The following is a 61,205-nucleotide window of genomic DNA, read 5'->3' as shown; positions in this document are numbered from 1 at the left end:
TTTTTAGCTAATCTTATGGAAGAAGAAGTTCTGTGAACTGTCAGCCTCCTGTTTCATGCTGACTGTATATTTCATCTTGCTTTTACAGAAATATGCTTGTTTAAAAGAAGTCTGGAGTCTTTTTGTTCTTTCACATCTAAAAGTATAAAAGAATTGTCTTTTTGTTAAAGGCTTTCACATCTTTTACAAAATTAGTTTTGTATCTTAAAACTTTAAACAAAGCATAAAACAGGATACAGTCACGTAAGATGCTTACAAGCCTCAAAATTTAAATAAAGTGTTTGGCTTTTTTTAAAACAAGTTAAGCTTCAAGAAAAAAAAATGCTTTGGTATTACTGTGCATTTAATGTGATTTTCTTTTGTTGTTGTGTTTAGGTACGCCTTGATTACTTTAGTACTTTTTGCAAATATGACTAGGTTTATACTGTGGACTTTATGAAAATGCGGTATTTGTTTCCTCCTTTGTCAGACAATGCTTCAATGTGCAGACTATCAAAATACAGTACTAAACCAGCTTGGACCGTCTGTTTTCTGTCCTGACATCATAAATATACCAAAAAGTTCCTCAAGTACACTTTTGCTATCACCTTACACTGGTTTCACTTCAGCACATATTTCAGAATATATAAGGTATGTATCTAGAGTTGAATAGTAAAATGCAGTTAATGTCCTTATCTTGTTTTAAAGCATTTACAAGAAAATTTACTCTTTCTCTCAACTTTTTTATCGGCAGTTAAATTTAATAGTTGGATTTAAACTCAGCTGTCATTCGGTGTCCAGTGCTCTTGCTGGTATCTCCAGCTTGTTATCCATTGCAGCTGCAGCTAGATGATCAATTCTTAAAGTGCTTCAAGGTCTTTTACGGCACTCGTTTCTTACTGAATGACAGGGAAGAAAAATCTCTGTAAAGGTATTTTAGTGGTCATGAAAGGAAAAATCTTCCAGGTAGATAGAAAATGTAGAAAAATGAACATCACAAATCCTATTTCCATTATTGGGACACTTCTAGAATGAGAGAGCTGCAGCAGCTCACCCCAAGTCCTTAGTTTGAAGCCATAAACATGTGCAGGGAAAAAAAGAAGAAATATTCAGATGCTCCCTCATGGAGCTAGCAAAGAATTTGGGTTTATTTCTGTCTCAAGGTGGAGGTTTGCATGCATCCTATGGCACTGGTTGCATATTTGAGTGTCACCTCTGGAGTAATACTCCTCATCCACCACTTGCAGGGTCTTCCTCCTATGTTATGTCCAGCTCCCTGCAGTAGAAGGGTTGAAGACCGGATGTCTACCTTTTCTTTTTCTTTTTTCTGTGTTATCCAAGGGGATTTTTCTGCACCAACTAGTAAGAAAATAATAACTTACTTTGGCCTCTATATAAACAAAATAACTTTTTTTATAACAAAAATGTTATTTCTTGTGCAGAGACTCATATTTATTTCTTTAAATAGATATTTTATATACTGCCTTTTTTTTCTTATATTTTCCACTTATCCTGTAGTACCGAGAGAGATTTGATCAGACCCTTGGTTACTGTTGTTGTGATCCTGAGAGTAAATAGCTGTAAAACAAAGACATTATTAATACTGTAAGAAATGAGAGACAGGTTATCACAGAACTTCTTCATGAGGAAATTTTGTAAGCAAACAAATCAGTTCTACTCGGATTTTCCTTTGTCTGGATTTTACTACCATTTATCAAATATTTTTTGTTCCAAACTGGAAATGTAACACTTTTTTTTTAAGTGCACAAGCCAGGTATGTACTGAAAAAAATACTGTGCAAGCTGCAGGAACCCTTGTTGTTTAGCTGGAATATGTCTTTCAAGCTTGTGAAGAAGCCGCTGCTGTGTGATGTTGTATTGTTGCTTCATTTAATCTGGCAATAAATCCCTTGTATTCTGTGTAACTGGAATAGTATGGAATCTTATTTATGTTTACAGTATCCTGTAAGAATGCTCCCTTCTCATGGTAGTTTCAAGTTTTTCTGAGTGCTTGCAGTCACAATGCCCTGTTCACAGGGCCTCACTCGTAGTGATTGATAGGCATGTAAGAGGTTTAGTAGGAATCATGAATAAAAGGGATTGTATGTATTATTGCCTAGAACTTGCCAACTATTTGGCTGCTATTTGCAAAAAGCAATGATTTATGAATGTGCAGCTGAGTGGTATGGGACTGGGAAAATACGACAGTGTGTTCTTACGTACAGGTGCTGACTGAAATTCCTTTTAGTACAGGACCACACATGGATGACATTTGCATGGCTGACGCCAGGTTTCTCTCTTCAGCCGTTCGGTTTCATTGTGAAAACAAATTTGCATTGCTGAAAGCATGCACAAGATTTCTTAGTTTGCTCTGGAAGGTAGAAATCAGCATTATTTTTCAGTATATTCACTTCAAGTTTGGGGTTTTTTTTATTTTACAGAAAAATGTATTAATTTGGTTTTTACTTGCTGAATATCCAAATTCATCTTTGCTTATGGTAAAAATGAATTCAGCAAAGAAAATTTGTTGGTTTGTAGTTGAATATGAGTAAGATCCAAAACATTAATTTGACACACCTCGAGTAGTTTGGTTATAAGTTTCTTAATGGTAACCAGTAATTAACAACTGGGTATCCAGAGGAAAGAAGAGAAGAGCTGGCATTTATGTGCTCTTTTGCAACTATCACAAAATGTGCTTAGGATTGTTTCTTTTTGGGAGGTCTTCTACAGTGAGTCTACTGTGTTAAATTGCTGTTCTTTTGATCAAAACAGATTCAGTAAATCTAATGCATCCTGGGTACTTAAAATTTCCTCTACTTACACAGTATCCTGATGGCCAGCAACAAGAAAGCTTAGACAAGTGTACCACAATATGGGCAGTGCAAATGTCAAACTAATGTCCCCTTAGTTGAGGTTATCTTTTTCTGCAAGTACAATTACACTTCATATGTTTCTAGTCCCTCTAATCTCAGGCAGATGTTTTACACCTCAGATCAACTGAATTAGTTTAGCCATTAATACATAAATGAAGTCTGCAGGAATTAATTTACCATCCACACTATAAAATCGACCTATTAGCATGTATATGTTTCAGTATGCCTAATGGTATCTATTGATATTTTTGAGCATTAAGTGACCCTGGATCTGAGAAAACAAAATGTACCTCAGTAGATCTCAAAATTTACCTCAGCAGTGTCAACTGTGCAGTCCAACATCATGAAATTGCTGGGTTTTGGGTAATGGCAGTAACTGATGTTTACAGTTTAGAGTACACATAAATGTAGTAAACTTAATGTGTGCCCCTGTTTTGATAAAGCAAACAGAATAACTTTATTTGTTTTACTAAGATGAAAGCAAATAGGGTTTATTTCTATAAAAGATGTCTAGAATGTGAACGTTCCTGATGCATAGCATATTCCACTGTTAAATAGTAAAATGTAGCAGTGCACAAGTTAGTAAGTTGAATGGATTCAAAATTTTTTCTCAGTGCTGAAATTTATTAAATAGTTTATTAAAGTTTGTTTACTGTGCCATTATTTTGTTGTTTTAATTATGTCTTAATGAATTCAACTTTTAATGGCTGATATATTTGTGTATCTATTTTTAATGCTTTTTTTGGAGAAGAATTCATTCTTGTGTGTCTCCAGACAAGTTTTATCAATTTTTTGTTTTATCAGTTCTGATGAAGTCATACTGGTCTCTGTGGAAAACCAAAACTCAGCAACTGCCAATAATTCAGGTATTGAAATTTAATGTTGAATCCATCCATGCTAATGAAGTTACCAGAGAATATACAAGGTACATTTAAAATATTGCTAACTACTCATATCTTGTCTTTTTAAAAATGTCATTAAAATCCAAGTGTGATTCTGAAATACTTACAGATGTGCCAGATTTTTGTCTGTTTTTCTTTACTGAAACATTAGCATACTTTCACTTTATCAAGATGTGTATATCTGTAGACTTGCATTATTTTTAAAATGTTTAAATTAAAACAATTGTAAGTCTAGAGAGGTGCACTAATGAAAACTTTTATAGCTCCTACCCACTGTTTTATTATTACAACATTCTTTTCAGGGAATAGCATCGAAAGAGGATTGGATTAATTTGATTTTTTTAATCAAATCCATGTAACTTAATACATATTTTAAAATTGTAGAAACACTACATTTTTTTACCAAGCTTGTCTCTGTCATATAAATAATATAGTAACAAAGTGAGCATTCTGAGCAGCTCTTTCCTCATTCTGATAGCAGTTGCTGCTTAAAGGAAATAAGTATTATCCTTCAATCAAGAGTAATACCCAGCAGGCTCTTTGTCCTCTCTGTCCACGTATTTTCTTCATTGCAATTGGACTAATTTACTGGGGAAAGAACTTCTAGAGAAACACTAGCCCACAAAATCTTGAATAGCATCCAAGAGTGCACATTTTCTCACACTGCTTCCTTACAGTCTTTGATATTTAGAGCTCCTCTAAGCCAATTCTGGGCAGGTTGAGTTGACTTCTGAGATAGTTGCTTCTTAGGCAGAAGCAATACTGAGCATTCTTGGTGAGTCTGTCATTTCTGTAAGACAATTGTCCCATGTGTTTTTCGAGTGGGGATTGGCAATATTCTGCTGCTCTGACAAGAATTAAAAGGTTTTCCTGTCACAGTGTAAATGAAGACTTTTAGATAAAACATGTTTATGTATTTTAAACTTCTGTAAAAATTGTGTTACAGCTATTCCAAATAATTAAATGTCTACACAAGCAGAAAGGTCATCAACAGTTCAGGTACAAAATAAACTAAGGATATTTTTCATGTTTTCTTCAAATAAAACCAATTGTTGTTGATGGTACATAGGCTGCTTCCATATCCTGGCATTTGAGTTACTATTATAGGTGCTTAGATTTGAGGCAAACGTATGAACACAGACTGTAGGTATGTGGGCTGTCACACCTCTTGCTTTTATTATTGTTCTATTACCTTCTTAAAGGTGAGCTTATAGGGAAGAGAATGATGTGAAAAGTGATGAAGAAATATCATGCTGCTTTTCCCCTTGAAAATGGAGACCTTTATATGACATATAAAAAATGTTTAAAGACTCTTTGGCTCCTGTATTTTAAGTTGTACCTAAGTGCAAGGGAAAAGAGAAAATTTGTCATCTTCCTCTACACTCTTTGCAGGTACCTAGGTAGATTCTCATTCTTTCTATGAATGTGTTTCAAGTAAGTACTTCTGGTGAAGTTAGGCCTAGTTTTTGGTGGGTTTGTGCTAATCTTGAGTCCTGATTCTTTGTAATCACAACTGGTCACATTTCTTATTAGAATAATTTTTAAATCCAGTGACATGAAAAATTCCATTTGAACAAATGTGTTACTAAAACCATTTGATAATTACTGTATTACTGGAAATTAATTATCATTTTTTTAAACTGCCCCATTGGTATTGCACCATTCAGTTAGTTTCACAGTTTTGATAACAGGTATATAGCTTTGAGAGAAATTTGAAAGCTCTTTTGTCAGTGGAAGAAATTTGCTGCCAATTCTGTGTGGGATGAGTTGGTATTCTTCTAGTGTCTATATGATTGAAAATCAGTGGTTATACGGATTCAAGATGGACTCATTCTGTTCAACTTTCATTTAATGATCTAATAGGACTAAACTGAATCAGTTTCAAGAAATTTTCACTGGGTGGGTTGTTTTGTAAAGATAGAGTCTTAGCCTGGAATTAGTACATCTCACGATAGGGAAAAACCCACAGCATGTAGAGAAAAATCATTCGTATAGGAAGTAAGGATTTTAACAAAGCTGTCTTTTGATAGGTAAAAAAATAATATTTAAAGCTTGCATCTTGTTTGCAGGCAGAACAGAAAAAGATCAGAAATATTTATCAAACAAACAGAATTGAAAGCCAGCGTGCCTCAATTAAGGATCCCTAAAGCTGCGAGAAGAAACATCAAATGAGGCTTTTTTTTATTAAATTTGTGTATGATATTAATGTTTAAATGATGGATTTGCATACTGCAGGATGGTTTAGAACTTGATGGAAAGTTGGACTTTTTAAATGGGAAAGGAACAGTGTTTAAACAGTTGGGCTTTGAAGAGTAGGCTTCTCTTTCGCCACGAGGAGGCTCTATCGTAACGATATTGGAACAGTAAAACATTTTTCTGTAGAAGCAAGCAAGTAAGTAATGCCAGGAGATACCATCGTTAGAAATGAACACACAAAAGTCCCTAATCCCAAAACCTGTTCCAGTCATCCTTCCCCCTTTATCTTCTTTTTCCTCTACTTTTTCTTTTTCCTTCCTTTCCCTCCCTCCCACTCCAAATTTGTCATGCCTAAAAATGTGTGAAAACATCATTTAATAACAGGATTTAAAGGTTACCCTATAAGCCTTTAGGTTCCAAAACAGTTGTAATTCTTCAATACAGATACTTTAAGCATAAGTAAGATTTTTCTGCTGAAAATATTTTACTAAAAAGTAAATAAAAGTATCAAAAGTAATATTAAAAAAAGATCTCTCAGGAAAAAAATGTCACACTTTTTTTACTTCTTGCTGATAATATATTAAGATATATATATTGAGTCTGTGATGCAGTGGATACATGTTCTATTCTTACCCTTTCCTTTGTAGCAATGTGTGCATACTTTGTTTAAATGAAGTTTTCTCAACTTTAGCATTTATGACAGCAACACAACTGACTTTTTTAGAAACGCAGTTTCACTTTTTTGTGTGTTTTGAAGATAAATAGAACATGAGTTTTCTTCTCCAAGAAGCAGCAGTAAAATAGACCAAAATCTGCACCACATGATATAGTTCAGATATCACCAGGAATGTTTCCCATCTGTTGAAATTTATTATAGCAGTTGATTTTCATGGAAGCACCTGCAATTTTACTCATCTGTGCAATGTACACCTGTTTTAAAACTAAGTAACTAAGTACATGCACAGGTTTGTGACTTTTTGGCTAAATTCGTTGTGGGGGGAAGAACACCTCCCCACACACACACATCTAGAAATGCAGTTAGTGCAGTAATGATCCAAAGTAAACAAATATCCCTCTAGATGTAATGGAAACCTCTCCAGCACTCCTTTTGGTAGCATACAAGTTGTTGTTCTAAGTTGTTATTACTAGCACTTAAGCAGTATTTTCTACTTCGGAGAGAATCTTACTGGACAGACAGAAACGAAACATCAGCAACATACTGAATATTAATACATGAACATCAGGTAATCTGTGACCCTTCTGTTAGTTTGGAAACTATACAGACAGTAACAATTCAGAAGCTTGTATATTTACACGAAGCTACGTTAGTATGAATAAAAAGTGGCGTAACTGGCTTATTTATTGTTGTTGTTTAAATAACAGCTGGTTTTGTCCTGGTGCCTAGACTCTCAAGCAATTTCATCATCTTCCTCCACTGCCAAGGATCCCTCTTTGTCCAGAGCCTGCTGAGGAATTCAAAGACCCTCCTCAGAATCCTGAAACTAAAAGTGGCTTATATGCAAAATCCGAAGTGGAGTGCACTGTCATGGACCCTTACAGAAATTGATCCCAAGTGTGCTTCCCTACACAGTTATCACTTGTATCTCTTCCGTGAAACCCTTAGTAATAATTCTGAATCCCACTGGAAGAAAATAGGCAAAATAAGGGCTTTGCCACGTTCAGTGGCTTGCTGTTTATCACAGGTTATCATCACCCCAAAGAAGTACTGTGTCATTCAGTGAAAAGATACATGTGGATGTTACAGACCATTTTGTGACATAGTCTATAACTCCCTAAGAGACTCTTTAGGAGACCCAGACTGCCTTAACAAGTGGTCTGCTATTGTTCCGCTATTAAGTACTATATTGTTATTTACAGCGAGTTCTGAGTCAAAGCATTATTTGCGCCACAGATGGTATTAATTTCCTTGTGTTTCCTACTTCTTAAGGTCTGTTATGAGCTTTATTCCATTAATTCTGTAAGCTTGTTTGTACAGCCTTGAAAATGAAGTCTTGTTTTTAAAATTAATTTACTTCCACGTCACTTTCTTCCATCTTATTACTTCAGAGAGGATTATTGCACATATGAAAGAAATGAAAAATGTATTAAAATTTTCAGCTTCATTATTTTATATTCAGTGCCATTGACGAACCACGGTTTTGGGGATCTTGGCTCTCTTTAGTGTTTGGGAAGGTAGTGGCTCATCTTACTCCTATTTTAGAAATTATAGGAAGGATTCTTTTGTCTCCTTAGCTAAATGGCATGAAGCTTCCACAATGCTCAAGATAAGACAACACTGCTGTAGTCCCTCCATTATTTTGTAGCCTTTAAGAACCATGTAAAATGAACTGTTGATGTAGCTGGGGTAATAAAATAGTTAACGCCTAAGCAGCACAGTTCCTATTGCCTACAATGCTTTTTTTTTTTAAGGTATCTCACAGCAAAGTAGTGCAGAACTTAATTTTCTCTTGTCCTGGATGGAATACATTAAAAAATACATACTTTTTTTTTTTTAAATACAAAGTAAATTGACATAAATATTCTGGATTTGTTTTCCAAGATTGTTTCCTGGACTTCCTCTCAGATGCTTACTTGCTGGGTAAAAAATGTCAAGGTAGATTCACAGCTGCTATGACTATTTTAATAGTTTGGACTGTTCCCTTTTGTTCACTGTGATTAGAAGGCAGAGGTTTTATGGGGTTTGGGAGATTGTTTCTGGCAAGTTGGGGGGGTCATTTTGGATCAGTCTGTACAAACCCCATCTGTGCTGTTACCATCTCAGTGCAAAACTGAGGCTTGGACAAGGGCATATAGATACAGAAGTAACTGGCCTGTTTGTAACGTTATTTTCTCCCATGGTCAAGGCACTCAGCCTAATTTTAAATACACAGCTGTTTCTGCATGGTGAAAAAAACCCCAAACCTTACAAGTAAACTACTTATCAATCAGAGCCTCTGTGGATCTTGCATTACTCAGTAGCTATTCTTCTGACAGCATACACTTAAATGTTCAATACACTAGTATTTTCTCTGCTTACCCTGGAAAGTCTTCAACAAAGGACAAAAATAACCAGCTTGTGGTTCTAGTACAAGCAGGAAGAATTTAATTTTACCTGTTCACACAAATACTCAACTATTTCTCATCCAACATTGTGCAAATATATCCCAAGCTTAAAGACAAGGTCAGATTGCTAAATGTATCAAGCTTGCTATTACAGTACAAGAATTTGTTTTAATTTTATTTTCATGTACAGTTTCAGAATATATAGAGCATAGAAAATGGTATATTTTAAAGGCATATTGGGTAGAAATATGTTTGTCCTGTTAAGACTCTAGTTCAAACTCGTTTGGCATTTGTTTTCTTGGTACGCAGAACATTCCCATCTGTTCTACTTTATGTGGCATCATGCGTATGCTGCTGTTTGGACACCGTGGTGTGCGTGCTTTTCACTTGTAATTAAAGGGACGGGGCTTTTACTGTGCAATTAAGATATGTGTTCATGTATATGTATACTTTATTTTAAATATTTGCTCTATAAATGACCCAAGTATTATCAAGGCAAGAAACTGAAGAAGCATCTCTTCAAGTCGGTGGCGTAAGAGCTTAACTTCCAATTTTACAGGGCTGTCTTCTAGGTATGAGATAGACAGTTTTAATCCATATTTGCCGAAGAACTTCCCTTTCTATTGCATGTTAGAATAAAACTAACAAAATGCCTAGCTAATCCTTAAACCTGCATCTGCTTATTTAAAAAAAATTCTGCTTGCTAGCAAAATTCAGGTTTTGAATCTGAAACCTATTCAGCAAACTGTAGAAACACTTTTTTGGGTAGTAATTCTTGAAATTCACAGCATTCCCACTAGGAGGAAAAAAAAAAAACAAAACACCTGACAAAATACTAGCATCATGCTAGACTGGTAAGAACACATTTTGCTCAGACCGATTTGGGTTTTTTGCTATTATTATTATTATTTTTAATGTGTTGTCCTACTTATTTGTCCAATTCTTAACACTCTTGTCAGGCTTTCTTTGCTTCCCAAAAGACAAGTAGTGCAGGCCAAAGCATTTTAGGATGGTCAAGGAATGGAGGTGGAAATATACGACCTATTCCTCATGTTGGAAACAGTTCCTACACAGTTATGCACCTGAACTTTTACTTTGTGAGAAATCAAGGATGAATTATCTGAAGGAATGGGTCACACCATCAGCTGCTGTATGATGCAGTAAAGTATCGACTTGAGTAGAGCTACTTTGTAATCACCAATTGGTGTAAGACCTCATTCAAAACCTATTTACTTTTTTATTGCCTGTGTACTGGGCTAGCTGTAGTGAATATACTGAAATAAGTAAATGGTTAGTGCTTTTACAAAGTCAAATCTATATTTAAGCATAAAAGCTGTGACTAACCAGAAAAAGCCACTTCATTCATTCTCCACGCTGATCTCCTAGCTCCAAAATCACCGTCAAAGCCAGTATTACACTGCTGAGCAGTTAAGCCAGGTCTTACAGTACAGATTTATCTCACAAAATTATTGAAAAATAAAAATCACCAAGTCATTTTATCTTGAAAAGCCATCCTGGAATTCATAAGCATAGTAACTGCACTCTGATTTATTTAGTAGGAGTGTTTAGTTCAAGTAAAAGCCAAAAAGGAATTTAGAATTAAATTTTTAAAGGCCAATTTCCTAATGGGCAGACTCAGGGAATGCTTCTGTAAATGATATATTAGCCATGAAATCACTGTGTAATAAACATGTTGAGTTTGGCTGTAAAAACCTAAATTTGGCATTGCTTGATCACTAATTTGCTTAGAAATTTGCAGATGTAGGCAAGGTAATGCTTTTTTCCCCCCTTTTCTTCCTTCCAGAAAGACTATGCACAGTGCAAAAATAAAGGGATCTAGGAGCTGAGTGGCATATTTCTTTCTGCTCAGACTACTCTGGTCCCAAGTTGTGCAGTGAATTTGCTGGTAAATTCTCCCGCCAAAGGCTCCATATGCTTAAATGGAATGTGAATCAAGAGAGTCATTTGCTGGAGTATAAAAAGGAGTTGTTTACTTTTGCAAAGCAAGTGGTTTTAATAAAAGCTTGATGACACTTACTGCACATTATAAATAGCAGAACACTAGTTCTCTGCCAGAACAGACGCACCGAGTGCGGCTTCGGGCTTTCATAATTGTTTGCTTTTTCACTGTGATCTGGGCCTCATTTTTCACTCCCCCTATATTTAACCCATTCTAATACAGATACATCTGGTCCAGGAACACCATTAGTGTATTGCTCACAAATTAATTTGCACGGGCTTGTGTTTGTAATCAGCTAGAGGCCAGGAACAAACTGTTAGTGTCTAGTAAAGGCAAAACCATTTACGATGATGAAATATGTAAAAGAAACAACTTGGCTCTGTCCTGCTCAGACCTCTGGCCTGTAGGTGCCAGGCATTCCATGAAACCTGCCTTTTTTTTTTTTTTTTCCTGTTTTGTATCAAGAACACAGTACATTTTTAGAGAAACAATACCTTTACTACAAAACCATGTAAATGATTATATACAAAATGGTTACTGGAATTTGGTTTTGTACTGTAGTGACAGAAATAACTAGCCGCTGACCTTTATTTACGCTTCCTTAATACTAGGTACATAACACCACTGATCAGAGTAAAGGCAAATGCGATCCAGGCTAAGACGAAGGAATAGCCGTATCTGCCTTTAGAAACTTCAATGCTATATTCATTGCTCTTGTGTAGTTCTTCATGCCTATCTGTATAAATGGAAGCTGCAATCATAACACACAGACCTGGAGGAGGAAGAAAACAGCAGAGTTTAGCATCTTAAAATATTATAAATATACATAGCAACTATTCACTGTCTCTCTTCTGTCAGCTGCTTCCACCAATGTCCTTTTTTTGCAGACACTCATGTTCTAGCCTCACACTAAACTGGGAGCATTTCAGGTTGCATTTTCAGTTTCTTTGCCATAGATGAAATTTGAAGTGCTGCTGTTTATTTATGTCATTTGCAGTGAACACAAAATGACTCTAAGCATCTGGTTAGTTTTAAAGACTAACAAAAAATTAAGGGAGAACCTGCCTGTAACAATTACAGAGTTATTTAATTTGTTCAATAAGTTCAGAATCTCATACTCTTTCCTTTCAAAGTTTAAATGACTTTATTCTGAGCAGTGATGTCATCCACATTTTAACTACCTAAATAGCACAGAACGGACCAGTTCACTATTTAAACAAATACGAAGGATAAGCTATGGCCTCAGAAGCCCTACCAGTTTCTCATGCAGCTCATTCTTTTTGAAACCTTTTTGCCTTCCCTTTCCTACTTTCATGTAAAGTCACAAGTGTTGAAAAATCACTCACATGACAGGAGCTGGATAACAGAGGTTAACACAAATCTTTCTCCTTGCTTTAGACGGAAGAGTTGAAGAATGAAAACCAGAAATGCCACACAACAGAAAATAGTAGATAGGATCATGGTGGCCTGAACAGCCTGAATTGACTGATATTCTGAAAAAACAAAAGCAGCCTTGATTAAAAATACAGTTCCTCTCGTTGCCTACTGCTGCAGTGAGCAGAGGGGCAGAGCTATGTTCCGTAAGCAGGAGTTCAGCAAATAGAGCAAAGCAGCTGTGCATGCATTGCCCAGGGTGGTTCTTCTCTGCTCCCTTGGCATTAATACAGCCAGGCGTTTAAGGACTTTTAAATGCTTTTCATAAAACTGAATAACAATGCTGAAGAGACTACTACCACACCACATCCTGTGCTACCATCAATGTACTAAAAGCACAGTGAAACTCCCAGGTGTCCCAAATGGCTTATAAATGCAGACCCGAGCCTCCCACCAGACCCTGTCTTAGCAGCTCTGTCTGCTAAGATGGAACCAGGCAGGATACCCACACTTGGCACAATTCAGGTTTTTCATCCTATCAATTACTTCCCTATAACTAGGTGCTAAAATAACCAATAAATTTGTAATGACGCATAGCTGCTTTGTGTAACTTTGCTGCAACAATACAATATAGGCAAGGTAAGCTACAGCGATAAGCTCCTTATGGGACCTCTCCTCTAGCACAGCTACAGTTAGTAGGTCTGTGAACAGCAGACATACCTGAGCTACTTACAGTCTAGCTAGTTTGGGTACCTAATTTCCATGAATGCATAGTAATATAGACATCAAATGCAAATTCGTCAAATTCATGTTAGATACGTTAGCTTAGATATGCCTGTGCGTAATGGATCATCTCACAGCAGCACAGATACAACCTAAACCAACCTGATGCTTGGAAAGCAAAGTTACTTTATGGCTACGTGGCTCTTCAAATCATCTCCCTCTTTAATATACACAAAGATTGAAATTGTAGAAATAACGTAAAGTTAGCATTTGAGAATTTATCTTTTGTAAAGCGGGACATTAGGCTGTGCTGTTATTAAATCCTCTTTGTTAAAACTCCAACTTGTGTTCTGACTTTCTCTCACTTTTCCCCACGTTCCTCTACGCGGCCAGTACTTTCAGGTTCTTCTTTGAAAGTTAAAGTTCAGTTCTGAGCCAAATTCTATCATTTCAGCCACACTTTCAGATAACATCACTGTTTTATACCTGATGTAATTTTTTAAGAACAATTTAGTGCTTGTTGTTAGTTGTTTGTGTTTACTCTCTTGCACTGGGCTTTCAAGTGCACCTGACAGTTCCCTCTGTTCTCCTCTTACAGCAACTGTTGGAACAGTTTGCTTTTCCAAAATTTAAAGCCAGTATTAAAGTTTTACTTTTAGTAGTTAGAGCATGCAGGTTTTTGAACAAATATATTATTGCCCTGCAAATTTCATAGCGATTTCACCCAGTCTCCTTCCTGCTAAAGGAACTGAGACATAGGCATGGAGAGACACTCACCTCTGAATTGATCAGTAATAGCCATACAGGTGCTAATATTCGTGGCACACATTCTCCAGACATCTGTAGAAAAATTATCTCCTACCCACCAGGCCTGCAAAAGAAAAGTAAAGTTTTCTTACAGAAAAAATAAAACAAAACAAAAACCACGCCACAAAACTCCTTACTTCTCCGAGTGTCTCCTGATCAGATACATCAGCTGGAACAAACTTCTGTTCATTTTTGATACTTAACTGCTCAACTAAATTTGAGATCGGTCATTTTGGAATAAAGATATATCATAATTCACATGTCATTTTTATTCTACACTCGTGTAAAAGATGGCAGTCTTAACCATCCCAAAGCACAAGGGATTTTCCACTGTTTAGGCAGCAATTTTGGGTAGTCAGTCATTGCTTATTCCTTAAGACACCTAGACAAAATCTGCTTTGTACATCCAGACCCTGTTTAGGATGCACAACTCTTTAAAGGCACAGCATTTTTTAATTTGCAGGAAATAGCAGGCACTCTATCTATGAAACAAGAAGCCCTTCAAAAATTTCCTGGTTCCTGACACCGAACTGAATTAATTTCAACTTAATGTAGCTGTGCTGTCAATGTGCAAATGCAGTGCGTGCACTATGGCACCTGACTGGAAGTGGCTAGTGACAAATTAAGATCCTCCTGTGGTATTTCTATTTTGACATTTAACACAAAATGGTATTACGGTGACTGAACAGATTTTTACGGTAGCTTGGGAAATGCCAAGCACTCCAACCAAGTGGCATTTCCTCAGGAAACCCATTCCCGTTCTGATAGCTACCCAGGCCTTTGTTTTGACGAGGGTTAGAAAATACGACTTTCAAATATGACTCCTGGTAGCATCTGCTTAAACAGACATTCCAGAAACCTCACAGCTTACTGCACAGCTTTGCAAACAGTACTGCAGTAAAAACTGTATTATGATAGTAGGCATATGTGTAATAGTAACACTGTGTTTTAAGAAAAAAGCATTACTTTCTCAGGATGCTGTTAATTTGGATTTTGCAGCCCAGATTCAATATATTGTTTTTCAGCTCTGAGCACTATATAATCCTTTCAGAGTTATTTTCATGACTATGAAAAAAAGCCTCTGAAGATGATAAAATCTAATAGAAGGTGGTTACACAGTTCACGTTCATAATTGTTCAAAAGTAGCAATGACACAAAGCAGAATGCATGGGGGTTTATTTCTATAATAATCTGACTTGTATGTAGCAGATCTGAGCTAAGTTGCTTTGTCCACTGTCCTAGCTTTCTAAATATTCAAAGGAGCAGGGTAAGACAACCTGCTTTCGTCCTCAATTAACGACCTACTTCAATGGAACAAATAGTTTGCAGAGTTTTGCAGTACAAAGTTGTGGGTAATACATCACTTCACTTGAAGCGCAGCCTTGGAAAAGACTACAGGATTCAAACCAGCTTCACTGAGTACAGTAAAGTATTTTCAGCAAGCAATTCTTTTAATCCTAAAAGCCTGTACATACACCGAACCTCTTCGAGAAAGAAAGACCCCAGAGCACAGTTAAGAGTACCAATCAGGATAGCGGGCTGTTCTGGAAAGAAGAAAATTCAGTTAAGGGCTAGATGTAAATGTTGGAAGGTAAATCCCTTCTGGTCACAAAAAGAAAAAGGAAATTTGAAAAGAATGCGACAAGTTAAAACTTTGTGCTGAAAATGCTTTAACTGAATAGAAACAGATAAATTTATGGCATCTCTTTCATGATTTAATTGGGCATCTTAACCACTTCTGAGGCAAAGCATCAGAAAAATGACATCATCCCCACACATTAATCATGAGCTATTTGACTTCATGTACTCGACACAAAAGGATGACAGATTTTTTCCCCCCTTTTCCCTCATATCTAGTTGAACCAAGTCCCACAGCTCCACCCTGCAAGCAAGGTGGTATCTGTAAATATCGTCCCTGGCCATGTATCTCACAGGGGGGATTAGCTGCCTAACATGGCGGGGGATTAGCTGCCTAACATGGGCTTATAACATGATGCCATACAAATGTATGGCACGTACTGTATAGTCTTATCCATGTATACCAGCGACATGCATATTCAAGGCATTTTTGTTACAAAAAGGTATAAGCAGACCAGTGTGGCCAACAAAGTGGCATACCTTCAGTAAGCAAGTTGAAAACAACTACAGAAGAGTCACTTCATTTTTATGAAGCAAAGAAACGCCCGTGTGTTTGAGAAAAAGAGAAGAAACGACACTTACATTGTCAATAGTTGAGATGAACAGCAGTGCTGCTGAGGTTATGTGAAACACAATAATGAAAGCCAGAAGAATCAGCATCCTTGGTCTGTGGAGGCTTTAGTCTGAGATAAATCTGTTAAAAATAAGAGCATATATAAGCAGTCTTTAAAAGCTGTCAACGGATCAACCTGTCATTATGCTATTTCACTGTGGCTGTGAGTAGTCAAGGTCAGCGTGAGTGTACTTCAGAGCGAGGTGCTGTTAAGAGTGAGGAACATCATACGCGGTGTGAGTCCGCAGCATGCCTTCTTTCACCAGAGATAGTTTTCACTTAATCAGACTTTACATCAGCATAACAGCTTGCTGTTTGTTATATGTGATATGTAACTAGCATCGCTGCTGCCAAAATGAATCGCAACTTGAAATTAAGCCAAGAGGTGCATTTTGCAACCTGCCAGTGGGATGGCTGCAGTGAGTAAATGCACAGAGAAGTTTCTTTCTGTGTGCTTCTCCAGCAAGGATATAAAACTCCTTCATGGTGACTTTCAGAGAAGTACTTTTCAAATTACAGCCTCATTTGCAGGTGATGCTAGAATTTCCACTTATAGTAAGGTGTTGTTTCCACCATGCTTTCAAAGTAGGAAGAACTGCAGATTTCAAAAGGATGCTTGTAGAACAAAATGAAGTTCATCAAGAACCACCTCCTAGATTTAGTAACAGCTATGTGGTACCTTAGGTCTCATATAGGTTGTCCTTTGTTCATATAGTTACACATTTATCCATTGATGAATGACTCAGGGCTACCATTTTCTCCAATATATTGCTCTGACTGGTAGGGTTGAATAAACCCCTTAGTCATGTAATAATCCAGTTAGTTATTTTATGTTCAGTCATTTAATACTCTCTCTAGTCTACCTATTATCTTCATACCTTATCTAACCCATTTATTACCATGTCACATCTCAAATGCAAAAAAAATATATTCTTATGTACAAAGGAACCACAAACTTTATTTGAACTGGAATCCCCAGTAAATCTGTGGGCACGTAACAAGTAAGTTAGGGAAAACTACTGTTACTAATACATAGAAATGTACAATTGCTTGGTTTATCTATTATCTTTTTCTTCTTGTGTAAAAACACTTGCCAGTTAATATATGGTATATTCTGTAAGAAATCTGCAGTCTCACAGATACTTTCTTTGCGTTTAACATGCACCAATCTGTAGCATTCTCTGCGTGTTGTCACTCGTCAGTAGACTAACACACGTTTCTCCACTTCCTTTGCTTTGGACACATTCTCTTATGTCAAATGATCCCATTCATCTAACACAGCAAATATCCAGAAGACAAGGCAGTTGTGATTTTTTTTTAAGACTTAGATGATTTTTTTCTTATCTAACCCTCTCTCCTCTCCTGCCATCTACTAGAGTCACAAACCACATGGAGAATTTAACCAAAGAAAAGGACTACTTGGACAGCATTTTTAAAGCAGCTCCTCTGGCATTCTCATCAGGCCAAAATACAACTACTCTGCAGAGCTTTAACAAAGAGGTAACAGACGGCATGTAAACACATTGAAGAGACTAGAAGTTCCAGGCTCATCCTTTACATCTACACCTCAGTATAGCGTTTCACTGCGGTACAGCGTTGTAACAAGCACAAAGCCGAACAGTATTAAAGTGTTTTTGAGAAAATGAAAATTGATCCGATAACCTTATATCCGTATCTAATTGGAATGACTGTATGGGAAAGCTAAGTCAAATCCTAAAATAAGGAAAGCAGCTACTCTAGTTTTTATTCCTTCCCATTTTCTCACTGTTAAACTTTGCATTCTCAGCCACAACAAAGAACAGAAGTGGTAATTTCCTCCAAAGTGCCGACTCTGCTGTATGACTCAAGATCCTCTGAACCTAGTTCTGCTTCTAGAAATGTCATTCATGGCTCTCTATCGAGCCTTTCTTGAATGAAAGGAAGAAAGAAGGAAAAGAAGATATTTTGTGGTTTTGTATAACGCCACATCAAAATATTTTCATTGTGAAATGTACCGGTCTTCACACAGCACTCCCTTGTCTTGTGGCTGGGTTTTTTTCTGAGTTTCATTTGTTGCACAGATGGTATCTAAGCAGACAATAATGCAAGAGTCATCTGCCATATAAGGAGAGAGAATCAAATTGTGCTCAGTATTATTTTAAGAATAACAATACAATTTCATCTTATTACATGAAGCATCATAAAGTAAGAGAGACAGAAAAATGTAACCTAATTAAAACCAATCTTGCAAAATCAAGACTTGCCAGCACAGAAGAATCCACTTAGTCTTCAATCAAGTGAATGTTTTTGTTTTACTGCTTTCAGCTATAAACAGAAGTGTTTCAAACAGGATGGATAAACATGTATGGGTGATGAGGAGAAGGCACTTTATGTTTTACCCAAAGAAAGCCAAGATTGAATGAATGTGCTTTTTGTTTTGTCTTTACAAAAAATTAAAGGACAGTAAGAATAGTTTGATGTTTCTGTTCTGAAGAACCTTCCTAACAGCCATTTTTAGATACTTCCTCCTGACTTTCTGGCAATGGCTCCCTTCTTGAGCTGCTACAACTTCTGTGCACACAGTGCTACAACAACTGTACACAGATACAGGAATTAAATACGCTGGGGGAAAGGAAGGAGACAGACCAATTCCAAGTAATTAATACCAGGAAAAGACAACAAGAACTTGTTACCCAATCTGTCATGCCTGAGCAGGGATCCCAGAGGTGCACAGAAAGAGCTGTGAACTTCAATCACTCCTACCAACTCCCTCTTCCCGTGGAGACCACGAAGGAGTGTCTCCCGTCCATCACAGCCTGCACAAGGAGTAATGAGGGGAGGGGGGTCTTCCAGCTACACTCTACGCAATCTGTGCGCAGGAAGCAAAGAGCAGCTCCCTCCTAAGGTGCAGCCAGCAACGACACAGAAGCTCTCACAGTATCTGCATCCCTCCCAAGGCAGAAATTCTGGACTTCATCGCTCAGGGGGGCACTATTAGCAACCAGTCCTCCTCCACTCCAGACAAATTTAAAAGTTTATTTTGGAGACTCCCTCAGAAAGAAGCTCTTCCCTCCCCTGCCCTCAGAGGACAGCCTGCCTGGGTACCTCTCCTAACAGCGCCTTTCCTCTCTCTACGACACAGTCATGTTTGCACGTGGAGAATTGCTGAGAACACTGTTTGCGTTAACATTCAGAATTCTTACTTTAATACTTTATTACTAACCTAACACTTTGGTAACAGCCTATTCTGCATACTCTCCGTAGCCACCTCTGTTTCTCATTCACCATTAACTGTTTCTCAAGGGCAATCTTCAGGCTCACAATTGTTCCCGCATCTTTTAGCAGCAGCTGAAACCCCTGCGGAAGCTTGCCAAACCAACAGCATGCCACTGGCAGTGGCTTTTGCCTCGCTCTTTCAAAATGGAGGGTACCTGCAAGAACAACTAAGCTAGCACTACTGTTTAACTTGGCTGAACTAATTCTGCTCCATAGAACAACCAGCAATTTGGGTTAGATTAAAATCCTATCATCTCTTACGTTTAATTTATGCAGCCACAAGAAAATATTGCTTAGAAGGGGTTGTTAAGAAGAACAGAAATTTATTTTTAAATAAATTTTTAAGTAAAATATTTTTAAGTAACATAAATATAGGTATCTAGTACTTTGGATTACTGCACAAGAATCTGCAAACACCTGTATTAAGAAGATGCATAGAAATGATCAGACTCTCCAAGTAAAACTTTGGTGTCAATGTGTGATGTATAGGGGATTCTGTAGTATTTTTTTCCATTGCTGTTTTGCAGCTTTGGAAGCACTGCCCTATTATCAGTGCTAATACATGCTGCCCTGAAAAGGTTTCTTGCTCTTAACAGGAGTCTTGCTCTTAAATGAACCGTTGGTCAACTCTTCTGTTTTAGTCTCTTGATTATAGGTAAGAATATCTGTATTGATAAAAAAAGGTTCCTGGGCAGAGTAATTTTTTATCTTTCTTCTTTATTTTTTACTTTCTATCATTTGAAGTAATATGCACTATGGTCTCAAGTCAAGGTGTTTATGATTTTTAAGTACACGGCCCTTAAGGCATGGATGAAGGCCTGGATGATGCAACAGATACTGTTCAACATTCCCCAAAGTGTTTTGAATTCTTTTAATAGTTTTTACACACACACACACACAAAAAGCTTTTTGGAGACACTATAGTTGTCTTTTAATAGAGATGATGGAGCCACTCATCTCAGAAGTACATGATGAAAAGGCTAGAGGCAACAGTCACAAGTTGCAACAAGGAATATTCCAATTGTGAAAAATATATTCATTATATTCAATGAGCATGATTAAGTACTGGAACAGGGCCCAAGAGGCTGTGGGATCTCCATTCTTGGACATCTTCATAACTTGGCTGAAGCAAGGCCCAGCGCATCCTGAACCCCCTGCTCGGAGCAGGAGTCGGGACTAGAGACCTCCAGAGGCCCCTTCCAGCTCTGCTCTCCTGTCAACCTGTAGCTATTTCAGGAACCTCCCTGTACTAATCTCCAGCAACGCTCTGACAAGAGAGGACATAAAATTTGACTTAGCTCATCACATGTAACATTACAAACAGATTTTGGGGTTATAGTAAGAATGACGTTGGATGTCAACATGAATTCTTCAGTTGCAAGTCTCAGCACTTACTACCACTTTACAAACTATGTTGTAAGGCAGAAATGTACAGGTACAGCTGAGTCAGAAGTGCAGACTGCCACCGAATCCAGAACGAGTCAGTTATGAGACTCCTGCTGAAGTCCAGGAGGATTTGCTGTGGTAGTAGGGTTTCCCACAAATGCTGTTAAGTTGCAGGATACTTACACAAAACACATTGAAAACAGAAGGCCAGTTATATTAACAACAAAGATTTTTTTCAGTTAGTGCAGAAGAACTGTTTCTGGGTAATACTCCAGTGCTACCTTATTTTACACAGGGAGGATAAAGGCAGCAGTCACACTTATCTTTAATCTTTTCGGTAACGCAGACTATTGGAAGCAGTAATTTGCACTTTCATTACGAGAGCCCGATGGCTTTACAAGAGGTGGCTAAGAAGGGCCTCTGCTATAATCTTATAGACATGCAGAGGCAAGTACCTTTTCACAGGGTAAAACAGTACAGCCATCACAGAACTGCACAGCAAAAAAAGCATCCAGTCCAGGGTTCCCAGTATTTCTGCACTGTAGTAAGCAAACACCTTACAAAACTGGATTTTGTCCCTATGTCAAACTCTGCACCCCCCGCGAAAAAAGCCTCAGTTTATCTTTAGGATAAACTTTATCTTTCATGTCCAGCAGTACAAAGAAACATGCCTCCTTGAATTTTTTCTGCTGTTTAGTACAGCAAGCAAACAAAAAGGAAAACTCCGTCTTTGACAGTTCTTAGCAGAAGGTTTATCACTACTTTCCAGTCCAGATGTCATCTCTGCAACCCGTGCTTTCACTTCTTCCCACGCGGTTAAATTCTGCTGCCAGGCTATTTCTCCTGTTTGTGCATACTTGATTTTTGCAACCAGAGAAGCATGTACATAGTACAGTATGTTTATCCTGTGCTCATTTGCATTGAGAAGGCTAAAGCTTACCCTACAACATCGACTGCTGCCCTCACTGCCTAAGATCAAGTCAGTTTTTTGTATCATCTTCGTCTGAGCCCATGTATGAAGCAAATCTCAGCACAGACAATCCTGGTTTAAGTTTTCAGAAACATGGCGCAAACACTACAGAACAGCTCCTGCGCTGCACAGACCAAGGCTGGAGGCGTGCAGACTGCGCGTCACCCACATTCAGTGTGCTGAAAGGACACACCCAAAAGAAGGGGTAGAGGATCCTGCTCAACAAGTTACCTGCAGCTTTCTGCACTGAGATTTTTCATGGCAACCAGAACAGCAGGTCTTTGGGCTGCCAATAAGCATTCGATTCAGCTGAACTTTCTTGAGGTCGCTGGTGTAAAAGTGAATCAAAGCAAGCCTTCTTAATTATCAATTCTTCTGCCCCTCGGTGCTATAATTAAGTCTGTATATGTGAAGTTAGAAGAAAAAGCTTGTATACTGGTGGCATGAGAAGCCTGTCATCTTGTGATGCATCATAAGCTGTTTGGATTTACATGATAATCACTTCATTTTGCTCAGCGTTCTTGTGCCACTTCTCATGGTGTCTCATGACAGAGCATTCAGGAGTTTTGCCTATACCATTGTCTCTAAACGTGCATAAAATTCCCTCATTTATAAGGAACACAGTGATGCTGTTAACTGTGGGGTTTTTTTCCTTTTACCAAATATGAAGGGTTTTGTTTCTCTTTTGCGATTCTCAGAACTGGAACCAAAAGTGAAGTAAAGTTCAGACTGAAGAATTTCTCCCAAACTAGCAAAAGCTTTGAGGATTTCAACAATCCTCTAATGCCTAAATATCAAACAACATAAAGGACAAGAAAATCAGGAAATTTAACACCACGGAAATAATTATACCAGTCAAAACAACTTACTCCAATTTCATTACTCCTTCTGCCTGAGTTAATTTAACAGTTGGGAACACCGACATTGCAAGATATAATTTACTGAGTGATATTCCTTAAAACAAAGAAGATAATATCCAAAATCTTATACTTTCTTTCTACAGTTTGCCCTTTCAGCATTCTCCAAGCTGACTATTGCTCTGACCCTATTCTATGGTTTCTGTACATTAATCCATCATTTGAGTCATTTCCATTGGATCACTTGTCTGTCATTTTGTCTTGCTGCAGGGTTAAGCTGGCCACATGGCAAGCTGCAAGGCTGGCCTGACAAGGTGCCCAGCGCAACAGCCCTTCCTCGCTGTCCTCGGTGTTCCTGCACACCCCTCTGCGTTGCTGTGCACATACCCCAGCTGTGACCCACTTGGATACCTTCCATGTCAGCTACAGAAGAATCCTTCTATCATGCAAGGAGAAGTCTGGAAAGGACAAGCACATCCTTGTACCCTTCTTTCTCATTTTTTCCTGTATCATCAATGCATATTGAAACAGAAAAGAAAATACAACTACAGCAATCTTCTACTTTAGATGATGACTTGGGAGCCTTGCTTTAAGGAACCAGCCTGGAAATATTTCATAGGACATGAGTGCTAATCTTGAAACTAACGTTGCATGTAGATTTATAAGCGGCATGCAAAAGTTGTGCTGCCAGTAATCCCTGAAAAACTTATCGATAGTTCTCTGGTGCATGAAGTGAGCTGCTACTGTTAGAGCTCATGGGTGTACCACAGAAAAACAGAGTTTTTTATTGAAGTCTTATTTGTAAGTGTAATTCAGCAATTAAAAATATAGGTCTACTAACAGAGGTGGAAGTCTCTGTACTTACGCTCACATATTCTCTGTTTTCAGGGAATCTAATATATTGTCGAACTGGACCCTAGCTGACCTGTTCTTCATCTTCAGGTGTAGATTCAAATTCTGACTTGTTTTCATGCTCAGGTATTACAGAGCTAATAGGCAATAAAGAAACAGTACGTCCTCTTTCAACCGGTGCTCTCTTTAGCCAGCTAGCAAACCTCTAAGAAGTGCCTAGACCTCTACAATACTGAACGGGAACCCCGGAGGGAAGTGCAAAATAAGAGTAACTGTCTACAAAACAGACACGCTCCTGCCCAATTTTTTCCTGGTATGAAGCTCAGCATAAAGAACAACGTACACTCTTCAAGAAGTAAAATTTCAGGCCCATGCTTGATGCTGGACTTGGAATCAAGAGTGCTAAGTGTCCTATCAGCCCCTACATGGCACAGACACCATCAGCTCTTTTTGCTTAGGAGCAGAGAACAGCATCAAGCCCGTAGCTCTTTGTGCTACCTATTTTATGTGGGAGGAAGAGAGCTTCTCACTTACATTTCCAGCTACTTTTCAAAGTCCTTCATCACAAAGCAAGGAAATCAGAAGGAAATGAAATAATGTTTCCTGCACATGATCACTGTATGTAGACAACAAAAAAAATCAACACAGCAAAAATTAATTCACAGTATTTTCTAGAGCACTATTTTAATTTAAATGTTTGTGCTTTTTTAACTGAACTGCAGAAAATGAAAGTGTGATCATTCTCCCAGATCTAGATTTGTTGGTACCCTTGCAACAGGCTGTGTTAAGACCTGTCAAACTCCAGCATAAAGAAAGAAATCAGCTTGATGTATTTTGATAGTGAAATTACAGGGGCTTGGAGACAAACTGGCAAGATATGTCATGACCTAGTTTTTATCCAGCTGCTTTCAGGAAATCTTGCCTTGCAACCAAAGCCCTGAGGTCTGCTTTTTGTGTGCACCAAGATTAATACAAACGTGCATATAAGCTTAATAAAGCCTTTTGTTATTTTGGTGGTTGGGTGTTTGCGCATCCTATTGGTACTGTGTGGGGTTGCCTGAATAACAGTAAACTTACAGTGAATAAGCTCATGCTCTTGGCCTACCGATCACCTGTGTGTCAGGGGGTAATGAAGCAACCTTTTCTGCTCTTTCTGAGCCTATTTCATAAACACTAAATCTTACCTCCTCCTCAGAAACCCTACCTAGTTACCAAAAGTAGAACAGACCTGGCTTACAGTCAGGCCTGGCAGATCTTCCCTGGACTTCCTCTGTTCCTTCTCACCTTGCCCTCCTCATTAGACCTGTGCTATTAAGCCAGAACTCCAAAGTTTGGGAAATTATAACCCTGCTATCCCATACGTTTCCAAACAAAAACAAGAAAAAAAAATTGCAGCAAAAATGTGGAGTGCTAGCTTTGAGTACTGAGACCCAAAGAAGCTGATGTTTCTAATTTCTTAGGAATGCTTTTAATGAAGTTTTGACCTAGGGATGCCAGCATTGCTGCCACTTCTGTAACTCTGTCGGTCATTTATTTGCAAACAAGTTCAGACTGGCTTTAGACTTGCCCTACCACTCCTTTCACTATGGCCCCACTGTGCGCACTGCAGAGGGAAGTCGCTCTGCCAGGAAGCCTTTCTGGGCAGACTGAGCAGAAGCAAACAGGCAGGACCTATGGGAAAACACAAGCACAATGCCCTGTCGCAGGGTGGGGACGTGGCACTTACAGGGAAAATGAGCCTTGTGACATCTTCCCTGAAAATCCTAAGAAATAGCCTCAAGTTTAAAAGGTTGAAGATAGATATATTCAAGTATTCCAGCAAAACCTGGAAGAGAAGTGTAACAGCCACTATACGCTGAAGAAGACAATTTAGCAGGTACAGAAGCCAGCTACCTACACTGACAGACCCTCGACTACAGGCATAATTGAATAAGCCTGTAGTCTTTAAGCCTTCATCTTTTCAAAATTGCTCTTTAGAGGTTTTTGCGTGTTCAGCAGAAAGGCAATGTTTGGCCTCCTCCAGCAGCACAAACCAGCATCCTCCTCGGAAGTACATCTTCTATATATTCTTCTTTTTCCCTAAAGCACTTTGTCTTGTAACTGCACTTTTACACTAGATAAACATAATCTCAGATTTAACCTGTTCTGTGTGTACTTTTAAATCCCAACACAACCCACAGTGGTGTAAGGTAGGCTGCCTTATTACACCTGAAATGGTTACAAATCAGCTCTAATTCCCATCATAGTCATTGCTTGTGCCCTCCACTGTCAGCTCATCCACCTTCTGTTTACGCTGAGAGTCACATGCCTTTGGAAAAATGCTAACTTAAAACTACTCTTTAATGAAAGATACCCCATGGAAGCAATCTGTTCATGAGATTGGTTCTCGAAGGGCACATACTGTTTGAGAAGGTTCAGTAGTAATTTGAAAGAAGGAACCGCCTGCATACTGCAGTTTCTGGTTTCTTACAAAACATTAATCTATTCTCTCAGCTTTCACAGTGGCATCTGCAAAACATGCTACAAAATGTTTGTAACCAAGTACGTATGGGTAGAACGTAATTGTACGCTTAGAAATTGAAAAAAAGCACACATCATTTCAGGCGTTCGGTGCATCTTTTCCGTTCAGCCAGTTTGCTTTTAGTGGTGTCCCAGATACCCCTTCAGTATAAACAAAACTGTGGTATACATGAAAACCTTAACAATCAAGCTGGTGTAAAAGTACTAAAAGCTTGTTCTCCTAAGCTAAACAAGACAAGAACTTCTCGTTCTGACTTGTTCATTTTCAAAGATGAAGACAGAGCAGCGATAGACTTGCTTGCAGGCCAGGACAAACACATGGAAGGAAACGGAACTATTTAACCCAAAGATGAAAATAAATGGCTATAAATCAGGTGTAAGCACATTTAGGATGGAAATTACGACTCTTAAGAGCAGTCAGGTTCTGGAACAACCTTACAGTCACCACAGCAGGGGAAAAAAAAGACCTGCCTCCACAAAAAGGGATTATGTGATCCAGTGATTGTGCTAGCAGGGCAGTAGACCTGGTGACCCAAGCGGTGCCTCCAGCTCTGCACTCCTGCGAAGGTTACCTCAACAGTTTCTTTTAGGTCTCCATGTTTCGCAACGTGCGTTTGCATGATACCCATGCCCTTGGCACTCTGCTGAATTCCCTCCTGTCTTTCAAAGACTTCAGGTAATGCTGGGAGCAAAGCCCACTGCTGATCTGTACAGTGGAGTAACACAAGCGGCGATCATGGGACTAACGACGTACCATCAGCTTTAAGGAAGGATTCATTTCTGAGGTGGTAAAGTCACAAAGAGTGAGCGAGGCCTGTCCCCTTTTTCTGAAAGGGACCTAAGGGCCACCGTCGCCCCTCACGGGTGATCAGGAACCAGGGAGCTGATTGCAGCCCACTGGCACAGCCCTGCCTCTGGCTCAGGGATCAGCCGTTTCACGGAGCCGGGACAACGCCACGGGGGTGTACCAGTAAGCTATTCAGGCTATGAGAAGCCTCCTGGGAACCTGCTTTCTGAAGCAAATAACTGAACTGAGGTGTGGCCTGGCCTCACCCCTGCTCAATCGCTGTGTGGCCACATTTCGGTGTCAAAGTTGTCCCCGCTCAATACCTTGTCAGGGCAGGGCAGGACAGACCAAGTATATATAGTACCCAACCTTTTCATCAGGTTGACAGATTAAATGTGTCCTCAGTCTGATCCAATGAAAAGCAAAAAAAAAAAACAAAAAACAAAACAAAAAAAAAGCAGCAGCACACCTGCAGCATTAACTCTAGACATCAATATAGTTCTGAGAGCAAATCTCAGACCCCGAGCTCTACTGACTACAGACTGCTGCTTATCCAGAGATTATTCCAGATACAACAGAACAGCTCGAGTGATTTATGTTGTTCCACCTAATTAACCAACAAACAAAGGCAGAAAAGGTCTGTCTTTCCAGATTGAAAGCCATGCGTTTAATTCAGTAGAAATGAAAGCTGATATTGTTTTAACTTTGGCAGATGCTCTATGGAAATTGCTAGCAATTAAATGTGTTACATTCACTGTTGTAAAATTTTCAAACTGCTTGTTCTGATTTGGCTTTGACCAGCTCTGTATTGAGAAATTTTGGTTTTAGTTATTTCAGAGTTTACACATCATTTATCAAGAGCGTGAAAATACATCTCTCTTGACAGTACAACAGTTGGCCATAAAATAAAGCCACAACTTCTTCCACAACTACTACTATTTTGTTTCACAGCAATACTGCACCGAATATGATTCGATTTAATACTAGGCCTACCTTCATAAAGTAAATTTTGCCTTCTAATTTGTAATCGGTGCAATTAAAGTAAAACTTAAAGGTTGCCATGTGAGCTTTACCAGTTCGGGTGGAAGATTTCTAGCGCCTGCTCCCCTGCACAGCTGAGCACCCTTGCTGCACCGCTCTTTGGAAACAGAGCCCAGTCACTCCCAGCCACCGCCTGCGTCAACTCCGCTCTGCCCTACGGCTCCACCTCAGCCAGGCTGGCTGCCCGTATCGCGCGCGGGTCACTGCAGAGCCGCGGCCCTTCGTACTAGCCACAGTGCCAGGTAAAGGCCCCGTCAAGCATGCTGGCACGTGATAAATGGGCAGGCTCAGGCAGCTCTCTTCGGCTCCCCTTGCAGGAACCTTCTAGACTTCGCTTTCCTCCTGCGTTCGAATTAAGCGGCCGGTGTGTTGCTTCTGTGGATTGAGAACGGTCAGCCTCAGAGACCAGACAAGTCTGCAGACGGACTGCAGAGATCCCCGTCAGCACATGCATCTCAACAGGGATATCTGGGGACGCTGGAAGGCTACTTTCCGCCTGGAAGGCAGCCATAATTTTGATGTATTTCAGGACACTTAACACCTGCATTAAACACCTGAGGGAGCGTTCATACTGCCCACCTTGGCTGTCTGTGGCCTCCGCATTACCAAACACAGCGTAGTGTTTAAGAATCGGTGAAGTAAACCATAAATATATATCCTATAGCCATCTCTAAGGGGTGTTTGAGTCAGTCCACTTTCTGCCCCACCCACGAACTCCTGTGAACATCTCTACACAGCCAGAGGGTTGTATTTTAAGGTCACACCCAAATTATGAGCCTTCACCTGGCATGCACATACCATCATTAAACCTGCCCATGAAACTTCATAGGCAAAATAAAAAGGCGTAATTACATTTTCCCCATTCAGTGAAGAAATAATAATTCCTTTGATGGATGAATTCGGGCCATCAGGCTTTCTCTTGAATCCCACCCAGCAAGATCTATTTTCTAAAAATTAAGATGCTTTTCTTCCTGATGAAGTCATGAGCATCACCTGACACATTGAGATATATATTACAAAATTATCTTGTCTCTAAAATAGTAAAGCTTTCAACAAATATAGCAAAGACTGAGACCCCACCGCAAAGATCACTGGTTTGCTTTGAGCATCCAAAAACCAAACAAACCCTAACAAACGTTGAATAGCTCAATGAACGGAATTCCTTCAGGCTGCCCTGATGTCTCCCCTGCTTTCCCTCTGAGACAAATCTGACTTCAATAAAAGCTGGGCATTCTCTTCTACTTTCAAATTTGGGTGTGCTGAGGAATTGCATCGATTTTATATAAAGTGTTTGGTACACTTCAGAGTAAATCTCTTTCTTATTAGTTCCTGTATAACACAGTGCCTCATTCTGCTGGGTCTTCTTCCAACAGGAACATGGCAGTAGGATCTAGAAAGTACATCTTCTGACAGCTAGCAATATAGAAGATATTGTCCCCAGAGACCTTCTTATCTCTTTAATTAAAGACATTCTTGTACTGATTTATGTGGTGGTGTCATGCCCTACATGATGCTCAAGACACAAATAGAACATGAAATGTAAGTGGAAAACCAAAATATACACAAACCACTGAAGTGAAAAGGGAAGAGTCTGCTTGTGCTGCCATTCATTTAATTTTAAAATGGACGTAGAAACAATGTTATGAAAGAAGACAGCCTGCAACTAATATCCTTAGCAAAAGTGGAGGAAGGTCTTGCTCCTCTATCCGTATGGGACTCATCAGTACAACATTCTTCTAATCATCGTAGGAACTTCAAACCCAAGATGGGAAACAACCTTGATACAAATAAGACGACAAAAGAAAAGTCATGATAATGGAAGTAAAAGAAAGATACAAGGCAACCATGAAGCGAGACATGCTAATAAACCAAGGGGTGAAGAGTGCATTAACTGAAAGCGGGTATAAGATGAAGGTAGAGATGTTGATTTCTTTTAATCAGTGTTGGCCAGAAACAATAACCACAGCATTTTAAGAATTGAGACAGAACCCTTGTCTAAGAGAATGATGTTGCAGCAGCCTTCAGTCTTGACCTGCTCAGTCTGTTGAACAACTTTCTTTACTAACAAGGTTATAAATCTGTGTAAGCAAATAGAATACATTGGGTTTCCTCACTGGCAGATTCACAGCATAATCAACACTGTTTGGGTGCTTATGATAGAAGTCTTTCCAGAGACCACAAATAAAGAATACACCACCAGTAGTGTCTTGTCTACTGACAGTATGTTGTTTTTATTTTAAATTCTATTAGCAGACTGTTTTCATTCCCAAATGAGCATACTAACAAGAAACTGCTCACCTCCTAAGAGTTTTCACGGTATTACTGCTTTTCACCTTGAGTTAATGTTGATGCCTATCAGCAGAATAATTCCTGGTTTGCTGGCTGGGCAGACAGCTGACCTGGTGACATCCATGTCAGCCATGCAGTTGACATGATAAAATCTGTACACATTTTTATTTAGCATGGAGGATGAATCTTCCTCCATGTATCCCAAGAGTCCATTCTTTATTCTACAAGTTCACAGAGGGATGCAGAGGATAGCAAGAGTTCTTTCTTTCAATGTCTTTCAGGCAACAGTAACAGGTCACGTCTTTACATCTTACGCTGAATAAACTCACATCAGCTTCTGGTGAACATGTACCGTGTTTTCCATGTACCTTTGTTTCCACTCCCACTTTGATTTTTCCAGCTGTTTTAAGTACCTATACTCCACCTGCATTCCTTAGCATGGCATTTAATTTGTCACATGCTCTCTTACTAAGAAGTAGCTGGACTCTCTAGTAAACTGCAATTCACGTTTCTCCCCTCACTGAAAGTCATGCCCAGTACTCTCCCACCTTTTGTGCGCATTCCTGCCTGTCCGTGTCTGCAGCCACCTGCCATCTCAGTCCTGGCAGTCCAGCCTCACTGCTCTTTTCCTCAACTACTCTACGCTGCCTGGACGGCAAAGCCTTCAAAATTAACATCGGAGAGCAGGTCTGGATGGAAGAGTCATTTCAGACTATTTTATTTGACAGAAAAAATGTCTGCTGAGGCAGGCAAGAAGGCTTATTTTACATAGTTAACATACCAGGACTGTATGTACAGAGTCTGAAAGTAAGTGAAGAGAAAGCGCGACTTTTTCTTTTCTGATGGAGATTAGCCAACCATAGCTGTTTACTTCCAAAGTTCCTAAAGAAAACTCCAAGAAAACCGGGTGTGTATTCTACAGCTATTGGGTGGCTTCTTCATAGCCCTGTACCAAGTCAGAAAATACTTCTAAGATGCTCCACTGCAATAATTACTGATCATTTACATATTATTGGTGTTGGGGAAAAAAAGACCTCCCTGCACCACGTGAACAAAGTATTTCTGCCAAGAAATTAATGGAGAGGCTGAACTGCAGGTTTCTTGGTGGCAGGATTTGGTGAGGAGAAGCAAGCCCTGGGTATGCCCGCTGAGGAAAGGACAGCGGTGCCATACCCCTCCTGGAGATGTCCAAACAAGGAGCTGACCTCTAGAATTCAACACTCAATACTACACGCAACCCGCCTTACTGAAAGCTGCGTGTCTGGTATCTGGCACATAACCTGCCGCGTAGAAGTTGGACATTACAGATAGAAAAAAACCACGCTACTGAGAAAGACAAAATGGCTTATTAAAACTGTAGTTTGACTCAAGTGGAAAAACGTTTAACGCTGGCAAAAACTTCATAAACCGAAATCTGCACTGAATTATAGAGAAGGGTATTTTCCTTCCACTGGGGGGGGGGGGTCGGCTGCCAAAAACAATCAAACGTTACTATGGGACACGCAATCTCCACTTAAGAGTACATTAAAAAAAACCCAAGAAAACCTATCCTGTGGAAACAGCGAACCTTCTGCTGCTTTGCCCAGCCTTTGAGTCACTTGCGACGGGTTTCCCGCTCTTCCCGCCCTGTCCCGCTCCCCGCAGCCGAGCGGGCCGCCCGGCGCAGCCGCCCTCCCCGGCCGGCGTTACGGCGAGCCCGCCAGCCCCCAGAGACGGCTCGGCACAGCAGCCGCCGACGCGCCGAAATGAAGTTTGTTTTGTGGTAAACAAACCCCTTGGTTTTACTTTTTCCCCCTTGTTTTTGCGGTTTCTTCCTCCCCTCGCTGACAAAGCCACCCCTTCACCCCGCGGCTGCCCCGGGCCGCGGCCCGCTCGCCCCTGGCCCGGGCCCGCTCACCCCTGCCCGCTCACCCGCGGCCCCCGCCCGGCCGAGGCTACTCACGGGCGCGGCGCGGGGCCGGCGGGCAGCACTCCGCGCGGGCTGCGACCGTCTGGCGGCGGCGGCTGCCTCCCGCCCGCCCGCCTGCCTGCAGAAATGATGTCAGAAGCGAACTGGGTGTGGAAAGAAAGTAATTTTCGGCAGTGCCCCTCCACCGCCCGCGAAGGCAGAGGTGTGCGTGCGCGACTGTGAGGCGAGTGTGAGTGTGCGCGGGGAGGGAGGGACGGGGCGAGCACGGGAGAAACTTTTCCCCGCCCGTTTCCACTCCGCGGCGGGCGGGCGTCCAGGCGCGCCGCTGCCCGGCCCTCCCCGGGGGCGATCGGCCGGCCGCCCCTGCGGCCGGGGCCGGTCCCGTGCGCGCTGCCCCGGGTCGCGGCGCCTGGGCAGGGCGGGCGTTGGCGGAGGCGGGAGCGGGCCGGGCGCTGGCCCTGTCAGAGGAGTGACCGCTCCGTGCCCGGCCTCGTCCCGCCTCAGCGCGCCCGGCCCGGAGAGCCGCGCACGGCGAGGGGCGGTGGTGCCCCGCCAGCCGCCTGCCGGCCTCCTGTCACCTAGGGCAAGGGCAGGGGCAGGAGGGACGGTGCCGGCCGGGGCGGACGGGGGAGAGGCCCAAGGCGGAGCCCCCACAGGAGCTTTCTGTGTGGAGGGGAGCTGCCGTCCCAGCGCGGCCTCTATCCCGGCACGGCGGGCCCGGAGAGGCCGGGTGGGAGGGCGGCGGAGGAAAGGCGCCATTTCGAGCCGGCGGTGCCGGCCCGCCGCGCCTCTGCCGCCGGAGATGGTGTAACCCCGCCCGCCGCGGGCGGTAACGCGCCCCCCCCATCCCGCCCCTCCGCGCCGGGGGTCGGCAGCCTGCGGGGGAGCGGCGGGTTCCTCCTCCCACGGTGGGACGGTGTGAGCGGCCCCGGTCTTCGGCGGCGGCGCTGAGGGACGAGCCCGGGGCCGCCTCGAGCGTCAGCGAGTGCCATGTTAAAGCAGAGCCTCCTTGGCGAGCAGCCTACCGCCGAGGAGAAAAACTGGCCTATGGGGAGCTGGGGGAATCTGTGTTTATAAAGCCATCTCCGAGCAGCTCAGGTGAGCCCCACAGGAGTAACTGCTGGCACCTCACGTACCCTCTCCGGTGAAGAGGGTGTCTAACCACCGTCGCTGCTAGCAAGCATCAGTAACAAGCTGTGTCTGTTTTCAGCTCAGTTTGAAATAATGGCCATCACCAACTGGGTGATGCTGTTTTATGCCTGCTTGCAAACAGAATGAAGACCGTAATTCAGCTTTTTGCCTTACAGATTTTAGCGTTGGTACAACCTCTTTGCTTGCTCAGAGGGCCAAAAGATTTCACCTGCTGTTCAAGATCAGCTTTTACCACTGCATAAAGTTCGTGAGGAAATCTGGCTGCTCTGGTATGACTGACAAGCTGTCTGTTCTGTGTTTGTTTTCTTTTGTCTTACCTTCTGTGAAAAGTTCTGCACAAGTTGCTGTTGACATTTGTTTTGGATGCTACCTAAAAATCAACTAGACCATGACTCTTTGGATTCAGACCTTACACGCAAGTTCATGGGCAGTGTTTCCCAATCCCGGAGATTACCTGTTCTATAAGAACTGCTGTGAATTTCAGTGACACCATCCCTATTCCTAAATAGCAACTATTATGTTGAGCAAAACACTGTGTTTGTTACTACTAAAAAACTAGCAGCATGACCTCATTCATTGCACCTTCACCGCTTCTGAAGTGCAACATTAGTGGCCATGTACAGCTGTTATGAATCTCACGCGTTGCTAAAAAGCAAAATTACAGAAACACTGAAAGAATTTCTTCGGCTGTCGAAGCGCCACCACCTCCACCAAACACTACAAGCAAATCAGCTGGAGTAATGGGCTTCTGGTGGCATGGTAATCCCTCTTACAGTGTCATTTTCACTCTGATATTAGCTTTAGCTCTGTCAGAACTACGAAATGTCAAAAATAAAATCTTGTGTTCATAAATCACTTAAGAATCATACACAATAATATCCAGTGCCATAAACAGTCCCCACTGTTCTCTAAAACTTTAGGTTTCTATGTGCTTATATATTCCAAGTTTCTGGGTAGGAGGGACTGGCAAAGACCTTTAGTGGCTCCTTCCTTTGCACATTGCCTGTTTTCTGGTAATTGCCTTGTCCTTAGACTGGAATAGGAATTCAAAGTGCCACTCAGGGGAGATGCTCATAGCTTTGGGGCTGAAGGAGCAGAAGTGAGAATATTGGGGGTATTGGTGGAGGAAGCAGCCCTGCTTGTCACTTCCCAGGGATTTCGGGAAAGAGAGTGGTACCTCAGGCTGAGCCAACACCTGTGAGTGTAAGCAGCCTGACTTCCACTGGGCTGAAGCATTAGAACTGAAGTCACTTAAAACATTCCCCTCATACAGAGCTAAGTTTGCCAGTGGAATTGTGGTATGAAACAGAACACTTGATTTTTAAACATAAGATATTGTTGCTTATAACTTAAGTGACCAGAAAGAGGAAAATTGACTGTTCTACTTCATCACGTACTGCATTAAAGGCACTGCTTGCTACTAAGTGTATAATATTGTCCCTAGAAGAAAACATTTAGTGGTAAAAGTAGTCTCCTTTCTTCTCCCTCAATTTCTCTTACTTGTGTTTTTAATTGTTGTATGGTTGTCATCCATATTTTGTCTTAGCTAGAAGCTAAGAATAAATATTTTTAAAGCAATATCAACACGCTGCCAGATGACTTCAGGCTTTTCCTGGAAACAAATTATCCAGGTTCTGCTTTTCAGACTTGTGTTGCACTGATGTTCTTTGAGTGAGGGTTTTGAGCAGTGCTAAGTGTCTGAAAGTGGTGTTGACCTTTTTCGTGCTTTTTCCTTCACTCATTTGCATGAGGGATGATGGTGTGAAGGAGAAGGTGGTATATCTAAGTACCTCCTTCTACCCTAGGAGATAAGCAAAGTTACCAAATTACTGACAACAGAATTCATAGTGAGCAAACAACACAACACTGCCTGCTTGTTTTGCCATATGCTACACTGCATCATTGAAACCAGACAGAATTCATAAATTAATAATGTACCTCTCCCACTTCCCACTACCAGCTGTTATGCAGTGGACACATTTTGCCTGTGTATTTGAGATAAGCCTTTTTTCCAGTAGTTATAATTCCCTTTTATACATGAGGAACTTTCAGAGGAAGGTCCGAAAGGCTTGTAGCCATCGTGACCAAAAGGGACTGTGTAATGGAAATACAGGCTCAAATGTTGATCTTACTGGCATATGCGTGTGCATTGAATGTTGAACATTTGATGTGAAACAGCTTACAGACAATTTGCAGATATGTAAAATGGGACAGTGGTGTAAGTGTTGATCTCATTAATTTGTAATATAAGGAGTGGAATATTAAGTTGAGGTTTTTTACATTTAGTTATTACATAGCTACAGTTTATGCCTTATCATGTATATATCGAAATTAGCAAACAAGTTCAGTATTTACATAGCTAGAAGGGATCAGGGCATGCTTTCGGCTGTACAGTAAGAGGTTGTAAGTAAAAACACAGGCTGACAAGATCTTTGGATTTATCTGAACAGGAATAGGAGGGAACCTGCAAGAAAGGAACTTCATGATTGCCAGTGACTCCAAGAAAGCTAGTGCTGAACGGTAAGAGGTTTCACGAATGCAACTGAGTTCAAATGTAGGCTTGTATGGCTGTGCTGCCATTTTTATTATTTGATAAATTGTTCTTAATCTGCTAGGAAGAGCGATATGCATGTGTGTATTCTGTAATCAAGACTGAAAGTTGGAGCCTTGACTTCGCTCATTGCCACCGATCAGGAAATGAGGCTCGCAAGCTGAAAGCCCCAAAACTACGAACTTACGAAAAAAAACCCAGTACTACTTGCAGGCACAACTGATTTCAATCTAGGGGTCTGAACAGGGTATAGAAGCCTTAATTTAGTATTCAGATAGGAAGTTGAAGGCTCTTAACTTCTATAAAGCCTTTCAGACAGAATGTATCATAGTAAAATAGATGGGACTAGAAGTTTAAATCACTCAGTTTTCCATTGCAATAAAAGACTAATGTTATTTTTGCTTTAAAAATAGCTTGTCTTTTTCATCGGTTTATGGAAAACTTTCTTTAATGATTTAAGGGCAGTGTGAGGGGACAAATAATATGCTATCCATGATATGTATGAACAGTATTATGAATCTTTTTCATTTTCACCCATTTCAGTTTTTTTAAGTATTTGCACATGCAGAATGATAGAAAAGTCTAGGTTGGAGGATACCTCTAGAGATCACTTGGGCCAACCTCTATCCAAGAGCCTGTCTAGCTGAATCTTGAGTATTACCAGTAAGGTAGTTTCCACCACTTCTTTGGGCAACCTCACAGTTGTTTCTCACAGTGAAAACTTTTTTTAATATCCAGACAGAATTTCCCATGAAGCAACATGTGTCTGTCACTTCTTGTCCTCTCACCATGCATCCTTGTGAAGGGAGTACCTCCATCTTCTCTGTAACTATCTTTTAGGTCTTGGAAGACCATGATTAGATCCTCCCTGAAACTTCTCCCCTACGCTGAACAAACCCAATTCTTTCAAGCTTTCTTCAGAAGTCAAGTTCTCTGACCTTCTAATCATCTTAGTGTCCCTCTGCTTGACCTTCTCCAATTTTTCAATGTTTCTCTTGAACTGGGAGGACCAAAACTGGACACAGTATTCCCTAGGTAGGCTAAAAAGTGCCAAGTAGAGTGGAATAACCATATCCTTTAGTCTACTGGCAACTCTTGCTAGCGCAGGCCATCCTGTAGTAAACCTTCTTTGCTGCAAGGGCATGCTGCTGGCTCATGTTCAACTTGCCCATCACAACCCCAGGTCCTGTTCTGCAAAGCTGCTCCCTAGCCAGCTGGTGCCCAGCCTAAATTGTTTCTTGTGATTATTCAGTCCACATTGCCGGATTTTGCATTTTTTGAACTATTGTTGAACTTTATGCAGTTGCTGTAAGTCCATTTTTGCATTCTGTCAACGTCCTTCTGATTAGCAGCCTGCCACCTCACTTACCAACCATACCTCCCAGTTTGCTGTCATCTGTGAAATTCTTAAGTGTTCCCTCCATGCTATCATCCAGTTCATTAATAAAGACATTAAACAGCATTGGTCTCAATATTGTCCCCTGAAAGATGCCACAGGTCAGAGACAAACAGGTCACCAGCTGCCAGCTGGACATTCCAGCGCAGGTCACAAACCTTTAGGCCTGGTAATTCAGCCAATTTTCCAACCACTGTACCATCTGCTTCTCCAGTCTATATCTCACCACTATGGTGATAATATCATTAACGATATCATCAAACCATTTGGACAAGGCATTTGGGGGCTCTGGTGATGAAGGAGCCTTTCTCTTCCAATAGTTTTTCTTTCATTCCTGGTTAGTTTTATTTTACTTCGTATTTACTCCATTTCTTGTGTTTGAATATAGGATGGTTGCCACTCTTAGACCTGGTGACTTATGCATTATACTTGTAAACAGTAACACATGGGTTTATGTAAGCGGTTTGTATAAGATGACCTAACAAACTCGGTCTCTTTTCAAGTTGATTTTATGTTGCAAAGTTTTAGTAAGACGATTCTAGTTTTGCATCTGAATTAGAAGAATGAAAGTCTGAATATGTGGCTTCATTTAGCAAGCTTACACCTGTTTTTTCAGTACCAGCAGATGGCTTATATATTCCTTAAGGCAGGAGGTGAGTCAAAGTCCAATAAGACAGTGAACTGTCACTCATCTATTCTTGTCTAATGTCAAAAATTAGACTTGTTTGAAGCATCTGATATTCTCCTTAGGATTTTTTTTTTTCTGGTGATTGTTGTGTACAGATGAGTGAAAGAATAACCCTTTCATTACAATTTGCCCATTATATTTTTTTTGGAAGCGGTTATATAAAAGGTTGTTACATTTCTTTTAGTTTCTGTCTTCAAGCAGGTTGGATGCTGAATTACCACAGTCATTGCTTCCTCTGGCTGCAAAAAAACCCCTCTGTTTGAGAGTGAACATACTCCCACTTGAGCTGTGTTTTTTCCATATTAGTTTTTCACATGAAGAGGCAGTAGTTGCCAAATATTTAGGGAGCAGTAGAATGGACTTGAAAGCTTTCTTAAAAGAGCACTGATGGAAGAGGCTTCATGTGTTTCTTCCATCAGTACCTACCAGGTACAGTAGCATGGGGAATATTAGCATACAGCTTTAGGTAATTGAAAGGTCAACTTATAAATGTGTCTGTTTTAAAAGAACAGTATTTTTTAATAGTTTGTCTGGCAATTCCTGTGAACAGTAAAATGTTGCCCACAATTCACAGAGCTGTCATCCACAGAGCTTCCCATGCTGCAGCTTTTATCCTTCCATCGTTTATCACCTTTTCTTAACTTAAGGTCTGACAAGCAAAAAAGCTTTGCAGAAATACTAAAGTGAGACTCATATTTTGCTTATTTAGCATTAAAAATTCTCACAGGAAATTCTATAAAATAGGGCCTGCAGAGTTTAAAGGTAACGTGAAACACAAGAGTAAATGCTCAGCATTAGAAGTTTTGGAAATCTGGAGCTGAGATTCCTAAACTGCTTGCTTGTGAAGCATCAGTGGCCTATCATGTGATGCACATAGTGTTAGTGACAGAGAGGCAGGAATACCATTCAGTTTACCATAAATATGTATTATGTCTTTTGGAGCAAAATCACACTCTGTTAATGCTCAAAATCCAGATGAATATGATTTCTTTCCCTTTGTGGACCTTAGGAAGTATGCTGTAGAGCAGTTTCACTGTTGGACAGCTCTGTGAGGGGAGGAATGGAGAAAACAATGAGAAAGTCAAGAGTGAAATGGACTTTTCCTCTATCGTGGTTCTTTAAAAGTCCATACAAAGGGAGCTGCCATGCCCAATGTAAAACATTATTTCATTAGTCACCATAAAAACCACTGAAGCACATCAAGGTTCTCACAGCTTTGTTCCCTTTCTACTTCCCCTCTGCAGATGTCAGCCTCTTTGCTTTCATCCCCAAGAGCCCTGGTACACTCATAAAATGTGCCTCAGATCTTTACAAACCATAGTGTGTCCTTGGTAAAAAAACCTTGCTCACATACCCCTTCCTACTCCAGCCTTGGGAACATTTCCTCCTCCCCTTCAAAGGAACGTGATGAGATTAAGTAAGAACAGCAGCTTCCCAACAATCCTTAACTACTTGAGAACTGAAGTCCCTGCTTAGGCTTGCTGAGCCTAAAACAAGCAGATTGGATGGAGTTCTGACAAAATTAGGGAATCTTGACGGATCTGAAGATACTCCATTTTATCATTCCCCACGTCTATCTCAGCATACTTTTCCACTGCCTCTTAACCTGCTGTCATCCTCCAAACCAAAAGATGCACGAGTCAAAAACTATTCCTGAAAATGAATGCCTTTAGTTAGCTGCAGTAAGGCTTTGCTGAAACAAGTGAAAGACTTGGGCATAAACAGCACAACATGTCAGGGAGCTATGTTTCATAGCTTGTTTTACACAGCAAACATATATAGGGTATATTACTTCAAGTATTTGTTTACCATGCTGATCTGCAGGTCCTGCAGATCTGTGGAGGTGACAATAAATGAAAAGGAAGAGCTTACCCTTCCTTGCTTCCCCACTCATGTCGTCTTCACTCTTGTGTGTTCTCTTGGAAAACACTTTCTTTGTATTAATGTTGCAATTACTTTAAGAAAACCAATAAAAATTTCTGGCAAAAACTAGCCAAGACAAACTGTAGTGCTGCCCCTGGAAATATTATTCCTGGATCAGGCAAAGCTGTTTGTCGGTGCAGTGATCTCAGGATGAGAACTTCTTAAAAGCAGTATTTCAGAAAATGGTTATGGATGATGGTAGCAAAAGCTTTGAGTCAGGAGGGTATTTTGATGCTGTTGGCTAGGGGGTCACGTCTCTTCAGCCCATTTGTAGAGTTTTTGTGTTTAGTCAAGAGTTGTACGGACAATGGTAAATTAAAAATTAGCTCTGTAACTGGATCTAGCTATTAAAATTCTTTAACGGTAGGATTTGACAACCCTAGCTTTGTTTGGAAAAGGAAAGGAAATAAATAGGCAAGATCTAAAGACAAGCTGCAACAAAAAAAAAATTGTGGAGCCTCTGAAGTACAGTACAGTATGTCAAGGACTTAATACATTACAAATAAACCTGTACATTGCTTACCATCCTGCCAAAACAATTGCAATAGCAACCCAGCCCACTAAACATATAGCTTTACAAATCAAATATAGAAGAAAAGAGTCACTTTGCTAGAGAGATGAACACGGGAGACTAAATCCTGTTATTAAAGGGCAATAAGGCCTTGGCCACAGAAAACTTACCATTGTTTGAAATCTGCAGCAGTGTGTGGTTAAAATGACAGGACTAGGATTTCGTTGTACAAACAAAATCCAAAACAAGGTCAAAGTGCCCTACAACAAGACACTATTTTGAAAAGTAGCCACTTGTATTGCTCAGAGGAAGAATATATTTTGTCACTTTGGTTACTGACCTTATCATCCAAAAAAGCACAAATCTTTAATCACTCACAAATCATTAAGAGTGAATTAGAAAATATGCCTGTTTGCTCCCCCAAGAGAACTGCTCACTCTTAGCACATTTGAAATAACATCAAATATTTACAATCTAAGGAATTAATAAATCACGTTTTCATCTGATCTGTAAAGCAAAATAAGCTACTTAGAATTTTTATTTCTTACTAGTGTCCAAGCACACGAGGAGACTTACCCATCTGCAGCAAAAGGTGAGCGATAAACAGCTCCACCAGTGAGGACGCTATCTTTCTGTATGAATGTGTTCTGCAAAGCACACATGAAAATAAACCGCTCTAGACTCTGCCCCATCTATCGCATGGTTCCGCTGCCCTCCCCATGGGGCAAACCACAGCATTCTTGCAGCTCTCTCACTTACACAGCAAGCCTGCTGCGCAGATACACTTCTCTCCATACAAATTTTTGCACACTGTTGTGGTTTAACAACACGTACAGATGTACACTTCCAAATATGTACACGTAAGAATTCAAATCCAGGAACTTGGTCATCTGAAAAGAATTTTTGGATTAGCATGATTTCTGAGGACTAGCACACACTACAAAGGCTCTTATTCTGTGCACCATTTGGAAATTCATCATCTTTGTTTATTATTATGATACGTCTCCATGCATGTAAGTGTTAGCTCCTTCTAAGGCTGTCTATTAGAAGAACACAGTATTGTTACTGCTACTGAATTCATACATAAGTTTAAGTATTTTAATGATCACTTCACTAAATCTCACAGTAAAAGCATAACAGAAAAGGGAGAAAACTCAGCCTTGACAGATTTTAACACTTGCTGAAGTCAGTGGAATAAGCGTTTTAACTCTTCATGGAAGCATTGGGGTGCTGCATGAGACACAGACGTGGCAACGAACCAGATTCTGTTTTAAGTGTCTTAAGTGGATGTTGCCACAGGCAGGATTTGGACCCGTGTACTTTTAAAGTGGAAATTGTTTTCATAGTGATTGCAAGTATTAATACTAAATGGGCACAGCACGAGCCCTGTCATTAATAAGAGCAATGCTTTTCGTGAATTACAAGCAATTTTAATAAAAAACATAAATTAGAAGTATTAACAAATCTTACAAATATTACATTTTATCTCCTACTACAGAAACCGTGCATAAGGGTATCGGGAAACAGCTGTGTGTTGTAACTCTTGCAACATTATTAGGACTCTCAAGGCATTTAGTGTTTTCTCAAAGACAGTCATAGGAATATGAGAAAGCCTTTTACCCTCGTATTAAAAAAGAGGAAGAAAATATATTCATCATCTAAAGGAAGCCTAAAATTCATTTTTTTGAAACTTATAATTTTTAAGCCAATCATAAAGCGTATTGTGACCTGATTCATGGTTTTTGAGGGGAGATGCTTGCCAATACGAAGATGTTATCCTATAAGTCTTCATCCAAATAAAAAAAAAAATGTTAATAATTCCACAAAGGAGGTGAAGCTGTATTGTAATAGCTGGGACCTGTATATGTATTCTAATTTTAAGTAAAGTTTGGAGAGGAGGTAAATGTTGCAGCATTGCAGTAGACTGTAAAAACCAGGTTGCTATGAAGGGAATGAACAAGGATACCGATTACTTCAAACAAAAAGACTCTTAATGAGTGGAAGAAGATTTGAAGCTGAGAGGGAAAGTACTAATGAGAGAGTTAGGTCTGGCTCTACCGGGCTTGCAGGCCTGGGTGTATACAGCCCTCCTCCCTTTTCCCTCTGACCCACTCCCTGTTTCCACAGGAAGGAAGTACATACATGTAAGTACTTTTCCAGAAGGAAATCTAAGTGTGCTCCACCAGGCTGGCCAGCTGTCCAGGACTGACAATCTGCCCTTCATTATAGGTAATGAATTAGTTGGGCAATTTGAACAGCATCATTTACTGTCCAGTAAACTGGAAGCAGTGGGATTTAGATCAAGAAGCAGGACTTTGTTGAAGGCAGGAGTAGCATTATAAATTTTAAGTAGAAATTATTAAAGCTGTATTTTTATTTTTAATTTATAAGAGAGTGTATCATTAGGATTGAGATGAAGCAGAGTATGGGATCTGTGCAAATAAGTTTTAGATAACTGAAGAGACATCAGGTACATGCCTACAAAAGATGGAGAGAGCAACAGTTAAGGGCATAATCTGGTGTTTTGAGTAGAAGTAGAAAGATTTGCATGACTTGTGCAGAAGCTCTGTTATGGACTTGGCTTTTCAACCTCATCTGCACATACTTGTGTTAAGGAAGAGGGAGATATATTTGTCTAACAAAGAGGAGAGCAAACTTGGCTAAGCTGAATTTCACCACTGATGGGACGTGAAGTCTCCTTTGGAACCAAGTGCACTGCTGGGAAAATTGTTTCTTTCTCCCTCCCGCTCCGTTCCAGGACTTGAACACTTGTAACTGTTCCCTTGCCAGGCAAATGTCATCCACCACACAGTTGGATCCACTTCTTTGCTTCTTGCATTTATCCTGCGATCAGTCTAGACTTGTCTAGCATTGCTTTGCATTCCTGGCAATTTTAAGGAAACATATGCCTTGCTGGCTGCATGTGGGCTGCTGGGATTGAACGAGCTGTGACTGGAGCGCCCAGGCTGGCCTGTTTTCGGAAAACCACAGCAGTTTCATCTCTCTTCCTTTTGAGACTTACATCTAAACTGTGTTGTATTCTTTTATTTGTGGTTAAAACATCATGTTAAGATGCTGTTTACAATCGTATGTGTGGAAAAGCATATTCTCATATAACATCTAGCCTTGCAGTTTTTCCTCTTTCATTTAAACTGAGTGGCTAATAGCTACTAAGATTCAAGGGGGGGCACTACGTATTGAAAGAATCTGTATTTCATTTTTGTTCCTATACAAAACTGTTCTGTAGGTGTATATTCATAAAGATTTAATGGCAGATAAAATCCAAAATATTTCAGAAAGAAGGGAATAACAGGAGTTCACATGAGGTTTTGCAATTTATTTCCACATGAATTATGTAAATCACCTGGTCTCTTTAGCCTATAGAGTAACCAAAGGGGCCAAGTGCATCTCTTGAACCTGTCCTGAAGGTAAAAAGCTTGGTAAAAGGGCACTTGCAGCAATGATTAGAAGCCTCAAAATCAGATGATGATGATAATGATTATATTTTGACATTGGGCAGGTAACCAGCCCCGCCTCCTGGGGTGCTCATTGAACAATGCATGGGGTTTTGGAGTTTGCTTCTCTTCTATGGTAAATTATTCTGTTGGCTAGAACACAAGTTCAAGACTGCCGAGCCTTTGCTTACTTTATGCTTCTCATAAAGCTTAGCTGATGACTTCACTTCTTACCTATGAAATGGACTTTATACTTACGTGCCTTCCAGACTTGTTAGACTTAATCAGGCCATGTATGAAGAATTCTATGAACATTTCAAGACAGTGGTTATGATGATTTCCATGGATCTGATATGGTTCTTATTGTAGTATTTTTGCATTTCTTTCATGGTAATCTGAGATTCACTTGCATCTGAAGAATGGTAGAGTCAGAAAAATGTTGGTAGGAAGACTGGGAGAAGCTTGCCTAGCTAATTATTTAAATCCTGCAAGGACAGAAATCCTACCGCCTCTCTGTCAGCCTGTCTCAGTGCTGCGCTACCCTCCTGGTAAAAAAGGTTTTCCTCATGACCAATCTGTACCCTCAAAGCTGCAATTTGTGGTTGTTGCCCTTGCTATATTGTCTAGCACTACGTAGGAGAGTTTGGCTCGTATGTCTTCACAAAATCCCTTTCAAATAGTTGTAGGCAGTTATTAGAATTCCTGTTAGCCTCCTTTTTGCCAGCCTAAACAAATACTCTCTTTGTAGGTCATGCAAAATTTCCTGCACAGTACAGAACAAAACCAGCAGGGAGAGAATCATCAGGAAGGGCAGATGAGAGCGTGGTGCCACAGCGGCTGCACCTGGTGAGTAGCACTGCACCACCTGCAAGGGAGAGCTGCAGGACACTTTGCTATGTACAGTTCATCAGAGGGTATCAGGTATTGGGCCTGTCAAGGAGTTTCTTAGCAATGACTCTTTTTAATGATCTAAGGATATATTTATGCCATTAGCTCCCGATTAGTCAGGTTTTAGACACAGATAAGTGAATCATCATATACATATCAGGAAGCTGAAAATTCTAAAATGACAGCTATGCATAAAATGTGAATAGCATGTGCCTAACTATTCCCTACTATTTCTACTTGAATGTGTTCACATGTGCATACTGTAGGAATAAAGATCTGTGAGCCTGCAGGGCCCATGTTCTGGAGACTTCTGTGTGAAGAGAAGAATATCCAATATAAAATCTGTCAGTCAGGACATGATAATTTACATTTTTGTATAACCTACAGTTTATCTTAGGAGTTAAGAAACAATGGCCCTCAGTAGCACAAGAGCAACAAGATTATCTTCCTCATAACTATACTAGTTATGTATAAATTAATCATTTAAAGCTCTGTGTTTCTTTATGTATGTAATAGTATGCATTTGGAAATTGTTCCCTGTGGCACAGGGTCATATGTTAGCATGAACGCGCTGCAAAGAAGTTACGCATGAACTGTTTGGCTTGGTCTTATTTTAGCTGAAGCTGTCACTGCATCCGTGTGAGAGAATATTTCAGTCTTCGTAAAGTTTACAGGTTTTAATTGCTCTTAACTTTGTCCCTATGCCAGTATGGTTTGCAATGCATATAATTCCTGATGTCAAGGGATATATAAATAATATAAAGTAATATAAACTGTATCATAATATAAACTAAACTAATATAAACTAATATAAACTGAAAGTTATTTTTCCAGTATGTTCTCGTGATAAACTTACAGAAACAGAAATACCTTTAATGATGTTTTGGCGTGGAACTGTCTTTACTCCATGAATCTCACAACATTCAGTGTGAAAAGTGCAATGGGATAAGCAGAGCTCATAAATACCAGCTGTTTTTGTTAGAAAACACTAACCAATCTTTTCCTCTATGCTCTAATAAACTCTCGTTTACCGAGACCATAGTCCTAAATATAATTCAGTAATTTTGCTTCCTATACCTCCATAATTTTTTGACTGAGAACTATCCATCTACCATTTTGTTTAAAGTGCAAACAGTGGGGCAGTCGGCAATGTAGTATGTGCTTGGTTTAAATTCACAGGAAGGGTGTTGAACTTCTTCATGGTCTCTCATATTCAACCTTTGGTTGATAGCAGTAATCCCTCTTTGAGGAGATTTACTGCTGAGCAAACACATTTCAGCACATTAACGATCTACAAAGTATGAAGTCACTAAATGCATGGACAAGATCTCTGGCCCCTCATAGGAGCACTTGTAAGAATTGGACTTTTAGATTAGTATAAAAGTAAAAATGCCTTTTGTAAAGAAACATGTACAAATCTATGTTAAGTTTTTAATTGTTTGCAGTGCACTTCCATGGTAATCTTTGTCCACCAACAGGTCTGTTCAAGAAGCTCTTTAATTATATATCTGGTGCATCTCCTATATTCATAGATTTTTCTCCTCTTCATGCTGGAGGCGTGCAAGAAAAATAGAGCACCAAGATCACATAGCGGAGCAGAATTTCTCTCTAGATAGCAAGACTGCGTAATGCCTAGTCTGCTGCTGAGCCTGCCAACTGCTGTCAGACAGACTGCATTGTTGAGCAGAAGTTGGAAGAGATTAGACAATACATGGAATAAATAATAAAGTGGGACATGGAATAGTTTCTGGGTTTTTCCCCAGTAATTTCCACTTTCTGCCCTTGTACTGGAGAAGTGAACATAGAGAATGTTTTAGACATCTCACATTATCTATCTCCTTCTTTATTCCACTGAAGGAGATAAGGCTGATCTGCATACACAGACTGAAAGGAAGAGGACTGCTGGAAAATCAGACCATATTGGCATTCAATCTGGTCATTGATAGTGCAATAAATATAAATATTTAAAATATTTAGGCAACATATGCTAAAATGCCTGATTTTAGCAATGCTATTAATGTACTACCAGTTATACTACAGTTACTACTACAGCAGTTCATTTAACTTTCAAAAGGCCAAAGTTCTTCCCATTCCAAAGCTGAAGAGGTTATATCACTTTCAAAGCTCTGGCTATTTTGTAATACTTATTTTAGAACTGTGGATGTTGCTATTAAGAGAATCATCTCAACCCATTTCTGAGTCCAGTGAAGTAATAAACATCAGTTTTGCGACAGTGAGTCAGTGATGCACTGCTGAAAGGTGTTACTTTTTTCACCTCTGAATTTTTCACCTCTTCTAAAGTGAATATTCAGTACTCATAATGCAAGAAATGTTTCTAAAGTACATTAACTACGTAATTCACTGTTGTTTACTTTTATTCTGTACTGGCTTATTCATCTTTCAATGAGCTAAAGAGACTTACTCTTTTCAACTGTCCTCATTCAAGACATTGCCTGTGCCTTAATTTTTGTTACCTATCTCTGCATTTCTTCTTTCTAAGAGCTTTTACTACGTAACAAAATCTGGAGTCAAATGATTGTGTGGAGTCTTTCAGTTTCAAAAAAACCAGTAACCGTAAAAAGGGATGAGGGTTGTTTTTCCTCTCTGCTGAACTAGCAGCAGATTTTCATGCAGATAAATGTGTACCTGATTGCGAGACAGGCACTTAATTCAAATTTTCTTTTTAAATCTTCTATCTGTTACTTAACCATTCTCTTCCTTCTATTTTCCTCCTTAAAACAAACAAAAATGTTTTGCCTGGAAACTCTGCATAATAATGACCACTATATACATACCTCTCAGTTAGCGTTGTCTGTGAACCTGCATCTTCACAATGAATCTAAAAGTTACTAACATTTGTCAGATATCTTTGGGCACTTCGAGCAGACACACTGTAGGTAATCAGTATAGGGTCATGCTTTGATTCTGGATTTTCTGTCACTTGTAGACCATCTCAATGTCCATAGCAGATCCTTGGATTTTCTTTAAATCTTATTCTCCATTTTTTTCCTAATGTCTTCTCTTTCTAGTTTATAAGCATACTTTTCAGTAGCGTTGATGTACAAACTGTGGGTGAATGTAACCTGAAATTCACACACTCCACTGGCTATTCAGGAGTATTATAATGTATTTCCCTTTCTTTGTGAATTTAAATTTAATCTTATTATCAAGGTCTGGATAAGCTTGTTTTTATCATCTCCTTGGAAATGAGTGAAGGCTTTTCAAGTGATGTTTTGTGAAAGAGCTAGAAGTGTTAATTCTAACAGTTTCAAAAGATTAGGGCTGTGATAAAACACCTTTGTCCAATCTAGAGTACTAGTTAGCTACTTTCGGTTTTTTGTAATATTAGATTTGTTGGGCTGGTACAATATCTATCTCTCTGATTCTTTTTTTCCTCAGTAATACTAATGTTAACAAGTGGCTCTGCAACAAAGGTGGGGATTTCTAGATCTTTTATCAGTGGTGTCTGAAAAGGTAAATCTTCTCTAAGCTAGAGCTGTTAACTTGTATAGCTATGTCTAGGCTAAGTGGCCAGTTAATTGGGGTTCAGAGAAGAATAATCATGATAGCATACAAGATTGGCTATTTAAGTTAGCTCTGGACCTGCGATATTGAGTACTTGTGTTTGAAATCTGAGCAGGTGCTGTTCCTATGCTATCAGGGTACCCCAGCTGCATAATATAAATCAATCTGAGCATATTTTGGTGAGTTGTAAGGGGGGAGGGAAAGGAAGGAAGAAAAAACCAAACCAAACCTCAATGGTTGTAGCCTGAGTTGATTTAGAGGAATTTCAGTTAAGTAAGGAAATGGTTTGGGTTTGGGGTTTTTTTGTCCTCTTTGTCTCATCTGGTGAATGCTGGAAAGGCAGGGATGTGATGGTAATATTCTATTAGATATGAAGCTTGTGTGACATGTGCTTGCTTATAGGTTCAGAAGTATGTATGTCCTTTCCTCTGATTAAGAAAAAGATTATCCCAAGCATAATTGATACTTTCCAAACAAGTGATGAAAGAGCCACCATCAGAAGCTTTTTTATCCATGAAGCCAGTTGTCTTCAGTTTAGTGGTAACATGGCCATTTGTTGTGTTAATGTTCTACTCACCATGTAATTCACCTAAGTCAAGTTGGAAGCTTGGAATCTATTATTTTCTCTCAACATTGGTGATGCAGTATGTTATGAAAAAAACAGTGATTTTTAACTTTTGGGGGAAGAACCCCAACTTTGCCCAAAAGAATCCACTTATGACACAATTAGGGTATTAATAATCTTATTTTTCCTAGAATAGTTATAGACATATCTATCCACACTTGCACAGGAATGAGAGGATGGAGAAAGCTACACCTTGGACAAATGCATGTCATATACTATTAATTCCTGGAAAGCTTTGTTGTTTGTATTGAGGCAGTAGAGAACAATTTCTAAATGTGTCCAGAGTCCATGGCATCATCAAGAAGCATCAGGTATTTGGAAGGATGGTGGCAGGCAATCCCCAAAAATATTGTACTTGGGAAAATTCCCCTTAAAGGAGGAGAATAGAGTATTTCCTGTCTATCGTGTAACTTCTTCAGGAACCAAAGCCTTACAGTTCTCCTTTTTCCAGGATTGGTTTGTTGATCCTCTAGCTGAAAGGAAGGGAGGGAATATTATTTGTTTTCTTATTTTTCTATTTAGTTGAAAGGCAGGAGCTCCTTCCACGTTTTCTCAGTCACTCTGGGTTTTTTTCTTCTTACAAACAGGACAAATTAGCATGTTTCCTTAGTCTCCCACAACCTTGTAGGACTGCTGTAGTCTCAATGCAGTGCTGCTTTGCAGAAGGTGTTGGAAGGTAAAGGTCTTGTCCTTAGCAGCCTTTTATGTATGTGGAAGCTGTTGTAGTTAGCAGATCAGAACAGACTTTAGTTGTTGTGAAAATATGGACCTAACAATGCTTTGTAGGTACAAATAGTTGTGGGTTTGGGATGTAGCAACAATCTGTCATCAGCATTGAAATTGCTTGAGTTCAAAAGCTCTATGGGATTTCTGAATTGTTCCTGAAAGAATATGTGAGGTCTGTTGGGATGAGTCATTTATCCAGTGTGTTCTCATCTGAGTTTCCCCACTAGTTTCATCCATTGATGTTATTTGTCTTGGGTTTCTTCATTCAGTTCAGGAGGGTGTTGCAGAAGCTCCTGGGGAGCTCTTTACCACATCTTAAGAAAACATTACACTGGCTCTCAGTTTGCAAACTTCTGTTTCTAGGTGCATTTCTCTGTTCTGTTTTAATAAGCTTTGTCTGGTTTGAGCACAGTATGAATTGAATGGAGACTGCATTTTTGTGTGTCAATTCCGGCCAGTGTGCCCCTGGTCAGAGTTGCTTACATCTGTTGTTGGGCAGATGTGTCTCATGCTGCAGTACCTGTTCTGCCTGAGGCTGCTGTCACAGAGAGGTACCTCCAATCATCAGCCCAAAGGGGATCAGTTCCTCTCCCTCTTCGCCTACATGTCACGTTTTGTTAGCCACATGGCCAACTTCTGTTCAAGTCTGATGTGGTTTAGGAGAAAGCTAATGCTGAACATAAAGAAACTCTACTGATTTTTTTTTTTTAAGTATCTAATTGGAATTAAATGTAGCTGGTGTTCTCCCTTCACTATGAACAGGTTTAACTCAACCCAGTAAGAACAGTTTTTTATTTAAGCCCCAGAAGGGCACAAATATGAAAGATCCTAGAGCAGCATTAAGTTTCTTCATATATTCTCTTTCTTTACATGTTCTAGCTCTCTTTTGAAATGGGCTGTTTCCCTGACGTGAGGAGAGCAGAATTCATTCTACTCAGTATGTTAGGAAGACAGTGCTGAAGTTCAAAAAGATTTGGAGTCTTTGGGAACTTTGAGCCTTTTGTGTTACTGAAGTCTTCTGAATGAACCATATCAGGCAGTTTATTCTCCTTTTATTGATTGCCTATTTCATAACCTCTTAAGTTATAATTGGAAAAAATATTCCTGTATTTTTTCCTCATTATTCCTTTATTAATTATGTACAAACTCACTGCCACCATAGTGACTTATTCTCCCAATCTATCAATACATTTCCTATAATAATACATAGCCATCATCATTTAATCACAAGAATATATATTCTGTTCCTCTTGTGTTTAACCTGTAACATTTGTCTAACTCCCCTTCTTCTCAGGTTTGCATAAACTAGTTGCTGACTGTTTGTCCCCCTAGTTACAGCCCAGGAGCAAGGCGCTGATCACAGCTGCCAGGGCAGCCCGGATGAATGCCCGGAGACCGGCTCTGTAGACAGCTCAAGCATCCTCCTGCCTCGCTTGCTCAACCAGGTGCTGAATCAGCCCTGGCAGCAGCCTCGCAGTAAACAAGGGGTGAAAAGGAACTTGCAGCCCTGAGGTAGATGTGAAAGAACAGGAGACAGTGAGTCCACTGAGGCACGCAACACAACTCATCTTCTCCAGTGAGCTTTACTATAAACAAGGAGCTTCTACTTGCTAGGAATGCTATCAGCATTTTAAAAATCAGCTTCATCTTTGGAGTTAGCTGCACTTACTGCTTGCTTCTGGCACTAACTTAATCAAAACATGCATAGCAAGAGCTCTTTCTCTCTCTTTTGCAAACCGCAAGATACTGTACAGTGTCAGTTTAACTTCTTCAGCCCAAAGCATGCTGTTGTATGTTAGCAAGGTGCACTTGCAAATAATTACTTACATTTGAGAACAAAAATTACTTCAGTTACCCCACTAAGACAAAAGTACCGTACTTATAAAAAAGGGAAAAAAAATGCTTTAAAGAAAACATTTTTTCCCTTAAATAAGAGTCCAGTTATGAGTGAAGGCTCTTGTGAAGTTAGGAATCCAGATTCCTGTGCATTTTAAATGCCGTAAACTGCTCATCACATTCTGTACAAGCTGATTCACTTTTTCCAACCGCTTCAATGTTGCACATATGGAATCTGTTGTATATTGTCAGCCAGTAGTGCACTATGTTTCATCCCCTTGTGTGTATAAACCATGCTGAGTCTTTCAACCATTCCTGCAATATCCTTACTTCTGTGGTTTTCCTCTTGGGAGAGAGAAGACAAGGCTTTTTGATACTTTATTTTGTAATCCCACTATGGGATCTAATAATATATTAAACTTTATTGTAGTAGCTATTACGAGAGCACAGAAGATTACTTGATGCTCTGTTAACTTGGACAGTTTGACTTCAGAGTGCTTAGCTGTGATCCTAAAATTGTACTCACTTCTGAGGTTGCAGGTTCTGGGTTTTTTAGTCTTTAATAAGATTATATTTGAGCATTTTAACCCTCTGCAAGTTTTGACAGTCACACTTGAAGATAAAAGCTTCCTCCTGTGGTATAAGGCCTTCTCATCTGCCTTAACCTTTCAGTGTTTGGCAAATAGGATTAAAGCTTTTACTTGCGTCAAAACAAATGTTTAAAGTAATAACTGTCAATAAACCTGTTGGCAGTTGTTCCAAAATATTCATGATGGTTTATAGATTGCTGTGGCTGATTGGCAGTGCTCACCAAATTCCCCAAGAGGGTGGAATTAGAACCAGACCTAGTGGGTGTGTCACAAGGAACGAGGGGCTGCATGGATGTGCATCTTCTCATTTCTTCTGACGTCTAACCCGGAACTACAGCAACTTCACATTTTTATTCAAACCTTTGGATTTTACAGTCTTTAGGCTTTTTTGTGTCTGTACTCAAAGTGATAGCAGCACCAGCTTTCAGACTGAGCCTGTTTTTCCAATTTTCACTGTGACTAGCTGTTGCAATCTCCTTCCTTTGGCTTATGCTGTGACAAATTAAGCACTCCAAACTTCTTGTAGCTTTGTCCAAACAGGGAAGTCACAAATATGTGCTGTAAATTAAGGCACACCATAATGAAACAACTCTTAAAACATTGAATCACTTGTGTTGAAAAGATTGCGGACCAATTGAACTTGTTGAAGAGCCAGTGCTGTAGAGTCATTCCCTCACCCTCCTCCCTCACATGCACCTAAAACCAGCCTGACAGGTGAGAAACAGGCTTTCTGGTGTGGTTTTTTTTCGGCTTTGATAGTGCCTGCAGCTCTGCCAGGTGCAAGGTGTGGCTGCATGGGAGCTGAACTGCCTTGTGCCGAGTTGTTTATCTTTGATGGGAAACCCGCGTTTACCAACCTGGGGTAGGGAACTTTGAGTTTAGACATTGTGCTCAAAGAAGACAACCTGTGGTGAAAGTAGCCCTCTCTGCTGCTGTGGTTAATACTGAACAATTCAACCCACAATGAAAAAATAAGAATTTGTCCCTTTGAAATGTCACTTTTTTGTTTTCTTCCAATGGCTAAGTGTGAAGATTATAGACTCCACTAGAATCTGAGGGGACAACTCTCTACGCCATTCCAAAAGCAGAATTGTTACCTTCTGAATGTCCTGTATTCTCACTGTTTTCTACATATTCAGAATAAGTAGTGATGTGTTGGTTTTCTTTTTGTTTTTTTAATAATCCAACAGTGATAGTCTGCCTTGAAGGCCTCATTTCGCAGGCCCATGACCAGTACAGCCAGCTGAAAAACAATTCCACTGTATTAAACCCTGTACCAAGTACTGCAGTAGCTTTACTGTTAAATGGGATATTTGCATGTGTCAGTAGATATTGGAATGCAAACGCTTATTTCATAAGCAAATTCAGTTTTGATATAAACAGGTTTTTGATATAAACAGGTTTCCATGTTTTGTTGTGTTAATGGCTTGAGGACAGCAAACATTTTAATTTTTTTTGTCATCTTGGGTTGTTTATGTCCCATCTCTCCCCCTCCCCCCAGTCTCTCCTTTCTTCTCTCATGCAAGACAGGATTACATGAGAATCAAAGTTTTCATTTAAGAAAAGAAGCAGCAAAGTGATTTTGTCTGGCTTTTCAGAAACATGAGGAAACCAGCCTTATAGGTTTATCCAGTAGGTAAAGACCTATAAAACACTTCTATAAATGACTTCATGTAATGTGAAGAACTGCAGGGGCCTGTTTCTTTTGAAATCTTGCAGAATGCAGTATTGCCTTTTAGATCTTGAACTTGCTGTGGAATACAAATATGGGCTCTTCTGGGGAATTTTCCTAATGGCTTTACCTAAACTGACTGCTTTACATAAAATACATAAGGGAAAATACTGACTTGTCAAAATTCAAATCATTTTGTGGGAACAAATAATTTTCTTGGGGTGTTTGACAGGGAAGGCTTCTCAGTTGAACAGGAGACCTGCCACTGCATGTCCCCCTCTCCACTTAATTTGGCTGTCCTTAAGTCTCTGCTTACAGTTCTGCTGGCAGCCTTGCCTGGTAACTTATATCAGGTTTTTGTTCTCTCCTACTGATTTCTTATCTGTGTTAAACATCCTTCGGGACAGAGCTCAGACTATGTGGGTCTGCTTAGGCAACTCCCCTGTTCAAATTCCTGCACTGCTGTTCCTAGCATATGCCAGATATCTGCCCTGGGAAGTGTTTGCCAGTCGTCCCGTGGTTGAATAGTGACAGGCTGAGGATAAAGCTCCTGTTCTGAACTGATCAGTCCAATCCATGTTTTATCCTTACCTCTGAGTAGCCCGTCTCTGAGGCTGTTCACCCTTCTAGGTTGGATCGGTGTATACATGTTTGTTTTCTCTCTGCCCTCCATTTAAAAAAAAAAAAAATGACACCTGTTTCATCTGCATAGACAGCAGGGTACTCAAATCATGTGGCATCGTGGGATGTAAAACTGTTTCCTTCTCTGAAATGAGACTGATTCCCACCACCACCCCAGTCTTGGGGAATTCAGTAGGATGCTATCAGAGTTTAATTCTGTGCTTTTGGACACCATCACAGGATCAGAGGCCTGAATATGCAAACTTTTTCCTAGAGCGCTAGTTTTCAAGTTCATAAAGGTAATAGCTAGTACAGTTTTTCTCTTAATTGAAGTCATGTACTAGAACATGTTCAATAATTTAGGACTGCCTGATACTTTCTGGCCTTCCAAGAAAGGTCCAGTCTGTTGGAGTAGTTTGACTTGCTGTCAGGAGGACCTGCCAATGAGCTGTTTTACACATTTCAACATTTCCATTTTGCCGTTTTCCCTAAGACACTGAATATTTTTTTCCCCCCTTTCTTGGATAAATGCAGGTCACACACTTGAAATGAAACCAAAGCTAAGGAATAATAAAAGCTGACTGGAGCAGGAATGTCTGCTTTCAGTTTGTTGCTTCCTGTTCTGATCATGAAATTTGGATCAAACTTGTTTTGAAGATAAGAGCAATTCCACAAAACAGTGTTCAGTGTAGCTGTGTCTGCTAATGCTTCTTTGAAGAAGGGACCACTATAAACTCCATCTTTTAGGGCTTTTTTTAGTACAGTAAAGACATTTTGGTTGCCAAGATGATAGTTCTTGTTCTACTTTTTCTTTTTTCCTGTTTTGAATCAAGCAATTAATGAAAAAGTTCTACATAGTTCTCACTAAAATTCAGACATAAGTGTTTTCTTTTTCTGGGGAAGTTGATGCTGAAGGTATTGGTCTGAAAGAAAAAAAAATATTCTCCCATACTGAGATGTACTTTTAGATTACATTGAAAAAATAGCTTTAAGTAAAAAGACCTATTCTATGATTATTTGATGTTAAAAACTCAATTGATTTGCTTCTCAAGAGTCTTCTACTGCAGTGTAAAACGTTTGTAATTGGAGAAGACTTGGGAGGAGATTCTAAATATTGGTATTTGTCACTGAAGAGAGAATCCTTCAAAATGGTTTTTTTTTTCCCCTCTGTGTCATAGGAATCTTTCTTGTAGGATCATTTAAAAAAAAAAAGTGACTTTGAGTTCTGAGATGCTCAGCAAGATAGAAGTATAACTTTCTAAAGTCACGTGAATAGGATTAAACCCAATACACAGCCTTCTCTAGATGTTTGAGGAGACGCTTGACTTGCTGATTCTTCTTTTTCAGTACTTTGACAATGGATTTAAAAATTCTGAAACTTAGAATGAAAGATTAATTTGGCCATAACAAATCTACTTTCAGAAACTTTGTACTTCTGCAGGGTAAGCTCATGCTTCTATGTAAAAATCAGTCTACCCTGCCTGCTTTTGGGCAAATTCTTGCAGCTCTGCTTCTCTCCAATCACTATGAGCAGGAGCTGTTTAATTCACACTCTTGAATTGTGGCATTTGAATACCTACTGGCTGCAAATCAACAGTTGTGTAGTGATAACTTCAATGAACTTTATCAAGCCTTTATGCATATAGTGAAACACAATTTCAAAACATTTCAAAATGTTAAGACATCTTAATTAAGTCATTATTTAGACAGTATCATATAAAGACAACTATCTCTTTAACCCAGTTGGCTTTTAAAGTACTGTCATCCTTCTGCCATTTGTAGTCTTTGGTGGTGTCCAGCTCTTTCAGGTCATAAAAGACCATCTTGCCAAAGTCAGCGACTTGGCTCTTGTCTGTATTGCAAAGACAACGTTTCGTTTAGATTGTGCATGTGACTGAAGGACTGGCTTAAATAGCAGGTATGCAATTCCTGAAGGAGGGAACAGTATTAATCATCAAGAGTTCTACTGGCTGGTTTCTAGGTAATAACTTCATAGCAAAAACCATCTGTAATTACAGGAGAGCAAAGAGAGCACTTCCTCACTGCTTGCCAAAGCTCCCTCAAAACACTTCCCTCAAACTTAATACAGATATTTGGTCAAAAGTTAAGCTTAATTTGACCCCACAAGACACTTAAGCCATGTGTAGCAGTGCCACCTAGTGTAGTGTGTCAGTCCTTGGTTTGGAGGGTTAACAGAATTTTACTCCGGTTGTGTCTAGAGTCTGTAACGGTTTGGGAAAAAAAATATTATGCCTTTGTTGTAGAAAGTGCTAGAGGTGATTCTCTTGAAATCTGGGCCAGATTTTTTCTTCTGTGGAACAAGCTCTTGCCTAGTGGCTTGTTTCATGCTTCTTTGCAGAATTAATGACAAAATATTTTGAAGTAATCCATGCAAAACACGTTATTTCCTTTTTTGTCATGTTTAGCTTTTAAAATGAAATGGTCAGGTAGGATGGAGCAGTGATTGGATACTACTCTTGCTTAAGAAGTATCAGTTTGATATTGCGGATGTTTATTGAGGGTTGATAATATTTTGTAAAATTATTCATGGAATAAAGTAGCACTTATTGTGACTAAAATTGGTAGATTTTTGCCTGCCAGTCTACATAAAACTTGATTTGGGAAGTAGAGGAGCAGAAATAAGGATTAGATTACAGACTTCAAACTAAATGTTTTATCCTGTGTGAGAATTCTAAAAAGAAATGGGTTTAAACCTGCTGTGGCTCTTAGCAAATTGTTATAATTTATAACTCTCAGCATAACAGCTGTTATTGTTGTTAAGTTTTGGCTCCTAACTGGCTAAGAATAGCCCTCACAAGTCTGTACCTTGTTATTATGACAAATAAACAAAGCCATGGAGTGGACTTTTATTTTCCCTATAATACCTCTAAAGATTCACAAATGAAATCTAGAGAAATTTATCTGTAATTTCACCAGTTTTAAGAAAACAGATTTAGTTCTGTGTACCTCTAACCAAGAGGAAGTTCATCACTGCAGCTGGAGCTGCTGGGAATTGCATGTTTTTTCTAGATTCCCAAAGGAAACACTGTCAGCCAAAGTTAGAAATGGCAGGAGGACAGAAAGCAAAAGGCACAACTGCTGGATTTATACTTACATAGGATTTGTGCTGGCCTTCTGAGTTGCTGATACTCCCTTCTAGTTAAGAATTATTTATCTAGTGCTGTCTAACCCAGTACAGGGAGAGATACTTCTGAGGCTACCTGTGGAACATGAAAAGTCCTGTCTTGATGTGCAGCTCTGCCCTCTTTGCTGATTCCAGACATGAGAAGGGGAGAACTCTGCCAAACAGGATCTTTGATGGAAAGATTTACATGAAAGGATACTCCTAAGTGAAGAACTTACAGCATGTTCATCCTAAGAATCTTGGGATGTTGTGCTGTACAAACCATAAACTGCTCAAAGATATCGCCACATAATACTGCCTTTGAGTCTTTTTTTTTTTTTTTTTTAAGGGAAAATGACATTATGTCTGCTCCAGTGCCAAGGCCCAACATCACTGATATAGGCATGGTGAAAACCGAGTGAGCAGGTATAACCAACGCTGTCTTGTACATGAAGATTTCACATGTTTCTCAAGTAAATCAGACTGGACTGAAAATTTGGGCATCTCCTAGACTGCCTTTTAATAGATGAGACAAATATGTTCACAGTACTTCTCTATTCACAAGGTTTTTCTAGTATTATGAGCCCCCCAAAAATAGTAATTAATCAAGTAAATTAGAAACTTGGTCACCTCATGGATAACCTAGTATTCCTCTTACTTGTTCTGATACACAGCAGATTTTTCTGAGTTGTACAGAAATTGAGATACAATGAATTCACCATCAACAGCAGAGTAGCATACATTGTTCTTTCCTTCACAACAAAAGGATCAAAAGGTCATTCAGCAGTTGCTTCAGCTCAGAAGGTGACTATTCAAAGCAGGTATTACTACCTGAGCGTTCTTCTTCAACGGCAACTGCTAGGATTATTTCACTGCTGATGAAAACCCCATTGTGTGCTGTAGACTGCAGACCCACCTGAGAACCATCTTGAAATGTTGCCTTAAAAATGCAGAGACTGCACTCTGTATCTTTGCCTCTTTTTTTTTTTTACTGAAAGGTTCCTTAAATATTTGTATGCCATTTCACATTTCTTAAATATTGTAGTCACTGAGCCTTGCAAAGAGTACTAAATGCTGCTTATGTAAATTAGACTTTTATGGGACTTCCCAAGTGTTCCCTGTTCCCACAGCATCTTATCATACCTAAGACAGTGTTTGAAATATGCACATAATTCCTCATCATCTACTTTCCATTCTTTCAAAAAGTTCTCCTGTTATAACTTGGTCTTACATGTGCATCAGTATGATTTTTGTTAGTTTGACCTAATTTGGAGCTCTGTTTCTACAGCACTTTGACCAAGAGGGTCCTATCTCCAGAACTTTGAGCTGCATCCCCCACAAAAGGGATTATTGTTTTGGCCGTTACCAGTGAAGAGAATGGACAGTGTTTCTGACAGAGCTGGTTCAGTATTTCACTCACATCTGTCTAAGGGTTCTTTAGTTTTAATGCAGTTCATCAATGTAGCAGTTTTGGAAGCCCTGGAGTGGAAGGGCATCCAGATAGCTTCAAGTTTGTGTAGCCTAAGTTACTTATTTTTTGTACAAGTACATAACATGTATTAACACATCAGTGGTCCTGTAGCTGGTGATTCTGAGCAAATATTATGAATGGCAGGACTATTTCAGAGTGCTTCCTAGCACTGATAAACATCTGATGGCTCTGAAGATCAAGGTCTTCGGGTGGAATCTGAAGCGTACAGGAGGAGGGGAGACCTTTGCTGTTGATAAATGTGAATGGCTTATGCAGAAAAGCAGGCAATCTAGTTCCTTCCATTCTTCTCTGTCAGTGTGCTCCTGATGTGTGGGTTTTATCGCCAACTCAGAGGAACATTTCAGGGGACTCCTCATTAAAGTGTTGGCATTGCATTGTGGGCTACTTCCCCACCACCACCTTGGGTTATGCAATAGAAAGGTTTGAAAGTGCAGCAGAGGTGGAGAGCCTAATGGCAACATCTTCCCACCACTGTAGTAGCCAACCTGGTTTGTTTTGGTGCCACAGTCTGCATTAGGTCCTTCTGCAGACCCCTTCAGGGTAGTCTTTTGTCACAGTCAGCAAAGCCAGTTAGCTTTGGAAGGTGATTGCTTGAAACCCCATCTCACAGCTTTGCTTTATTCTCGAGAAAAAACCCACACGAATGGTAAATGTACTTACACGGTTCTCTTAGACTTGTAAATGCCAGACTGACATATACAGTAAGAAGTATGTGTTTTGGCACAGGGAGAATCAAAACAAAACTAAACAGTAAGCAGAAGTTAGGCAGCTTTCCAAGAGACTCCAAAATCATGGCTGGTGCTTACCATACTTTGCTGGCCTTGCATCGTCAACAGCAGGGCATTGTACAGGATGCTGTGAGGTGGCATTGTGCTGAGGGCTACAGTGAAGATTTCACCTGGTGGAGTATAACCAAAATGTTAATTTTGATATTTTGTAATATTAAAGCCTCCATGGGAACCTAGCAGGAATCTTGTGATTTGAAAAGTTACCAGGTTGTCAGGTATTCTGGAAAGCTGGAAAAGAAGTTTTTCATCTGCTTCTTTCCAGATGAGCATTCTCTGTCCATTTAATCCCTGCTGGTGGATTGGGCTTTGTGGCTTTTTCCTTTTGTTCTGCTGTTTTAAGTGAAAGCAAAATACTGATGTAATCTTATCAGCAGTTGTAGGCCTTGATTATTTTTAAGGATTTTAAAGGGAAAGTTCAGATAATGTACAGACATGAAAGCGGAGTGTGGCTCTGGTAGACCTGAATTGGAGTGGAGCTGAATCCTTTGAGGCAGTGACAGGCTCTAAACCGGGAACCTGCATGGAGCTGGAGCTTTGCCACACGCAGTATGAGTGGCAGCGTTTTGAAATGGGCCACCCTTACCAAAGGAGTGAACAGTTAAATTCTGACTACAAATGAAGCAAAGCTGTAGGAAAATGAATTGACTGTGTCTACTTAGCAGCTGTATTTGAGTATTTCACAGATAAGAAATCTGGTCACTTGTAAGAAACTTTCCCTCACGGTCCTCTGTATGAAGTTCAACACTTGGCATAGCTGTTAATGTCCAGAAAAGCAAAGTGAATGGTCCATTGAGGCTACACTCATTTATTGATTTTTATATTTTTATAAATGTACACAAAAATGTTCTACATGTTTATATGCTTTTGGGAAAGGGAAACACCTTTGTTCTGCTTTTGTCTGAACCAATTTTTTGCCTTTTGAAAAATCTCATTAGCTCAGATAGTTGAATTAAGGAATTAAAGGTTTTTATGGACTTCTGTTTGTTCCAGTTCAAATATTAAAGGAAGCAGTGAGGAAAAACAGTAGATCACACTGAACAAGAAAGTAACTGTAATACATAGTTTCAAATTAGTTCCCTATTTGAAATATTTGTGATGTACTGTATGAAAGGGATTTTTGGGAAGAAAGTTGCTTCCCACTCAAAAAATCTTCTGTGAACAGCAGTTTTCTTTGTCTTAAAGATGCTGTGAGTACAGCATTTTGATGATGGTAGAGTAGGTAACAATGTTGTTTAGTCCATGCCATATTTTATTCTATCATAGTATAATATCGCAAAGCTTCTCTAGATAGATAATAAAAAGCATAGAGAAAATATCCCTTGTACTTTATAAAGCAGTTAAGGTTTCATACCAAATAAGGCTATAAAATGTTTTAAGCTGAAGACGAGATTTTGTTCTCGTACTCATAAGCAACACAGATGCAATTAGAAAACTAGACTACCATGTACAGCAAAAGACAAAGATTCTCTGCTTATCTACAGCAGAAATGGGCATAAACAAAAGGAGGCAGTGCCAGTACCTAGAATGTACCTCTTTCCTTTAGCCACATTTGTTTTTTCCTCTGGCTGATGCTTTGATAAGAAATGGTTATAATAAGACCTCATGCTGACTTCAGAGGGAGCTGCCACAATCCATGTCCTTGGCTGATC

The 61,205-nt window shown here is 39.8% G+C and overlaps 1 protein-coding gene across 1 annotated transcript; it reads right to left on the bottom strand.

The window, feature by feature from the left end:
• Positions 1-11,252: 11,252 nt before the first annotated feature.
• EMP2 (epithelial membrane protein 2) lies at positions 11,253-16,174 on the bottom strand (the record flags this gene model as incomplete). The annotated part of the gene is made up of 4 exons (XM_082006480.1): positions 11,253-11,744; positions 12,319-12,465; positions 13,847-13,940; positions 16,097-16,174. 4 exons carry the CDS (start codon positions 16,172-16,174, stop codon positions 11,560-11,562), a joined length of 504 nt encoding a protein of 167 aa, XP_081862606.1. The 3' UTR covers positions 11,253-11,559.
• Positions 16,175-61,205: the final 45,031 nt, after the last annotated feature.

The sequence above is a fragment of the Phaethon aethereus genome (genome assembly GCF_964289735.1).
Source record: "Phaethon aethereus genome assembly, chromosome: 15".
NCBI classification, from domain to species: Eukaryota; Metazoa; Chordata; class Aves; order Phaethontiformes; family Phaethontidae; genus Phaethon; species Phaethon aethereus.
This window is presented reverse-complemented; position numbering and strand designations above follow the sequence as displayed.